This window comes from Salvia miltiorrhiza, unplaced genomic scaffold (genome assembly GCF_028751815.1).
Source record: "Salvia miltiorrhiza cultivar Shanhuang (shh) unplaced genomic scaffold, IMPLAD_Smil_shh original_scaffold_404, whole genome shotgun sequence".
Taxonomy (NCBI): domain Eukaryota; kingdom Viridiplantae; phylum Streptophyta; class Magnoliopsida; order Lamiales; family Lamiaceae; genus Salvia; species Salvia miltiorrhiza.
The window spans coordinates 36,341-107,394 of record NW_026651542.1 but is presented as its reverse complement, the minus strand read 5'-3'; the positions used below and the strand labels follow the sequence as shown (position 1 = coordinate 107,394).

Below are 71,054 nucleotides of genomic sequence, written 5' to 3'. Positions count from 1 at the left end.
CCTCAGATGCAGGATACTCCTGTAGGAAAGGTCACACTAGAACCAATCCATCCATACGGATTGATTCTCAACCTCGACGAAGCCAGTTTCAAAGAATGGGAGGGTCTCATCGACGAATGGGCTTCATCATTAAAAGTCATGATTGCCACAATTGATTACGACAAGAAAGAATTTGCCAGAGTCTTCGAAGCTAGCTTAGCAGGGATGGCAAAACAATACTGGGAAAAACTTGAAGTTTTGACCAGGGAGGAGTTGTTTAGTAGTACGTCATTATATGACGTCATCAAAGAAACTACTAAACAAATTAAAATCCATTTTTTGGGAATGGGTTTTTTCGAAGGATCCGCAGAAGAGAAGCGCAAGAAATATCAACAGGCACTTTACAATCTAAGATTGATGGTGCTAGAGCCCAAAGCTCTCGATGAATTTCTGCGTTTGTACACCCTATATGTCCATATGGGTGAAGTGGAAGATCAGAAGGCCATGGACCTCTTCTTTTCAAAGTTTCCAAGTCCATGGAGGGAGATGCTCATCAATGAGTATGTTTCACCAGGAGGATATCCACTTGACAGTGCTTCAAGAAGGATGTCTTATGTTCACAAGAAGCTGTCTGAATGGTGCCAGAAGGCGGCGGACCAGAGGAATCTCAAGAGATTGAGAAGACTCAACAAGAAATCTCCATTAATGTGCGACAACATTGATCTTCCAACAGAGATTGGTGCTGAGTTGCTATATCAACGAAGGAGCAGAAAGAAACATAGGTACCAACCCTATGAAAGAAAGTCCAGGAAAAGTTCTTGGAAGCCAAGAACTATGTGGACCAGACAGAAGGCACGCTCCTACAAATCAGGCCAACGGAGCGGACCATCAAGAACCCGATTCTCAAATCAAAAGAGAATCCCGGCGAGAAAAACTTTCAGGCGTACTCAGGCCAAAGCAAATGAAAGTTTCAAGGATTGCAACTGCTGGTCGTGCGGTGCAAAAGGGCATATATCTACCAATTGCCCAGACAACGAGAAAAATATGATAAGGAGATTCGAATCCACACCGGATATCGAAGACGCCATTTATCATCAAGAATTGATACCCGTGTATCAGTTCGAAGATATATCCTCTGATGAGAGTATATATGAGCAGGAAGAAGTCTTTAGTTCTGAAGATTCGGAAATGACCAATGGATCAACCGGAGACGAGTCAGACTAAAGAAAAGCACGAGGTTCATCACACCCAGAAAGAGGATCAGAATGGATTTACTAGTCATTTTCTGATTCCACAGGAAGAAGTGGTGAAGAAGCTCGTGAAAAAACTCAAGAAGGAAACCGAAGAGGTACAAACATACCAAGGGTTTTCTAATGGGAGACTGAATCGAGTTTTTCATAGCTTGATTCCAACTAAAAGGAAGCATCATGTCTATTTTGGCGTCACAAGCCAAGAAATAGCGCTTCCAATAGAGATCACAAGTAATCAGGTGGAAATCCAGCTGGTTCCAACCGAAGAAATAAGGCAGGATCTCAAGAAAATGAAGCCAGAAGTCGCAAATACGATGAAATGGATTCATATTGGAGCAATTCAGTTGGTAATCAAATCTTCCCTTTTCCCAGGGACAGATCAACCAATTGATGTCGCACTCTGCGACAAAAGAATCAGAGATGCTAGAGGTTCAATTCTTGGAGCTTTTTTAGGCAATCTCTATGCCAAGAAGATTATAACCGAGTTCTATCCACAAATCGCTTATAATCTGCAAGATTCATCCTTCAGCCGAGCCCTGACTCTCTATCAGGACTACAAGAAGAAGGAATACATGACGGATGGAAATAGGCCATACTCACTGACTTACCAAGTCTCGTATGCTCTATCAAATTCCCATCACACGGAATTATTTCTGGGAAGAGAATATATTGAAATTCCAGAAATATTCAAGGAGGTTGCCAAGGCAGTTAATCCAAACCGAGTGGAGATTCCTCAGATCAGAGAAATCGACATCGATATTGGAGACAAGCCGGTGCTTAGCCATACTCAGAGTCTCAGACTAGGAGCACCAAGGCTATCATTCCAAGGAAATAGGCTAACTTCAGGGCCTATAACAAGGAGTTTCTCTCAATCATATGAGAGAAGGGCGATCCAGGAAACACCAGCTCCGGACATGAGAATCAAGCTCAAATGTCCTGAAGGATGGAGACAAATTTCCACAAGATTTGATACAACAAGCAGGGAAAACAAGTTTCCTTGTAGCTCGTTGTATTATTTGGCGAATCCAGGAAACAACCGATACATCGGAACTCTTGAGGTTGGAGGCTTTGAAATCCAGGCCGAAGGCCAAGCCGGACAAGAAACGGACGTCCTAATCTTAGGACGAGATTTCCTCGACAAATATAAACCATGGTCATGGAAATCAGGAGGAATGGAGATCACGATTGGACGCCAAAGAGTGATGATCCAATTACCAGTCCATTCTCGATATACATCTCTGTAGGGATGTTATACGAGAAATACAAAGCAGAATATTTTGCTGCTTATGTGGATTCAGGAGCAGGAATCTGTACAGCAAAACGAGGAGTCTTTCCAGCAGAAGTTGAAGAAGAATTACCTCGAATTGCAGGAAGAGATTTCTCCAAAAAGATTTTACTTCTATCAAAAGGAGTAAAACAAACGGAAATATTGATCGGCGGAGCAGGTCAGACACCTTGGTACAAGGTTAAGACTCCACCAATTTATTTCCATGATACCGGAGCAGATATATTATTCGGAAATAATTTTCTGCAAAGCTTCAAGCGGTATATACAAGACAATGAAGCTAGGAGGCTAGTGTTCACAACCAATTGTGACCACAAAATCATTGTGCAAAGGCTCAATGGAGCTTTTCATCGATCGATGCCAATCAAATTCCGCAGCAAGCGTGGTGATGATGGCAGACTCCGGAGACCCCAAATGAAGGATCAAAGGAGATTCGGAGAAGTTCTGCTCAAATGCAGAACTGAGGGATTCCCAGATCTCTCCGAGGAAGAAACTCAAATCCTCAAAGTATCCCTGATATCACACAAAGATATCAAGGAAGAAGAACAGGTGTCCATTGCCGACGTCAAAAGAAGAATCCAGAAGTGTTATCACGAGGATCCTTTGGCATGGTGGGACAAGAACCAGCTCAGAGCAACCTTGAAAGTTAAAACTGGAAAGGAGCATGAGTTCGTAAGGTTCAGACCTATCCTGATGAACCCTAGAGATCAACAGGATATGATGAGTATAATCAAGGAACATCTTGATTTAAAACTAATCGAAGAAGGAAGATCACCCTACAGCAGTCCTGGATTTCTGGTGAGAAATCATGGGGAGATCAAGCGAGGAAAACCAAGACTGGTCATTAATTATAAAGGGATTAATGACATTCTTGAGTTTGACGGATATTTCATCCCAAGCAGAGAACACCTCATTAACTGCATCCGAAGTGCAAGGGTATTCTCAAAGTTCGATTGCAAGTCAGGTTTTTACCAGATTCGCATGGAGGAAGGGAGTAAGAAGTTCACGGCCTTCTCAACTCCACAAGGACATTATGTCTGGAATGTCATGCCGATGGGGTTAGCCAACGCGCCTCAGATATTCCAAAGGAAGATGGATAATCTCTTCAAAGATTATTCTTCGTTTATGTTTATTTATATTGATGACATCCTTATTGCATCAAAAAACATTCATGAACATGTCAGGCATCTGGAGATTTTTGCGGATGTTTGTCAACAAGAAGGATTAGTGCTGTCTGAAAAGAAGGCAGTCATAGCCACCCAGAAGATGGAGTTTATGGGGATCGAGATCGATGAATCCGGGATTATTCTACAAGATCATATTGTGGAAAAAGTCCAGGGATTCCCGGAGGACCTCAAAGAGAAGAAGCAGCTCCAAAGTTTTCTCGGGGTTGTCAATTTTGCAGGGATGTTTATCAAAAACCTTGCAGAACACAGAAAGGTCTTCAGTCCACTACTAAAGAAAGATGTTCCATTCATATGGAAGGAGGAACATCGAGAGGGTATGAAGAAGTTGAAAGAGATTTGCAAAAATCTCCCAAAACTTTCAATACCACAAGACGAGGATGATTTGGTCCTCTACACCGACGCAAGTGATTTCTGGTGGGCAGCTGTGCTTACAAAGATCACCCCTTATGGAGAAGAACCTTGCAGATACTGTAGCGGTCTTTTTTCCAATGACGAGGCTGTGCGATGGCACATAAACGAGAAAGAGTTTTTTGCAGTCAGAAAGGCGTTCAAAAAATGGCCGCTATTCTTACTTGCTAAGAAATTTGTTTTGAAAGTAGATAACACCAACGTTAAAGCTTTCTTAACTAAAAAGATTGAATCTAAACCTGAAAAGGCTAGATTGATTAGATGGCAAGCAGAATGCCAATATTATGATTATGATATTGTCGTTTTGAAATCTGATCAGAATGTTCTTGCAGATTTCCTCACAAGGGATGGAGCTCCCTGAAGCGGAGGCCATCGGGGCAATACAGGGGCAGCTATTCGAAAGTCTAGAGCTGCTACAACAAGAATGGCAGAAGTGTGTTCTACACACTAAACAAGCGGGAAAGATACAAGCGGCTGACGAAGCCCAAGTATCCAACCAAATAGATGCTTGCTTCATGAAGATGTTCAATCTTCAGGAAGCCCTCAACAAGCCGCTCTTGCGCGTTTTCCGAGATAATCGGAATAAAGCAATGCTTTCCGTACAGGGCGGATTACCTGTAGCAGGGGATGCAAGTACCCCTAGCACGAGTCCTAAGGCGCCGGTTTTACAGCCGGAGCCCAAAGGAAAAGATGTTGTTAAGGGATCACACCCTGAATCAACATGTCAACCCTCCACCTCTGGGGTAAAAGAGGAAGAGATCAATCTTAGGCCCATGATAGGCCAATTTAAGGTTGATACTAATTTTATTGATATTTCTCCTTCTTGGCAGATGTATCAAGACAGGTGGGAGAAACTTCTCACAAGAAGGGGCATTAATCCGGGAAATTGCCGGGTTGATGTTGCAGGAAAATATCCAAGAGTTTGGATGACTCCGGGAGCCAATACAAATGACGTCAAGGAATGGTATGAGTTTGGGACATTAGCCTCAGTTTATACCACCTCTCCAGCCTTCAACGAAATCAAGGGTCTACCCAAATGGATCCAAAGAACGGTGTTTGAAGCCTGGGAGAACAACGAGTCCCTTAAACGGGGAGATGTTCTGGAACTGTACTTCTTCAGCGCAGCACCAGAACCCGTGGGAAAAGGAGTCCATGAAGCTTTCCATTTCATCAAGCTTCGAAGACCAGATACGGGAGCCTTGAACCGGATCAAAGTTCCCGAATTTCAAGCCGCAATCGTCTCAACATTTACGGAGGAACAAATCTCCACGAGACGAGCATGGGGTCTATGGGTCTGTCTCACAGAGATGGACAAAATGAAGTCTAGATTCAAGTTCTTTCAAAGCTCGGATCTAGGAACGTTCCTGGTTAACACAATGACAGGAACAACAACCCAGTTTGCCGAAAAATCCTTCGAGAATAAGAGGCAAACAATATGGGACAACAAGATTGCGGGGAGCAAGGAGACTCGTCGCAAATTCTGCAACATGGCTCATCTGGGCCAGTGGATCGAGAAAATCTGCGATCAATGTTCGTCGCAGAAGGAGCCAGAATTCGGCAAAGGTTTCTTCCCGAAACCTGACAGAAGGAGGTTCCGGTCTGATGAGCATGACAAACATCAGACTCCAAAGGGGAGAACCCCGCGGGCACCAAAAAAGTAAGGTGGCCGACAAAGTAAAGTGAATCATGTGATTCACAGCAAGGATCGCACCCACAAAAGAAACGACAAAAGTGGGTGGAATGACAGGAGGACCACTCACCAAACGCTCCAGGACAAACGTGAGTGGAAGGAAAAGCAGCCGGCCCCTACCAGCATTATCACAAAGCGATAAAGCAAGGGCCCAGCACCATGTGATAACACCAACAAGTGTCGGCAGTAATGGCCAACAAAAGAAGGTGGCTGTCAATTTCAAGCAAGCTGGCCACGAAGAGAGAATCCGAGGCCAACCAACAAGCAATAATAGAGGGATTCAGACCTCTATATAAACCCAAGTGCTTGAGAGAAGAAGAGGCATCCGAAAATCACAACATATTTTCACAAAGCATTTTCTCTCTCTAGAAAAATTATCTTTGTATTTTTAAATTCTTGTTTTAAAAGTTTTTATTTTAGTTTTAGTTTCATTTTCTTTTATGTACACAAGTATTGGCTACTATGAGTAGCTAAACAAGTTAGTCTCCTCCTTTGAGGAAGATTTATGAAATAAATTAATTATTATATAATTCCTCTATAAACGCTTAGTTTTGTCCAACTATTCCGATTGAGTAAAAATTTATCTTTTATTTTTCCAACAAAATATTTAGTCAACACTTAGTGAAGGAGAAGGGTTGCAACCATCTCTTGCGAGTGCGTGGTTGGTGCGTGCCAGGTGGGCAGACGAGCCGTAAAACGCAACAAAACTGACTCCTGAAGAAGACCAGTTGACAAAGGTATAATGTTGGTTTAAATTTGAGATTTATTTCGAAGTGTTACGGAAGCATGTTGGGCCTAATTATTTGTTAAACTGTTTTAAAAATCATAATATGGGTATTTTGTCTTGATATTGTAATATGTTGGGGTTATTCTGCAATTTTGATTATTTTGGGGTAGTTTTAGAATTTTCAGAAAATAGTCATGGGAGAAACTAGAAGAATCATAAAGGTGGTGTATTATGGAGCAAAAACTAAAGGTGATGTTATATTCTAGAAAATTGGGAAAGTTGATGTATTTATTGGCCAATACCCCTAATATGAACTATGTTAAAAAGTAAATAATATTATTTATTTACATATAGATGTATATTCATCAAATATATATGTATATATAGTATATTGTGAGAAGAAAATAAAATTTAAAATATTTAATGTTAAATTTTAATATTATTATACTAAGGTCATTGTATAATTACAATTTAATTGAAAACTAGTATATGCCCATTCGTGCGATGCACGACAGACATCGAAATTAAATGATAAATTTAAATAATAAGTAAATAAAATAATAAAATAATAAAAAATACAAAATATATTTTAAAATAAATTATAATAATTCACATCAATTACTCAATAAAATTCTGAATTTAAAAATATAAATTTTCAATTTATACGAAGTGTAATGATATTATAGTTATTAAATAAATTTAAAAATGATTCGATAATGAAAATTTGCATTATGCATATTATTATATAGTATTATTAATCAGAATAAATATTTTTCACATATAAACATAAATAAAAAGTTGTACGTTTTTAATGAGGAGATAGAAAATAAAATATTTTAAATTTTTCATAACTTATTCATTTTAAATTTATTTTTGATAATTTTTATACTATATTAAATTTAAGATACATATTGATTTTTTTTTCATGAATCAAATTTGATGATGTTTTAGAAAAATAATTAAATTATAAAAAAATAAAAAGAAAAAATAGTAAAAATTTTGGTGGAAGAAGAGAGAGAAAAAGAGAAGGAAAACATGGAGGGAAAAAACTCCTCTTTTATATATTATATAGATTGGTGTATTTTTCTGATCATGCTACAAAGTCATGTTATAATTGCGATTAGGATTGGTCTTGGGTGAGGTTGACCTCATACCATGAGACGGGTCGGGGCGCGGGTCGGGTGGGTTTTGGCGCGGGTCTGGCGGGTCAGGGTGTGGGATGCTTCGATGGAATAACATAAGATTATGTAGTGAGAAATTTTAGTTCTACGAAATACCTGAATCACCACTAGTTAGTGGGTTACCTCTATTACATTATGGCGTGTATCATACTTGTTCAAGTGTTTTCCCAAAATATGTTTATCTTGTGCTGTAAGAATACTTAAGTACAAATATTAGTAAAACTTGAGAGCCACCAGGGACAGGGCTGTAAACCCATTATTGATAGAACCCGAAACTTTGATCATATAATATATTGCTACGCATTTATCTCACTGTGCTTATCCCAACAAAATATTTCATATTCTTAGAATCAATGAGATTATAGTAGAATTACACTTTGAAAATAGACTTAAAACATACAAAAAGTCCAATTTATCGAATAACAAGTCATTTGCCGAGTTCAAGTTCAAGTTCAAGTTCAAGCATATTTCTTTCGAATATCAAGTAAAATAGATTTTCATTTATCAACTAGCTAAGTTATTATGCCCATCTATTTTCCATCTATGAGTTATCAAAGAATCATCAAATTGAATAATCCCGACTATTGATTCCCTTTTATTTCTGCAACAACTCTATCCATCTTATCTATTCATCAAAAATTCCCCATTAAGTCTCAAGCACTAACATACAGTTAAGTTCCCGTATTCTATGCATAAGCCCCTAATATCACTTTGTTCCCAAGTGGATATGAAAACTATCAAAAATATACTCACTCTTATTATTAATCAAAAAATGATTGCAAAGGCATTTGTTTTAGAAAATGAATTCATTAATACACATGTTCATATATGAGTGATAATCAGCACGCATATACACCCTTCCCTGATATTAGCAAAAATCAACAAATCCCCCAAATATGCAATGCAAATCCGTCTGCACTTGCTCGAGATCACACTTGTATCCCAATTGCAAACATATACATACAGAGAGTTTCCTTCTACAATATTCTGCTATCCGCACTATTATAGCCAAATTTTCCGTATTCTATATTCATGAAAAGATTTTATGTATCATGTTGCACTGGATTTTCTGAAAACACTCTCATATCAAGACCCGATTTAGTACAAGGCAACAAAAATGGACATGACAATTATCGTTTCAAATTTAACGATATAAAAATTCAAAAATCACCATAGAAATATAGAAATATACATATAGATATGAATATTGAAAATTATAATTGAATATACATATATGAATAGTTTTCTTTTTATTTTATTGGATCTACATATACAAAATCATCGCTTATTGGAGTAGATTATAATTTTCTTATGTTGTATTATTATGTTTTTTCAAGTTAATTTTGATACTCATACATGGTAGGCATTAGAGGTTTTAGATTTTTCTATATATATATATATATATATATAATTTATGTCGTAAATTCAAAATTAATATGTTTGCAAGTTCACAATATTATATTCCAAATAAACTAAATTTTAACATTTTGATTATTCAAACATTAAATAAATTTTAAGCTTCTATAGTAGTTTCAATTATAATATCTATGGCTTATGAATGGTACACACTTAGTAAAAAAAGATCATCACGCTGAAGTGATTGACTTAGATAAATAGGTAATTGATTTGTTCCTAGTATAACTAATTTAATTATAGGTTTTAAGTAATCTATACTTAATGACTTCAATATAATAACACTCTTATACTATTGCTTAGGATAAATTTATCAATACCTTTCTATTTATTAGTACAATACACACACACACACACACACACACACACACACACACACATATATATATATATATATATATATATATATATATATATATATATATATATATAACATGGAAAATTATTGGGTGCTACCGGTTTGAAAGTTTACACTTCTTCATAATAATGTTTACTTTTATTCATAAGAACTTTTATATTTAGTTAATTTTTCACTCATTAATACTTATATTCTTAACTAATTAGTCAAGTAATCACTATCGTTACAAAAAAATAATTATTGTTACAATGAAATGCAATATTTCTAAAGTATTACATTTATTCATAAGAACTTGTACTACTATATAAATATACATATGTGCGAATAAATGTGTATCTTATGCTTATTAAAATTAACCGGTCGCATAGTATGCGGCCGATCGCATACAAGACCAACTGATATAACACATACATATTTGATTACAACAAAGAAATAGTTAAAAATGGGAAAATCAAAGTTACTATTTTTAGAAAACCGTTATTTGAACAAAACATGTTGACTAATTGAATTAATTTATGGTAGAATTAGTAGTATACTTTGAAATGTAATCAAAGATAATTAATTAATAATTAATAATATAATGAATCATTAAGTACTTAATATTATATTATTCACTAAAATTATTCTAAAAACAGAAAATTGAAAAAATATAAAACTAAAGTTTCTATTTAAAGCAATCCGTAATCGTAATTATATATTATTATACAGATAGATTAATTAGATCCCTACTTGATCATTTCTAGTGAAATTGATCACATTTGAATGGCCAATCGCGAGGGGTCTTTCTGAGTCTTATGAAATGTCTTGTTGAGCAACACAATACGGTGCAGAATCATATACAAAATCTGGCTGCTGTAATAGTGATAAATATAATGTACGGTACCGAGTTCTTGCTACAAGACTCCAAACCCTTGAATTTGTCTACCAAAACTCTGCTTTTCATTAAATTATAAACCATCAATGCTTTTACCATTCATCCCATCAAACAAAAGAGAGACTAATCCAACCAAAGACATCCTCAGCTAGAATTAAGGAAATCAAATTAAATAGTTCATCAAACAGACGATACTCATTCTAATTCTAATATAATTCAATGATGGTCATGGAGTATAACAGAAGCTCATGAAAATTGAAGAAAATATGAAAAGAATAAAATGAAGCATTCATACTGGGGCACCAATGCTGGAAACGGTGAAAACCAAATCAAACGCCAAATATAATGTGCCTAACAGAGACTAGCAGTTGAAGAAAAAAAGGAAGATGAAAAAAGGTACTTGTTGACGACCACAATTTTAAGAATTTATCTACCTTGTGTATCCAAACGATACTGTCTAGGATAGCCACTGTGAACGATATTTAAAAGTTAATCCACGCAGCAACGTTAAGTTCTTTAAACAAGGTAAACTCACAAGATCCTCAATTGCAATGCCTTCATTCATCAAATTCGTGCATATGATCGAGCAAGTAGTTCGCTGCCAGCTCTTCATTTTTGTTGCATGCGAAGAAGACTTCCAGTACCAAGGCTCGATCAAAACCCATTGCTTCAAGCTGCACATCAACACACGGAAACAAACACTTTAATATCTCTCTAGATTTGCTCCTGACTTTACTGGTGGTCCCATAGAGACAGAAACGGGAAAATAATACTTAGGCTACCAAATTTATGAACTAAAGAAAATGTCGTCATCTTCAAAACTCAGGCCCTCCCTAACATGCTATGTCTAGTATAATTAACCAAACAAAGCCTAGTCCACTCCCCAATAACAGAAATGCAAGAATAGCATATCGGACATTAAAAGGGTGTTTGGCTGAGCTTATAAGCTCTGGACAAGTGCTTGGGAAAATAAGCTCCTAAACAGTTTATAAGATGTAAAAATAAACTCCCAAGAACTTATAGGCTCCCAATTTTTTTCATAATTTTATAAATAACAACCATTTTACAAAAATAACTCTACTATGGTTTGTAATTTCCATCATATACCCTTTCAATTTTATCTCTCTAACTAGAGCTCACAACTCTAGCATATAATCTCAGTTATTCAAATACTTTGACAACTTATAAGCTCTTGAGACATTACACCTTATAAACTAATGGAGTTTATAAGCTCTCTAAATAAGCTTCAGACGAACACCCTCTGAAGATTATATACCAACAAGACATTTCTATTCTCAATGCACTCCAATCCCATGTCACAAGATGGGGACATTTTTTCCCCTAGGTCCCTGACATGGCCAACTCATTATTGTCAGATGCACATTACAACTGTTAACAGGAGAAGATTCTTAGTGGTGCATAGTCGTCTGATTATTGGTGGCCTACATGATGGTTTCTTAAGTCTATTTGAATTTGTAATATAGGCTACAAGCACATACAAAAACACTGACATGATAACCAATGGTTAAAATCTTTTCTTAGACAGGATACTTATTGGACTAACAAGGCCCAATAATTGTAAACAAATGAAAGTCACGTCTTAACAGGACATATAAGATAAATAGTATGCAACGGGACTAAGAAACCAACTAAACAATATTAATTACACTGTTGAACTACAATTACATGAACGAATACACAAAGTGTAACACTGGAAAGAAGGAATATCTTACGCGTTCAATTGCTTCCCGCTCTTCAGGAGTAACAGTCACAGCCTGCGGCATTGCTTCAGCGAGTTGCCCAAGTATATTTCTGAAACATTAATGTTGGCAGTATTTGAGAACCAAGGACTTTATCACTTCATAGTCATACCATAAAATCCATGGGACATTGTTTAAAATTACTTCCCCAAATTCCTCCAAGAAGCCTAGATATTTCATGATTCAAACACAACATAAGAACATTGAAGTAACAAAATCCAATTTCTTACCCCTCGCCTTCAACAGGTTCATTTATTAGGCGAAGGAAGTCGGCCTGATGTTCTTGGATCAATCTTACAAGTTGTGGATTCTGCTTTCCAAGTTCTTGGAGCATAGGCTGCAAATAGAAACATGACACTATTAAAAGATAGCCAGCCTACATCAGAAGCGTAAAATGACAACTATAAATACCTGCAAAATTTGAGGATTTGCTTGAACCATGGTTCGTAGGGCTTGAAACTGAAGATGTTAATTATGTAACACTATTAGATAACAAGGAAATACAAACAAGGGAATGGACCACAAATAAATATCTAACAATCCAACTTCCTAACCAGAAAAAGCCATGTTCAGAAAAGCATCTCTTTTACCTGCTGACTATTACGAAGAAAATCTAATGTGCCAGCACCGGCTGCATTAGAACCCATATTTGGAAGACCCTGACTCCAAGGAATAACAAATAATTAACATCTTTTTATTTTTTTTGTCAAATTAATACTTCTTTGGCTTTCTAATTAGCTGGTTTCTCAGGAAAACTCTTACCTGAGGAAAAAGATCCAAAGGATTAGCATTAGGACCACTGGGAGGTACAGCTGGAGGTGTAGCCTGGGATGAAGGGTTTACAGGCTGCCCACCTGCAGGAGGTTGAGCCACAGGAGGAATTTCCGCTTGCTCTGGAATACCCTGAGATGAAGTTCTTCTCCAAGGTTATAAGAAGACACCTTCTAAATCTTGCAGTCTTACTCATGACATATAGATGAATTGGAATCAAAAGAATGGAACAACAAAATCACGTTCAACGGCTCGTGATTCTGGAAGAAGACTCACAGAATAGAGGTATTCAACAGCTCTTTCAGGATTATTAAATGCAGCCCTTAGGGCACGGACCACTGTATCTCTATCCCAACTTCCTCCTCCCATGTCAATAATTTCTTGAACGGTGGACTCCAGATTACTTCCAGCAACAAGATTTGATGCTGCTAGACCATACACATCAGCTGAACTGTGTGTGCCAAACCAACGAAATTGATTAAAAAATCATGCTAGTAAGAACAGCCTTGTAAAGTAATAATTAGATTATGAAGAGATCAAATGAAACTAACGGAGCAGGGGCAGGAGAAGGAACTGGGACAGGAGAAGATTCAGGAGCTGATTGCACGCTGCAATTTATAGAGAAAAGGAAAAGCAAATCTAGCATAAGACACTTGAGGAAGAAGAATCCTTATGCACGCAGCTTGAAATTAGAACAGTAAGATGAACTCACGGGGCCACAGTTGGTGCAGGAGAAGGAGCTGCTGTTACAGGCAATGTTGGTTGAGATGTATTACTCGCAGGTTGTGGCTAAAAGTTGATAACATAAACCATCCAATAAAAAGAAATGACATTAAATAAATGGTATGAATTATATATATATATATATATATATATATGTACAGATGAGTTATACTAAGAATGCTATCTTTTGTGAGAAATGAGAATGATTGAATAAGTCAGTATATAGTGTTGAATAAGCTGCTTGTAATGACTGCATAACATTTTTACTTGTGTTCGAATCCTGGAGGGAGCGATAATTCTATCTAATTAATTGAATTCCGTTATTCAATCATTACAAACGGCTTATTCAACACTATATACTGGCTTATTCAATCATTCTCATTTCTCACGAAAGATAGCATTCTTAGTATAACTTCCTCCTATATATATATATATATACTTGGACCATGATATTGTATGGGACAGAATAACTTTCAGAATGGGACAAAAAGAAAAGGGTAATTAAACACAGATGTTGTCACTCATGTAAAAAAGCATGTGCATATAAAAATATATACTTTTAATACATGTAGGTGAAATTTATCCATAAGCAAATTAGTGCTTTGAAAGAATCAACCAAGAGGCACTAGTATACACACAAAATAATATTCAGTGAACGAAATGATATCTCTCAATCAAGCCCTCTGGGAGGTAGAATCGTGGATCACACTCGGCAGAAGAAACAAACTATACTCTCTAAATAGCAAACTCAATTCCCCAAGGTCAAAGACTTGAGCAAAACATTGTCACCTTTCGAAAACCAAGTTACCAAACATGACTTGAAACGAAACCACAACCAATTCTTGATCTCAAAACACAAGCAATTCACAACAAAACCAACAAAATCACATGAATTCGTGAGAATTCGATCTCAAAAACATCTAAAAGAAAGCAGCATGGAGAAAGAATCATTCTGTCCAGATTGGAACAAATTATTACTAATGTTTATTGACTAATGTTTATAAGATTATTTCAAAATGTTAAGTAAGCAGGCAGGTCAGCTTACAGCATTCGATGGCGGAGCAGATGCAGTTCCTCCACTTGATGAAGCCTTGGTCTACAAAATTTGAAAAATCCAGACGCAATCAGATGTCATGTATTTAGTTGTGTGCATGCCTTGTCTAAGGCCATGCGAGACTCCATAGGGCACGGCATACATAAAGAATGGAGACAAATCCAATGAAAGCTCAAATTCGCTTCCGGTGATACAGATTTCGTGTATTTTCACAATCATATATCTGAGGTAATTACAGTATTGACAGTATGCGACAGATTTCACAACCATATATCTGGTGATACAGATTTCGTGTAATTACAGTATGCTACAAAGAGCATAGTATTGACATTTGACACAATTACATAGTAAAAGAGGACTTGGAGAAGTGGCTAATCCATATATTAGGCAACAAATTACCTTGGTCAGCATAATCACGACATAACTATTTTCTGCAACTTTGTTCTCCTCAAGAGTTGTCTCATCCTTCAGAACTTTTCCTTGATAAATAAGCATCTGCTGAGCAGCAGGGTAGACACCAGAGCCCTGGACTTCTTCAATACATTTCTTCACATCTGCCACCTAATAACCAGATCAAAAAGAAGATTAAATAAAACCACCATAAAAGAAGAGATAAGGAACATGTCTATTGTTAAAACGTAATAGAACAATGTAAAGTGGCATTTCCAAGATATTAGTATATTAGTTCCTTGGACAATATAAGCAGAAGTGGAAATTTTCATGCGTATTGTGTCACTTACATAACAAAGCGGTCAAATATTATGAGAAACCACAGTAGACTCTAAAGTGAAACAACTATTAAAAAAAAGTCATCTGGTACAAAAAGATCCTTTTACTGGGGTAGGGGAGAGACATTTCATGCCAGAGTGCTTATTTCATTCACAATTCCATTTATGCTACAAGAAATAACCAAAATTATTACTTGAAAAAAGCACTACTGCCATGCATTAATAAAAATGTCAAAAGCAAAATTGTAGCAATCTTATAAAGTTGGTAAAAAAGGTATCCACTGTTTATCTGAGCATTCCAAATATATAACTACACTAGGGAGTGTGGGAACTATTTACAATGACGAAAACTGCATAGATGCTCAGCTTATAAACAGAGGCTATCAACTGACTTTCTTACAAAAGGAGGAACAGAATAACACAGAGCAATAAGTGCTGCAGAGAAAAGCAGCAACAACAGTCGATTTCCTCCGTCTCCTGACTATGTACTTACTACTAGTAATAAAATCCGTACAGTCGAAAGACACAAGATTTGCTTCTCCTGAAAAAGCCATAGTTCTACTGGCATTACTATCGGCGAAAATATGACTAGAAACTATTGTTACTATTTTCAAGAAATATATAAATTTGTGTGGAAGTTGAAATTCAACATTATCACCAACGATTCACTAAACAGACCAATTCCAGGGAACAAGGAGAAGAACTCAATTATACGAAGTCATGAAAATAATTGAAGTGCATATAAAACTATGCGAAAAATATGTCCCAATCAAAGACCGCAAAGGCAATACCAGCAAAGAAAATCTAATAAATTCGAAAACCCTAATTACAGTCCAATCCACTATAGCACAAAGCAATTCACAAAAATACAGGCAAACACAAACTGACACGCAGAAATTCACGTATATGCAGAACGAATTAAACGGCGACGTAGTCATACAGTGTCCTCGGGTTTCACTTCGACGGGGAAGTGCGAGCCCTTCAGAGTCTTCACGAAAATCTTCATCTGAGGTCGTATTTATCTTTTTGCGACGTCGTGGGCTCCCTGTGGGACGGCGTCTCCGATCTCCGGTAGCCGCCGAAGACGTGTATGCGTCCAATTATAGAGAGAGGGGAAAGGAGGAGAGATAAATATGAGAGACACAAATCGGAGTAGAAACGGTAGTTTTAAAGTCTGTCGCGGTTTATATACGTGGTGGGTGGCAATGATTGAGTGACAGCGGGGTCACTGACCACCTGATGACAGCCAATGACAGATGAACACGTATTCATGATGTAGAGGTTTTTTATGTTTGAATGGCAAAGTGCATACGCAATTTGGCGTGTGCTAGATTTGGTGATTTCTGGTATCATATGTGCAGAGATTTGTGATTATCAATTTGGTGAACTTGTTTGCTAAGGACTCGTTTATCTCGATGTTATATATTTAATTAAAATATTTTTATCATGTGTCATATTAATATTAGATTTGATAGAATATAGTATTATAATATAATATGGTTCTTTTTTGATATAATGTATTAAGATTGTATAAAATTAATTATAATTATAATTTGTATTATGTATACCTTCTTCGTATTGATAGAATACATTAAAATATATAGTAACGATCACCTAGCAAGTGTAATATGCTCACCATTGATGTGGCATTCTATATCTATATAATACTCCCTCCATCCATAAAAGAACTTCCTAGGAGGGAGTGGCACGGGTTTTAAGAAACAATATTGTTGAGTGTATTGAGAAAGTGGATAAAAGGTAGTTGGGTGTATTGAGAGTGGTGAAAATGTGTTATAATTAATATTGGGAGTTGTGAAAAGTGAAAAGGTAAGAGTTATAAGTGGTGGGGTATAGTCCAAAAATAGGTAGGAAGTTCGTTTGTGGACGTTCCAAAAAGGAAAGATAGGAAGTTCTTTCGTGGACGGAGAGAGTATATAAAAGAGGAGTTTTATCTCTCCATTCTTTCCCTCTCTTTTTCTCTCTTTTCTTTCACCAAAAATTTCACTATTTTTTTCTTTTTACTTTTTTTATATTGAATAGTTATTTTCTAAACGTCATCAAATTTGATCATGAAAAAATAATCAATACTCCCTCCGTCCCTGAAATAAGTTCATCTTTTTCCTTTTTGGGACGTCCCCCAAATAAGTTCCTCTTTATTTCTTTCCATTTTTGGACAACTACCCCACCACTAATAATACTTTATTTATTCTTACTTTTCACTTTTTCACCACTCTCAATACTAATTATAACACTTTTTCACCTTTTCACCACTCCCAATACTAATTATAACATATTTTTTTCCACTATCAATACACTTTACCATTTTTTCTTAAAACTCGTGCCGTCCCCAAAGAGGAACTTATTTTGGGGACGGAGGGAGTATGCAGTATAGCATAAAAATCATCAAAAATGAATTTAAAATGAATAAGTTATGAAAAAATTTAAATATTTTATTTGCTTTCTCTTTATTAAAAATTTACTAGTACCACCATTTGTGCGATGCACGACGAACATCGAAATTAAACAATATATTTAAATAAATAAATATAAGTAATAAACAAAATTAAAATATAAATTTTAAACTTTGTATAAAGCGTAATGATAATTATTTTTATAAAATAAATTTAAAAATTATTTGATAATAAAAATTAGCACTACACATTATTATTATAGAGTCATATACAAATGTAAATAAGAAGTCATAAAACTTTAATAAAAAAAAGAGAAAATAAAATATGTTTAACATTTTCATTATTTAGTTTTAAATTTATTTTTGATTATTTTTATAATATGTTAAATTTAAGATGTATATTAAATATTTATTTCATTAATTAATTTGACAATGTTTACAAAAGAATAAAAATATAAAAAACAAAAAAAATAGTGGAAAAGATGGCGGAAGAAGAGAGGAAAAAAGAGAAGAAAAAACGCCCTTTTTTATATAGTCCCTCCGTCCCAATAATGAAGACACACTTTTCTTAATGGGTTGTCCCAATAATGAAGACACATTTATATATATGGAAATAATTAGGGCTTACCAAATTATAATTAACTTAACCTTAATTACTAATATAAATAACAAATAAAAACCCTAATTTCTTCTCCGATCTGTGATCTGTCGTCCTCCGCTACGCCTCCCTTCTTATCCGATTTTTTTTACCCTCCGGAAATTGCGCCGCCCTCCTGTTAGAACCCTAGGGTTCCGCCGCCCTCACCCCGAATCCGCCTCCATCTGTAAAATCCACCTCACCCATCGTTCAAATGGCCGATAAATTAGGTTGGGCGGCTTATTTGAACTCCGAATTCGTCCCTGATTCGGAGGACGAAGAATTCTTCGATTCTTTACCTCTGTTGCCTTCGCTGCCGTCTGGTTATGTTTATGAGAGCAGCGGCGGTTTCCAGGGGTTCCAGGAGTCCAACGGTGGTGCTCTTGAGGAGGGTTTGACGATGGTGCCGTCTCTGGTCCGACGCCCCATTTGTCGCCGACCCTCTACTGCGATGAAGGTCGAAGACTCAAAGAACTGGGATGACGTCGTGCACGAGCGGGAAGAGGTTGACGGCGGCGATTGGTGGCGCCGATGCTCCCCTACTTTGCGAACAATGGTCGAGACCATGTTTCCGGCTCTAAAAGGGTGAGATTGTTCTATTCGCTTGTGTTTCTGTGCAATCTAGGGTTTTATGGAGGAGTACAATGTGGTAGATGGATTAATAATGCCGAAATGATGATTATATGCTCAATATGTTCCATTTGGTTGTGTTCTTAAAAAATCTATGATTAATATGCAATTTATATGAGATTGTGGGTTGATTACCCTCTGGTTTCGATTTTGGCAGCCTCTGTGGTTCTTTCTTGTGACTAATTTTGTGTGATTGAATGTGGTGTTGGCCCTGTTTGTTGGTATAAGGGCTGATTGCCCTCTGGTTTCGATTTTGGCAGCCTCTGTGGTTCTTTCTTGTGACTAATTTTGTGTTATTGAATGTGGTGTTGGCCCTGTTTGTTGGTATGAGGGCTGATTGCCCTCTGGTTTCGATTTTGGCAGCCTCTATGGTTCTATCTTGTGACTAATTTTGTGTGATTGAATGTGGTGTTGGCCCTGTGTGTTGGTATGAGGGCTGATTGCTCTCTGTGTTCATTTGTTTTGTGACATGCATATTCAAAAACTTTCCACAAAAATCACTTAACCTTTACAAAATGGGGGCCATTTACAAAATGAGAGTCATTTACAAAAATTATGCTCCACTTTCAACTATTTTTCACATGTTTCTACGGAAATCCCTAAACCTGCCCCTTCAACTATACTAAAATGTGCCTTAAAAACTGAAAAAGACCACCTAAACTAACCAATGCAGGCGGTCTCAATCAACATGAGTTGATTGAAGGCATCCTCCATTGATCTAATACTACAAGTGTCTATTCCCAAAGCTTCTTTCAGTTGGGGAATACCTTCAACAACTTCTTTGTCAAGCAAGTACTGAATGCACTCTTCCATAAGTTGTTTTGGCACTTCTAAAGTCAATGGAAGTGCATTTTGTCTTGCAAGCACTCCCTTCTTCATACGTGGGAGCTTGTAACAGTTTTGGCCTCTCACTTTCATTATCTCAGTTAATCAACCCTGTAAACTCAAGAAAACATAGTTCAATGTATTAGGACTTAGCTCATTGAATGAAATCTGAACTGCTTTAACTAAATCTTCCACGTTTGAGCAAACTGATTGCACTTGCAAACTATATCTGGTCAAGTATTATTAGCCAGATAAGTCAACGCTCCAATTGTACTTAGATATGGTACTTAAGGACCAAGTATTGTTTCACCCTCTTCAATTGGTCGAAATGGATATTTCTTAGTATCAATAGATCTAACGGCCATTGGTGATGAATTTGCATTATCCATGTAAAAGCGTTTTAACACTTTTTCTGTATATGTGGATTGATGGATAAACGTTCCTCCACGGATACGTTCCATTTGCAAACCAAGACAAAACTTTGTCTTTCCCAAATCTTTCATCTCAATTCTTTCTTCAAATATTCAGCAGTTTTATTGAGCTCTTTATGAGTCCCAATTTAATTTAAATCATCAACATAAACTGCTATGATTGCAAATTCACTTTCTGTTTTCTTAATGAAAACACAAAGACAGATATCTTTATTCTTGTATCATCTTTCAAAAGATACTCGCTCAGTCTATTATACCACATACGACTAGACTGTTTCAACCCACACAACGATTTTTGCAGTTTAATTGAATACATATTTTTGGGTTTTGACTGCAATCCTTCAGGCATTTTAAATCCTTCGGGAATTTTCATATATACGTCATTGTCTAATGACCAATGTAGATAAGCAGTTACTACATCCATAAGGCGCATATCAAGCCTTTGTGACACATGCAGACTAATCAAAATCTGAAAGTAATAGCGTTCATTACGGGAGAGTATATTTCCTCATAATCAATTCCTGGTTTTTGTGAGAAACCTTGTGCTACGAGTTTTGCTCTATATCTCATAACTTCATTTTTCTCGGTTCTCTTTCTAATAAAGATCCACCTGTATTCAACATGGATTTTAGATTCCGGAGTTAAGGTTATATATCCAAATACTTTCCGGTTATCACAGGAATTTAATTCCCTTTCTATAGCTTCTTTTCACTTTGGCCAATTAAGTCTATGTTTGCATTCTGCAACAGATTTTAGTTGAGGATCCTCATTTAAAACATGAAGAGCTATATGAAAGGCAAATATATCATCAACAATGATATTTTCTCTCTCTAGTATCTGATGTAAATAATTTATTGAGATCTCATGATTTTCAGATACTTGTAATTCTTCAGGAATTACATCGCTTTCATTTGGTTGATTAGTCATTTTCAGTAAATAAATCACATGTTAAAGGTTCTATATACCTTATAACCGAGGGTGAATCAAATCCAACATATATCTCAAGTCTTTGTTGGGGACCCATTTTTGTTCGTTGCGGGGGGTGCAATTGGGACTTAAACCGCGCAACCAAAAATTCGTAAGTGAGAAACATCAGGTTCTCGGCCAAAAATAATCTGCATTGGGGAGTATTCATGATTGGCTGATGGCCTTAGTCGAATTAATGTTGCAGCATGTAATATGGCATGACCCCAAGCAGTAGTTGGGAGTTTTGATTTCATAAGTAATGGTCTAGCAATAATTTGAAGACGTTTAATAAATGATTCCGCTAAACCATTTTGAGTATGGACATGAGCTACTGGATGTTCAATCTCAATTCCAATAGTCATACAATAGTTATCAAATGCTTGAGATGTAAACTCACCAGCATTATCAAGACGAATTCTTTTAATTGAATTGTCTGGGAATTGAGCTCTTAATTTTATGATTTGAGCAAGTAGTCTAGCAAATGCTGCATTTCTAGTAGAAAGCAAGCATACATGTGACCATCTAGAAGAAGCATCAATCAATACAATAAAGTATCGAAAAGGTCCACAAGGTGGATGTATAGGTCCACAAATGTCTCCTTGAATTCTTTCTAAGAAAGATGGAGATTCGGTATTAACCTTCGTATATGAAGGTCTAATGACTAACTTGCCTTGCGCACAAGCATCACATGGGAATTCATTTGTAGAAAGAATTTTTTGATTCTTTATGTTGTGCCCATATGAATTATTGATTATTCGGCGCATCATAGTCGCTCCAGGATGTCCAAACCTATCATGCCCAAGCTTAAAGCTTTTTGTATCATTGAACTTTATGTTCATGACATGGTTTGTCTCAATTGCTTTTATGAATGTGTAATACATTCCAGAAGGTAGTGTTGCTAATTTTTCTTTTGTCAGCTTATAGCCTGAAACAAAAGAATTTATGTAAAGATATTCATTGCTACCTTCCGCAATTGTCTCGATGTGGTATCCATTATTGCGGATATCCTTGAAACTTAGTAAGTTCCTTTTAGACTTACTAGAGTACAGGGCATTTTCAATATCTAATTTAGTATCATTTGGCAAAATGATACAAGCTCTTCCGGAGCCTTCAATGATGTTTGATGCACCTGATATTGTGTTAACATTATTCTTATCTAATGTCAACTTAAGGAAATATTTCTTCTTTTGAAGAATAATATGTGTAGTTATTCACCAAGACAAATATCACAAGATTTCATATGATGCATGTTAGTGTTTAGATGTTCATGCATTGTTAAAAACCTCTCCGCAAAAACCTCATGGGAAAAAATTCGTTAGAGGAAAAGAGTACAAGACATATATATTTACTCATATATTACACTAGTTGCCTCGTTAAAAACCTTAACTAAGAAAACCTCGTAGGAAAAAAACTTAGTAAGGGAAAAAGAGTACAACCATTCGGCCTTTAGGGCCGTTTGACCTTCAAGGTCTAATTTTCGAGAGCATGTAATATATATTTTTCTTCAAGATTATTTAGAAAAAAAAAATAGATTGCATATACATAATGTATATTTCATAATATAACATGTCAAATCTGAAAATAAGAGCACAAAAATCACAGAATTTGCATGGAACTTGATAACAATAAATTTCATAGTAAACAAATTGATTTGATTTATTTGTACTATTCAATATTTGTACTATTCAATATTTGTCATCACCATAGAATCATTCCTTGTGTAAAATCAGTTGCGCCTTGGATAGTAGTAATAAAAGTATTCGAAGGAGCATGCACAGTATTTGCAGCTGAACAAAGTTTTGCAATTAAATTTCATTCTAACCATGACCAACATGCTCATCATCTTGGCCCAATATTTAACTTTATTATTTTAAATTACACGAAGCCAAATAAACCACACAAAGCTAATAATACACGCATTCATAACATCATTCTGACATTTGCAATATTCTGAAAATCATTAGAATTCCTTTTCTGATTTAGGCATAAAAAGATAATTACAAATAGACACAAGATATTGAAAACTACAAACACATTAGGCGGTGATGTACACACATATAAACATACAGAGTAGGTCTTGGGTGAGGTTGACCTCATAGCATGAGACGGGTCGGGTCGGGTCGGGTTTGGACACGGGCCTGGGATAAAGTACACATTATCATTAATAAAAGTAACAATTATTGTGAACAAATGTAATAATTTAAAAACATTACATTTCTTCATGTCAATAATTACTTTTCATTATAATAACAATTACTTTGAATAATGGAGAAAATAAATAGAATATAGAAAAAAAAATTAAATAATAATTTAAGTAATCATTATCTTGAGGAAAAGTAACTATTGATATGATGAAATAATCAAATAATAATTAAAATAATCATTGTCTTGAGGAAAAGTAACTATTGATATGATGAAATGTAATGTTTCTAAATTATTACATTTGTTCACAATAATTATTACTTTTACTAATGAGAACGTGTACTTTATTTCTGGTATCCCAGACCCGCGCCCAAAACCCACCCGACCCGTCAAACCCGCGCCCCGACCCGACCCGACCCGTCTCATGGTATGAGGTTGACCTCACCCAAGTTTTTGTGAAACATATATTACAAATCATGACATTAATCATAATTAAGGACAATGTTTACTGTAGATCTAAAATACTATTGTAAATAAATTTAGTAACAAGTCAAATTATCATAACTCGACAGATGGTGTTCGAAAATTCAACAAGTCAAATTAATTATCATAAGCAAATTTCTATGATACTTTAATCTTCAAATTGTGGATCCATAATACAGGGATTAAGCCTTATATTGGATAAAAATCGTACAACTAGTTAAATAGACAGTTAATAAGATTAAATTCGTAAATCATGAAATCAATTAATCAAATAAAGCAGATTCTATCCCTTAAATCTCAAAATAAGTTTATCGATTATCAAGCCATCAAAATCCTAAAACTTCTTCTATAAAATCATATACATAAAATGAGAATTTCGTGAAATCAAATAGAGATGAAGTTATTTAATTAATTACACTCTTATATGATTCACATAAAATTGACACATATTGATGACATAAAAATAAAATAGAATTACCTTTCTACAATCGAAGGGAGATGATAGAGAACTAGAACTATCGTGGAGATGAGAGAACTAGAACTATCGTGCTGATAACGTGTTATAAACTAGAGAGAAGCGAGAGAATAGAGAAGAGAATACGAATGAAGTGTATCCAATATGGAGGCTAAAGTAGGAAGCTAGGGTTTTAGGGAGATTTCTTGATCAACACACATAAGATATATCTTATAGATATATTTACAACAAATAGTCTGTAGAAACTTAGAAAATACTCATCTCATGTTGTCATTAGTTTTCCAATTCATTGACTGAGCCAAGTCAAGTGCCCGCCATAAACATCATAAATAAAAGAAAAAAACGAAAATTTTCAAGTTCAAAAGAATGGACTAATTCAGACCAGAATCAAAGTTTAGAAACAAAACGGGCGAAATCTTCAGCACACATATATTAATATATTGTAGCTGCTGTATATAACTGATCAAATCTAATTTCTGGTCAAATCAGCAAGTAATTATATTATAAACCACCTCAAACTATATAGTATAAGTAAACATATGAAATCAAAGCATGCAAAAAGAGTTGAGCAGAATGGGGAAGAGGTTGAATGCTCTGCTGGGAAGAAGCTCCAACGCTTCGAAGCTAAGGACGGTGGCGAATCTCGCAGTCGCTAGAATTGCCATACTCAGAAATCTACATGGCGTGAGATGCCGCCAAGCAAGATCCGATGTGATTCAGCTGCTGCACCAACCTCATCAACAACGCGCTCTCCTTCGAGTAATTTGACCTCAAGATTCCATGACATAATTAATCAAGCTTGTGTGTGTAATTGATTAGAGTTTCAATTTTGTTTTGATAGGTTGAGCAAGTGATGAAGGAGGAAAATGCTTTGGATGCACTGGTTATGATAGAGATGTGCTGCCATATATTGGGGGAGAGCACTGAGATTATCACAAACAGCAGGTACAGAAGATTCTAGCCTCTCTTTTTTTTTTGTATCTGTTGACAAAAATGAATTAATTGTTGGTGTGTGATGCAGGGAGTGTCCGGATGAGGTGAAGGAGGCGGTATCGAGCTTGATCTTTGCAGCTTCGAGAAGTGGAGAGTTCCCGGAGCTACAAGAGATTCGTCGCATCTTCACTTCCAAATACGGCAAAGACTTTGCATATAAGGCTGTGGAATTAAGAAATGAGTGCAGAGTTTATCCTAAGGTAAGTTAGGAAGGTGAGAGTGAGTTTAATTAAGTCCTTTTCTTGTCCTGATTTTGTTATATTTCAGTTGGTAGAGAAACTATCGACGGAGAGAGCGAGCTCGGAAAGCAGACAAATTGTGCTAAAGCAAATCGCGGAAGATAATGGGATCGCTCTAGAATTCATTGGAGGAAGTAGGAACATGAAAGATGATGGAGATGCATTCGACTCGGATGATGCAATGAGTGGATTACATATAATAATAGAGAATCCAAATGTATAATGTGGAAAAGAATGCACAACGGAATTGGAGTGATGATTCCCAGAGGCAAGGAAAAACTACACCAGAGTAAATAGTTATAATAGATTAGATTAACACAAGTATCTAGCTAGTATATGGATTCTTTTATAACCTTCTCAATAAATATGATAGATAGTTTCCTATATGTTCTAACTGCATAATTACCCTATAATAATAACTACTACGTCCTCTCGCGTGATGCATGCGTCATGATCTTTGTTATTATTTTTAAATATTTAAATTACATAAAAATATCAAATACTATCATCATTTATGAGTTAGATTAATCGGTGACAAAAATTTATTTCTTTTAGTTTAAATATTAGTATCTAATAATGTTATCAACTCAATGAGTGTAAATAAATAACACGGCTATTGATCTATGTGTTACACACCCAAAAATAAATAGATCCTAAACATTAATAGTTCAAAGTTTGTTTCTAGAGAATCAAAAGTAAATTCAAAGAAAAGACAAAAATGATTTTAAAACAAATAACAATAGGAAAAACGAGTCTAGGGTCAAGGATTATTCGCCTCGAGAGTTAACACGTTAGCAAAATACTAGCACAATTTATCAATCCTTTGCATTCACGTTGGAGCTCAATGCAATAACTTCCGTATTCATGCTTTGAGACTATGCAAACTAAATAGCTAGAAGCGATTAACGATTAGACCACGCGTTTCTGTTTAAGTCTAACTCCAATTAAACAACGATCCTACAATGAATTCATCTCTTGATCTCATTCATCATTTAACAAGACAAATCAATGGTCAATTGATAATATAAAAGAGAACAATTTAATTGGACAATCACAAATCATTCACAAACTAATTTAACTCTCAATTCCAATATCCCAAACACTAGAATTGAAATTTGGTTCATAATGCTGTAAAAATAAAAGTAGGAGAAAATGTAATTAATTCATGTAATTAAAGCAAAGAAGAAAGATAAAGTAATTCTTACTAAATTAGAGTGCAAATTCGTGCCCAATGAGTAGAGAAATCAAAATTAAATGATAAACTAAAGTTTTCCTAATGTTCTTGCTTCATAAGAAAAGATAAAAGTTGAGAGTGAAAGAATAGAGTTTTAACTGTCAAAAACTCCTTATCATATGTAAAATCCTGTTAGAAAGCCATCAGAGTCAGCCCGGTTGACAGTGAGATGGGGCGTGTTCAATATTCTGCCCATCTTTCTTCAACTAGTCAGCCTGGTTGATGGTGAGCCGGGGCGCATTGCATTTTATACCCAATTTTCTTCAATAAGTCAACCCGGTTCACTGTGCGCCACGGCTAGCAAGACTGGTACACCCTCTTTTGCATCATTATGAGCCTACTTCAAGATCTTTAAATGCTTCAACATCAAAATCTTTTCTTCTTAAGCTGAAACATAACAATTCACACATAGCTCAACTTGATACACAAAAACCAAATATAACCACTAACCACACAACTTTTGCAAGAAAGTACGACTAAACTAACTAGAGAAAACGCCACAAACAACGACGAAACATAGATCATAAACAAAAAATCATGCGCACATCAAGTTTGAATTTGTCAAACATCACAAACAAACAAGGAATCGTTCCAATTTCAATAAACAATGAATATAAAACATGTTAATCCCTCCGTCCAGTTTGGGACGTTATAACTATGACGGAGGGAGTACAACATTTCAATTTCAAGAAATTTCGATCTTGGACTTTAATAGTCAATTATACTGAAATTCGATAACACGAGTCCACGACAATGAAAATCCAAATTCGAACCTAGGTAGTCGAAGTAAAGGCTCATTGGCGACGACGGGAGATGGACGCTAATTTACTTGGTATTTGCTGCTTTGCGGAGGCAGCATCCACACGAGAGGAGGTTGCAGGGCGCTAGGCAGTGGGCAACGAGGTGCGACTGTTAGCTTTTTGGTGGGAGAGGCAACAACTAGAGGGCAGCGGTGCAGTGTGCTACTGGGGACAACTTGAGCCTTGAAAAGTTATTGCGGTGCGGCGGTGAGGGCTGGAGGGCACGTGGCTGGAGAGCTAGAGGGTGAAGCAACACATAGCGACCGAAAATTGAGCTGGGAGTGACATCGACACGACGGCTGGAGCTTGAGGGAGAAGAGGGGAAGAAAGAAAGACAAGAAAACGGCTAGGGTTTACAAAAGGCGAAAAATGATACTCCCTTCGTCCGTCAAAAGTGGACCACTTTTACTATATTGAGCGTCCGCAAAGAGTATACCACTTTCCTTTTATAGAAATGGTCCCAACATCCACTTTAATCTTTTATCCTTACAAACACTCTTTATTTACAAAAAAATCACCCAAAATTCAATCTCAACCACACATGTGGGACCCCTTTCTCCACTACATCAAAATTATCACCAATTTTATTAAATCCCGTGCCCAGCCAAAGTGGTCCACTTTTGACGGACGGAGAAAGTATATTTTTTTTTTATATGTTGAATCCGGATTCGGTCGAAGGATCCGTACGCATGGTGAGTTGAAGCGCAAAGGAGAATTTGTCTTTTACCCCCCTCGTCCACAAAAAATAGCCATTTTTTTGATATCCACAAAAATTAATCCCTTTTCATTTTTAGAAACTATCAATCACATGGTGGACCCTATTCTCCATTCATAATACAATTAATTATCATTATAAATACTTATTTTTTTAAGTGGAACTATTTTTCCATTCACAATATATACTTAACTATTTTTATTAAAATCTATGTCGTTACTTACTATGACTATTTTTTGTGGACGAAGGGAGTATTAAACATAAAAGAATCTTACGAAGTTTAATAATAATAAAAAAAGAGTAAATATCATATTAAACCTTAAACTATACCCGTTTTTATATATCCTGAAAGTTTCAAAATATTCTCAAAACCCTCAAAATATCAGAGTTTTATCAAATATGTCATGCATCTATTTTCCGATCACCATAAATATGATGTGGCTCGCCGGATGCCATAGTGTAATTTATATTTTATTTTTTTAATCCATGTCATTTTATAAATGAGAATTCATCCTAAAAATTAAAATCTATTCTACACTTTTTAATCCATGTCACTACATACACATCACCATCGGGGCATTTGCAAAAATACCCTTTTCTTATAAACACTTGTAAAAATGCCCACTTTCACTTATGAAAGTGGGCATTTTTACAAGTGTTTATAAGAAAATGGCATTTTTGCCTATTAACACCATCACACAATCACACGCACACACATACACCAGAAATCTCGCCAACCCCCTCTCTGCCTAACACCGCTAGCCACCGCCCGGCGTCGCCGCGCCTCCTCTTCCTCTTCTCTCCCCTCAACTCTCTTTCTCCCTTCTCGTCGGTGACAACCACAGCATCAGCGCCGCCCAGCTGCCTCACCTTTTTTGGATCTGCCGCTGCCGGCCCTGCTTCCTCTCCGTCGGTCGCCGTTCAGCCGCCCCTTTTGCCTCTCCGGCACTAACAGGCCTCACCAACAATTCCTCCATCTCCATTCTACTTCTATATTTCTGATTCCATTTTATTTGTTTTAGATTAGATCATTTATTAAATCTCAAATTTGGGTGCAAGATGTTTTCTTCAACTCAAGTTTGAGTTGTTGCGTATTTGGATTAAAAAATAAGAATTTTTGTGAGAGGCTATTTGTTGTATCCGCTCAAGAAGGGAGAGAGAGAGTTGAGGGGAGAGAGAGAGGGGAAGAGGAGGCGCGGCGACACCGTGGTTGCTGCCCATCGGGGAGGCGACGCTGGGCAGATGTTAGGTAGAGAGGGGGTTGGCGTGAGTTCTGGTGTATGTGTGTGCGTGTGATTGTAAGATGTGTGTGTGCTGATATGGATTAAAAAGTGTAGAATATATTTTAATTTTTAAGATGGATTTTTATTTATAAAATGATATGAATTTTAAAAAAATATAATATAAATTACATTGTGGCATCCGGCGAATCACGTCATATTTCTGATGACCGAAAAATAGATGCGAAATATATTTGATAAAACCCTGATACTTTGAAGGTTTTGAAAACATTTTAAAACTTTCATGGTATTTTTGATAAAATGGGTATAGTTTAAAGTTTAATATGATATTTAGCAAAAAAAAAAAAAAAAAAACAGGAATATCAAGCAAAAAAGTGTATCATAAATTAATTAAGAACAATGAATTCCCAGTAAATGATCAAGTGTACGGAACAATGTAAGTTTCAACTTTCAATAAATAAAGTTTGAACTTATTAGGTGATCTTCACCAATAAATATTTGCTAAAATCCGCTCACAACAGTTGAAAAACAAACGACATTGTCACCTCCATGCTTGTAATACATTGCAATGGAAGTTGTAAGAAGGTCAACTGGTCAAGACCAAGCCTCAACATGATACTTGCCAGCCCTTTCTAGTGTCCGAATCCACGTCGATGCAGCTTCTCTTGGAACCCCAGTTTCGTTCGAAACGATTTCCTCCAATGATGACAATACATCAGCAGGCATTTTATTTGCAGATCCAGCAACATAAACAGCAGCACCCTGACTTAGCAAACTCCATATTTTCCTACTTCGCTCCATCATTTTGTGCTGTACATACACTTTATGTGGCTGTTCCCTCGAAAAGGCGACATAGAATCCTCCACCTTTCTCTTCAGAGAGTACTCCATTCTTCTGAGAATGTGACAGCCAAAAATCCCGGTATAGGAAATCGTCCTCATTTCTACACCCAAAGAAGAAAACAACAGGACCAGTTGGAACAATTTTACTCTGAATAGCTCTTTCCTCGACAAACCCGTGGAAAGGGGCACATCCAGTTCCAGGTCCAACAAGAATCAGAGGAAGTATTGGTGGTGGCGGAGGAAGACAACCTTTGCTAATCCATGCTGGTATAGGGACTCCTGTTAATAAGAAACTGTAAATACAATTTGCTCGATAAGATGTCTTGGGAGGGGTGGGGCCACCGTAAAACTAATCTTACTCTGATCAGGATCAAGACCGGCAAGCCATGATGAGCAAAGACCAGTGCGTTTCCTCTTGTAAGGTGTTGTCCATGACACCACGCTAATAGTTAAGTGCACCTGATTTGGATGAGCTGAACTAGACGAAGAGATGGAGAAGGCCCTTGTTTTCAGTGGAGGAACCAGCTGTACCAACCATTCAAAGGGCATCTGCACAGAAGGAAAATCCTCCAGCACCTACATCATGGAAACAAAAATAGATAAATATCATTTTTTATTGCACATGTAACAGCTTATAATAAAGCAACAGGGGTATCTAATCTAATATGATAAAATCTATTATCCACAGAGAGCAGGACAGAAAGGGAGCGTTTACTTATGAGGATTAGCCTAAATAGACAAAAAAATACTACTATAGGCTAAACCATTGTTTACTAAGACTGATTGAAACTTTGGGATATGACAAGGCCCTTGATAATTTATATCATTTGAGCTGAATTTGCTTGATTCATATCTCATTGAATGAGTTAGATTGGAAAAATCCTATTAATGAGGATAAAAATACTCAATCATGTAACTTATCAATCATGAAAAGTAAACGTCACCTAAAGATAATAGCTTAGGAAAGATGAAAAACTGGAGATACTATATTAACAGGGAATTCTGCCGAGAAAATGAAGGGTCTATTTTACAGACCTTGTGGTATTATTCCATGGAGCCGCGAACTGTTTTCTATATAAGATTTTAGAAAATCATACATTTTACTGAAGACCTAGCCATGTCACAGACCCACATCATTACCAACTTCAGTTGGTGAGAAATTTGAACCAGCTTTCCCAGTTATAATGCAGTACTATTATGTATTCCTTATAATATAACAAATGCAACAGTAAATATTCATATCCTGTTTGCATATAAGTCACCAAATAATAACCATATCATCACCTCAAGGACAGTTCTCCTTTCCTTTTGGTTGTACTGGTATAAATCATCTCTTCCTTCAGATGAGGCGAAATATTGAAGCCTTTCCTTTTCATGTTCAGCAGTGGCAAAAAAACTCATGACCTGAAGAAGTTCATGCATCAGAAGTACTAAAGTTAACACGTACTTTGACATGGTACAATCTTCACCGAAAAGCAGACACAGGACTAAGACGCTATGAGGAGACAAATTAGACATATAGTAATTTTAGTTGGATCCTTTAGAAAATCTCAAACGGAGAGCTGAGACACCTGCTGATTAGATGTCTTTATCTATATATTACTCCCTCCGTCCGCGATATCGTTTCCACATTGTGGACGGCACGGGTTTTAAGAAAAGTGGTGGATAGTAGTGGATATGTAGTTAGTGGAGTTTGGGTCCCACAATTGTTGTGAGTGGAAGTTTGTGGACCCTACTTCTATAAATGGAAGTGGAAACGATATCGCGGACGGACCGAAATGGCAAATGTGGAAACGATATCGCGGACGGAGGGAGTATATGAAAAGAGAGTTTTAACGGTAAATTTTGAGGGATGGAGATATAAGTAGTATTTTTTTAATTGTAGAGAGATACAAGTTATAGTGCATTTAATTGTTTTCATGCATTTTGTCATATGTTTCGATTGCTCTAATAATTTATTTCATATTAGCAGTATTTGAAAATATGACCTTAAATGATGTACAATTGAGTTTAACATGATTTTTAATTATAATATATTTTTTTTAAATTCAACTAAGGTATATGAAATTATATTGGTTCCTTTTAGAACTCTTTAGTCTAATAGAAAAAAAAATGTAAGATTTGAATTAATTTTAATATAAATTTGTAGATTCGAAATTTATTTTTTCATGTGAAAAGGTAGAACTGAACATATATGATTTAGATTTATTTAATCTAATAATAATTTTTTTTGTGTAATATTTTTTTGTCCAAATGCCTTAAAATTATAAATTCAATACAATATCCTCACATTCTCACGAAAAATGTAGTTCTCGTTATAACCAACCCATATAGAGATTAGACATGTAAATAATTTTCATATAATATTTGAATCCCCCTACTTTATGAGGAATGCGTACTACAAGATTTTTCATAAAAAAAATTAAAGTCATTTTTCTTTAAAATTTACCAACCTCCCTAAATTTTTTAGTCTAGATATTTTTAAATCTGCGATTTTTTATTTCCAAGTTCTTCTCATTCTTAGAGAAAAACGAACATAAACAAACTATTATTAATATATTGAATTAAAACTTTCCTTATAAGTTATAACATCATTAGTTAATACCATTAAATTTTAATCTTACAATAGAGGATGAAATACGATTAAGCACTAAAGGATCTGGCTCGAACTTTCTTTTGCTTACTAATGTTATTGAAAATGATTAAGAAAAAAACTTGAAAAATTCTATAACCAAGAAATCAACAAAGAGACAACAAAATTAAGGCAAAAACCAGCAAATCAGGAAGATATCTTTATCTCTTATGTGTATAATTCAAGGCTAACAATTTTGAAGTTGCAATGTATTGTTTCATTGTTGTCTTAAGAAAGCCAACGTTAATTCACATATATCTACGTTTCATTTTATATTGATATCGAATATTTATTTTGATAGCAACTTATTATTTTTTTAATATATATTTATACTATCATTTTAAATTATGTATATAAATTTTATATTTCAATGTGCGTAATTTTCATAAATGACGATATTTTAGTAATTTTATGTAATTTAATTTCTAATGTTTTAAATTTATTATGGCTCGTGCATCGCACAGGGGGTGTTACTAGTTAATAATGAATTATTATTGTTACTATTATTATATATTGTGCTTCCTAATACCTAGTAGGTTAGGGCTAGCCATGAGTTCACAGCATATAGAATTGTAGATGCACTACTTGTGAGCTACTAGGATCTTAATTATTAAAAATAAAAATATTCAAGCTTATCTACCAAAGCTTGTTAATATAAATAAAGCTAGCTCGTAGGCACATACATTAATATGCCCATTAACTAGCTAAAAAATGTACAACTATTTATATGCTAGTAACTTCTACTTTTATACTTTAGAAATAGTGATAAGTATATTATGGTTTTATTAACCTTATTTACTTTAAGAATATAATTGATTTTAGAGATAAAAGATATTCTTAGAATGAAAGACAATAAACAAGGAACAAAAGCAGGCCTCTATAGTACCTCAAAAAAATAGCGTCTAGGAGAAGCTGATGCAACATCCATTGTCAACTCAACAAAGGATTTTAACTTCACAGGGGAAGAAGGTTTCAGAAAACCATGGTTCTGATTATCTCTTGCTTGAACCTGAAATCAAGTAAGCATTAAGCAATGAAACAGTTGGGGATGGAATAACTAAGCAAAACAAAAACAAAAGATGTCGGGGGATCACATGGGAAAAAACAATTTGATATTTAGCAAAAGTGAAATGCCAAAAACATAAAATTAAGTAGAGAACTACCTACAGTTATGTATGATTCAGGGTTCAAATTACACCGTTGCATAAAAGCATCAACTGCTTCAGGACTTTGGCCAGGAAGAACCTCAAGAATGTCGCCTACATCATAATCTATTGACTGCAAAAGAATAAACGATCAGTTAAGTGTTTAGAAAATTAATTTAAGAGGTTTCACATCAGTTAAGAGTTACTGAATGTATATTAACTTAATCTAAAAAACATTTGCCTCACTTACACATGAAACAGCTTCAAACTCAAAGTGCCGTACATCCTTTCCACTTTCCACTCTACTTAACCGATCATTCTTGGTCTACATTAACAAAACAAATTATTAATACGAAAACTCAAAAGACGTGTCACCATAGTTGGCACTTATTTGCTTAAAAATATTTGCAAGCAATAAGCACTTCATATGCGGATGACCAGGCTGGCAAAGCTTTGGGTATTGTATTAAACAAGGAGTTCTTTCAACTTAGTTCTGACTATTATCTGGACAATATTTAGAGTATGAGAAAGGCAACAATCAAATCCATATCACGTAGCAAATGAGTCCGGAGTTTCACATCACAACAAATGAGAAAGACAACAATCAAATCCATATCACTGACACTGAATATAAAGTTTTTGCATTTTTCTCTGCTCAAAGGGCACTTTGTGACAGTATAATGTGACAGCCCTCATCTCTGGGGTAGAGATATAGTAAGAAGAAGAAAAAAGTTAAAAGATCGGAACTTTGAACTTGAAACAAAAATGAGCGATGAATTTGAACTTGATATGAAAGTTTAGGTGAAATTTGACAAAGAAAATTTAAGAAATTAAAAAAGAAAAACTAGGAAAGAAGAAAAAGAGTTCTCTTTTCTGTCTGTCTGCGTTTCGTGCTGCTTGGAGACGCAAAAAACAAACGTAAGTTTTCTTTCAATTCTATAAGGGTTCAAATGTGAAGTCACCAAAATACCCTGAGATTATTTTTTAAATGGGGGGTTGTAGAGACCCCCCTCAGCACAGGCTGAGTTTTCTATGGAGGGAGATTCACAACTTTTGAATTTGAAAGGCTCGAGCAAGAAATCTCAGCTACTCATAACCAAGCACCAACTAAAGAAGCTCCAACTATTAGATACCACAGGAAATTATTCAAACTATTCATTACTGCGGATGCATAAAATACTGCATACCAGTTTGAGGAAGCAATCGGGCCTCTTTTTTCCAGAAAATTTTGCAGGATTCATGGAATGGGTCTTCTCAAGTTGCATCTCGAGATAGTTGAAATCTGTAACATCAATTCTTTTTAGATTAATAAGCATCATAATTAATGGTTAAAGCTGAAAAGCAAATATCCAAGGACATACAGCAAGCAACATTCTCAAATTTTCAGCTTGTCTATCCTACCAAAATCGGTGTAAATAGCACTACATAAGCATATAAGAATTACTGATTTTGTTTAATCAGAATGAGATCTGAACACTCTCATCGACAATGTAAACCACCATTCCTATTTGGGGGTACTTGTGCTAGTTGGAGCAGAGTAAAGTATGTTTTCTATAATAAATATCATTTGGAAGCATATGGCAACAATGACAGAGAACAACAAACACAATAGCATGTCCTGCAAGGATTACTGTAATGAACATTAGTTCCTGAATCTTTAGATGCTCGGCATCCTTGTTTGAAGAAGCGGCTACGAATAAATGTTTCATGCAGTTATTACCACCCATGATTTGAAAACAACCTGTTTTTTCTTTAATCTTACATTACATATCAAATAAATCATGTGCATGTTTTTATCAATGTATGGTAACAGTAACACCATAAAGAAGCAAACCAAGTCTAAATAATGAAAAAATGTACAACAGTAAAATATTATTTTAAGAACATAAAAAATTTTAACAACCTGTGCTAGTTGTCACAGGTGACACGCCTTCTTCAGTGTCATGATATATAACTTGCACTTTAGGTTGATCTATCAAAGTAGCATCTGGAGTTGTAGCATTTGGAAGCAACCTGGGATTCCTCTGATACAATATATTCCACAAGGAGGACATCCATGGATCCAGAGCTCCTTCGTACCTATAAACGATTTTATAAATGCCCAATAAGCCTTCCTTTTGGTAGTTTATATGACAAATATTTCTATAGATACGGAAAAAATATTGAGAAGGATGAATGAATCTCTACCTCTTCTCATGGTACAATATTTACCTTCTAGGCTATAAGATGATAAAAAGAAAGCAAACACCACTCTTTTAAAATAGTGCAACTGACATGCAGACTGATAGACACACTAAATATGACTACAAATATTGATGGTCGAATAAATCGGTGAAGAACTAAATTAATCTCATCGCCCTCGCTCTTTTCCAAGAGACCAATCACTCGGGGCTATGAACTTGCAAAATTTAGGTAATCAAGTTCAACTGATCAAGAACCCCCAGGGTGTATTAACAAAACTTCCACAGTAAAGCTTTCAGTTTTTTCCATAGAATAATTTGCTTTGCAGCCACTTTCCGATTTCTCCATATCCTTTCAGACTTTCAGTATAAATATGTTTGTTAGCGCATCTATCAAACTACATCCTTATATACAGAACTCCTCACTTTATATGATATGTGCAATGGAGATAAAGAATAACCACGAACCCTTATGGCAAGTACTCGAATATCTGTAGATTTACTAGGATGTAATACTCTTCAATTATAGCAGCAAAGGCCTACACAGTTAATAAAATAACGAAAAATGCGCATAGACGACCAAAAGTGAAAATGGTACCCTGAAGGATGCTGATCATCTCCCAGGCCTCTTTCAATAATCGGTGTCGCACCAAGAGTTGATAGCCGCTTGTCCAGCTTCTTTGCTACAAACTGTAGACAGAAGACCCATGTTGTTAGATGAGTTAATACTATTTAGCACGTAAGAGATGCTTTATATAATATATGCACATAAATAAATTTATAACAGAAATCATATGATACAATTTACTCAGGAGGATTATTTTTTAATGGAAGTATTCTGATAAGTAAGAATACCAAATTACCAATTGTAACTACAGTTATAGAAACATATTTTCTACTTTATGAGATTTTCATCAACTAAAACTTATCAATATACAAGTAATACAACATAAGAAGCAGCCTATTTGTATATGTGGGATAGCAAAATATCCCCATTATTCGTATTAAAAATAACTAATTTAATCGTATACAAAAAGATATAGAAGTTGCAAGTCAAGTGATTAGTAAGAGAAATAGTCAATCAATCTTAAAATCAAGAATTACATTATACTTTTGGTAGCTTGAATCGCCCAGTCCAAACACAGCATAGTTAACTCCTTTAAGCCAGTCGTCTGTCAAATTCTTTTGCAATAAGAACCTCCAAAACCCCTGCAGGTCAGCCAATATATTATATACAAAACTACCAGAGTAGAATTCATTGACACAAGAAAACATTAGATAATAATGCTTCAGTTTTAAGCAACCTTCATCGAATCTGGATTGTCCCCCTGACCCGTGGTTGACACAACAAAAATCACGTCTTCCTTGTTCGGCAATTCGCTCTGAATGAAGCAATCACTACTATCATATTCAATTTTTCATGAGAAGAAAAAAAGAGCCCGCAAATAGGTATACTCATCGGCGAACACTCCCTTCTTAGCATGATTAACAAAATAATACTGAATAGGCACTGTTTATTTTACATCTCAATAAACAATAAATATTAGACTTAATTTCTTTTCCATTTGAAATTCCTAATATGAACATACAGGATGAAATTCCTCCATGGAGAGGACAGAAATGGAAGGGCAACCACGGCGCTCGGCTTCACGGCCGAGCCACTCAGCAGCATCCATTGCATTTCCTGTCTGTGAAGCATACAATATCAGCAGCTGATTTTCACGCTTCTCCTCCATCAAGCCCATCGAGTTTGAGCTGCAATTGCTACCGATGGTCGATGATCAAAAGGGATACATTTCAGTCCAAGATTTAAGTTGAATGTTACTTCTGTTTCGAATTATTGAGATTGAAATCAGGATAATATCAAAAACCTAAAAACAAAACTAGTTCATACCTGGACAAAATATGATATCACTCCCTGCTGCCTCAGAGACGAACGCAGCCGAAGTCCGATTACGAATTTGCTTGTCACCCTACGGCTAGCTGAGAGACTCTTGATATGACTCAAGTATACTCAAATATGAGATTAACCTGCTCTTAACATATATACAAGTAACTGTGATTCGTTGTCAAGTTATAAATTAGATTGACAGTAATTGTTAAATTATAAATCTATATATTATATGAAAAACGCAGTTTTCTAAAGTCAATATTTTCCGGGCAAAATTCTCGACAGTTTTTCTTTTTCAAATTTCCAGGCATATACAAATGTGATTCCGGTAACAATTTCAATAACAATTTTACTCAAAAACAAGATTCAACAATCAAACAAACAAAATTCATTCAGTATCTTCACCGTAAAAAGGAAACATCAAACGAAATTGTCCAGTAAAAACCTTTTTATCAAGCTGCTTTTTGTTTTCTTCTATTAAGAAGAGAAGATGAAAAAAATGAAAACTTGAATAGAAGGTAATGCCACGCCCCAATTTGAAGGAACAACTTGAATTGATTTCTGCCAAAGAAAAGGAGAGCAGGGTTGTACTGGTCCAGATTGAGGTGGCGAAATCAATGGGGGAAACAGAGCCCGCGGCGGCGCCGTGCTACTATAAATAAAATAAGAGTAAGAGAGTTGGACAGAGGGAAGTGTGTACGGCGGCGGCGTGGCTACCTGCGATGGTTGCAGGTTGCTGCCACCAAAGGAGATGGAGGATAATTGGATTAATGCGAGAGTGAAGAGAGGGAGAGAGGGAGAGGAGGAAGAGGAGGGATCGAGAATGGGGAAACAGTTTGTGCGTGAGTTCGTGACTGAAGAAGAAGGTGTGGGCTCATTCCATGGACCTATTTTAAAAATGAAGGGTATGATATTTTTAATTAGCTTAATTTTGGGCCTCACAAGTAAAGGACTAATGTTATTAAAAGAAATTGGGTTGGAATTAAATAAAATAATGGAAATGTGTTTTCTTTTTTTTTGGAATTAAAATAATGGAAATGCTAGCTTGCTTAATATTAGAAAAATTAGCAAATAGTACATGATTAGAATTTAGAACAATCTATTTATAGTATACAAAGAGCAAATTTTTACCTCTAAATTTTCACTCTTATTCTTTTTATTTTAATTTTTTTCAAACAATACTTAACTTCGATTTATGAAAAAAAAAATATATATTTTTTCAAATTTATTTATAATGTTGAACATCATATTTTTTTTCTATTTTATTTTTTTTATTGGTGAAAAAAATAAATAGATCACATTTTATTTCATTTCAAAAAAGTTTGCATGATTATTTAATTATAATTATTTTAAATTTAAATAATTTTTAATTATAGTAATTTTTAATGCAATTAAGGAGCATTAAATTTGTATTATATTTAATATGAATTGTAAATAAGAAAATCAATATTTATACTGCGGAGGCAAAAAAATGAAAAGGAAGTGGAAAATGCTAATCCGACGTCGTACAGCGCCCAGCACAGTTGGAGAGGATCTTTCCGTAAAGCCCTAGAGAAAAACCCTCTTCCCCACTCCAGTCTATCCTCTCTCTACGTCTCTCTCTAACTCTAAGTGCTTCTTTGAAACGTCGATCTAAGCACCAAGCAGCTTAGTGTTATCGGTTTTACATACGAGGAGTAGAGTGTTAACGATGTCGCTGAAGGTGTTGAATCCGAACGCTGAGGTGCTGAACAAGTCTCATGCGCTGCATATGAACATCAATGCCGCAAAGGGCCTCCAGGATGTGCTCAAATCTAATCTAGGCCCTAAGGGAACTATTAAAATGTAACTGTTCCGTTTTTCTCCTTGTTTCGCGCGTGTTTGCGTGTTCCATTTTGGGGGTTTGCTGTTGCCTGTTGGTAATTTGCGTTTGATATTTGCAGGCTTGTTGGTGGCGCGGGCGATATTAAGCTCACTAAGGATGGAAACACTCTGTTGAAGGAAATGGTCGGTTTTGCACCCTGTTTTTGTTCCTTTTTTTCCATTTGACATGCCAATTTTTTTAAAAAAAATATATTGACGATAATGTACGCTTCTAATATTCATTCTGGCCTGTTATAGATATTTCGCGGGCATCTGCTTTTCTGTGTCGTGATCTTTGATGTTGTGAATTTGGTGTTGGAAGTGTAAACAATCTGTCTTCTTGGTGGTGTGTAAACATTTAGGCAAAATAATTCTTGTTTAGATTAGAAGGAATCTACTTTATGCAATGGTGTATAATCTGTCTTTTACGGAAGTTTTTGTAATTTTCTCAGCATTGTTGTTGTTCTTCCAGGAACCACTTTAAATTCGTCTTCAGTTGGAAGTTTTGAGCACATTAGATGCAAGGGGGAAATTAATGTTTTCTATATATTGGGGCAGAATTGTCAGAATAGACTAAGATTGTTCCAACAGTTATACAAGAATGATACTAAGTTAAAGAAAGTTCATTATCTCTTATGTATTGAATTTTGGCTGGAAAATAATGGTGCAACTAGGAAACATGTAAGGACCAGGATCAAATGCTAGAAGAGTTAATCTGTTTGATCTTTTTGCGTGATGTCTATTTGGTTTTATTTGTGTATTGTGTTTTTATTATTTAGAAAGGTTCTGAGATTTTCTGCATGTTCCTCAAGCCGGAACTTTAGCTGTGAAAAGGACTAAAATGTATATATATAGCTTCATTCTTAAAATTTTTTATTTTTTTCAAATGACAGCAAATACAAAGCCCTACAGCCATAATGATTGCTCGGACTGCTGTTGCCCAAGATGAAACCAGTGGAGATGGTACCACTTCTACTGTCATCTTTATTGGTGAGCTCATGAAACAATCAGAGCGGTACATAGACGAAGGTTAGTCAGACTTACTTTTTTAAGATATTCATTGGTAAGGTATCAAGAGTTTCTTGGTATTCTTGTTCAATACATGTTCTCAGAAAGAAGAAGACACTAATCTATTACCATCGCTTGTGCTGGTTTATATAAGTACCTTTATTGAAATTACTGAAGCACATATTCCAGGCAAAACTTCTTGATGTGTTTACAAGTAATTTTTTATTTTGTTACTATTGGGTGTCGCACACTTACAATGATATGACTGTAAGAAACATTTTCCTTCTAATGGGAATTACCTTTAAGAGTAGGAAAATGACGTAAATAGTATAAAAAAAGTGTAGTAGTGAATAGTAAGCCTTTGTTGGTGGCTGTGAATGCCTACTGTGATCTGTGCAGTGGAGGAAAAAATATTTATTAATGGTGGTATTTTTTTTTAGATTGGTATGTCACGCTCTTTGTGCCAAAGTATATTCTGGCTCTCAGTATATTCCAGGGTCTTTTTAGTCTTCTGATTCTATTTTGGCTTGTAGAAAAAATGCCGCAAATCATATATGCGAACTAGTTGCAATTTTTATGTTGTGAAAATTGCAATTCTGTAACTTAAGATTATTTCAGGAATGCATCCACGTGTTCTAGTTGATGGATTTGAAATAGCTAAAAGAGCAACACTCCAGTTTCTTGAAAAGTTTAAGACTCCTGTAGTGATGGGTGCTGAACCTGATAAAGAGATATTGAAGATGGTCGCAAGAACAGCACTAAGGACTAAGGTTTTTCTCAGCCTTTCTATTTTTGTGTTATGTACGTAACTCATAAATATTTTACTTAATGCTGGATGCCTGTCTGTTCTTGCGCAGTTGTATGAGGCATTGGCAGACCAACTAACTGACATTGTCGTAAATGCTGTAAGTGCTTAAGCTTGGTGTTAATTTTTTTTCATGTCCTACTATCAGAGGGAAATGGATGAATGATATTAGCTAATTTGCAATTATATATCTGAAGTAAATTGCCACATACATTTATTTCAAGATGTTCTAATGACACTGCAGGTCCTCTGTATCCGCAAGCCTGAAGAGCATATTGATCTTTTTATGGTTGAGATAATGCACATGCGCCACAAGTTTGATATAGACACTCGTTTGGTATGTTCCTTTGATGATTTATGATTCTTCTAGAGTTTTCAATTGAATGTTGAATTTGGTTTGTTTTAGCCTATGAAGCACCAATACGTTTTCTACGGCACCGTACCCTTATTAATGCTTAAAAATACGAATATGCTAAAAATACGTATTTAATACGTTTTTTTGGGGGGGTTTTGCAAATATGTATTTAATACGTTTTCAGTAAGTATTTTGACCCCAAAATACGTTTTGACCAAAAAATTTTTTATAAAAAAACATAGTAATCACGCATAGTGAAACAGATTTCATCTCTCTCAATTTCTACCATTTCCTAAACCCTAAACCCTTCAATCTTGTTGCACCATCGGAGCGCCTTCTTCACTGCCGCGGCCGCGTTGTGGACCGTCGCCGCTTTCTGGAAACCCTAATTCTGGGTATGTTGCGAGATTAAGTTAGGGCTTGTAGTGGGCTTCATTATGTTGGGCTAAATTCAACTACTTATTTATCCTATTTGGTTATGAATGTGCTTGGGCTAAATTTAACTAGTTATTTACTCTATTTGGTTATGAAAGTGTTTATATGATATATATATATATACTATTATTATTTACTATAAAAAAAATTAAAACGTATTTTTGACGTATTCGAATTGTGATTTTTGGGAAATTAGCGTATTTTTGTTCTCGTTTTGTATTTCGTATTCGTATTGGTGCTTCTTAGGTTTTAGCTATTTGTTTAAACATTACTATAGAAATAGTTACTTCTATCCTACCCTTCAAGGAAATTCATGTTTCTTTTGCTATAAAGCTTTGGCCATTTAGGATTCAATTAGACGTGCTGCATAGCGAAGCAAACTTACTTTGGTATGCTTCAGACTTTTTGTTCAGTTGTGTTTGGTCTTATATTTCTTGTAAATATGCCTGCTTGATGTTGTGCTTGTTGATATGTTGTATTGGATAATGATGTATGAATATTTTTGCCCATCACTGATGTGTACATATGCATTGTCTTACTGATGTATCTAGATTGAGGGTCTAGTTCTTGACCATGGTTCGAGGCATCCAGATATGAAACGGCGAGCAGATAATTGTTATATTTTGACCTGTAATGTGTCATTAGAGTATGAGAAGAGGTAATGATATATGGATTGTTGGGCTATCTTGTTTTCTCCTGTGCTAGATAGTCCTATGATATCCTGAGCTGTAAGATTGACTTTATTTTATTCAGTGAAGTAAATGCAGGATTTTTTTACTCGAGTGCCGAACAGAGAGAAGCAATGGTTGCTGCAGAAAGACGATCTGTTGATGAGAGGGTCCAGAAAATTATTGATTTAAAAAACAAGGTTTGTGTGTGTCCTGATGGGGGTGGCTAATTGTTTACATGTTTTATAGTCAATGATGATAATCTCTAGTGTTTCTCTCAGGTGTGTCCTGATGATAACAGCAATTTCGTTGTCATAAATCAGAAAGGAATTGATCCTCCCTCATTAGATATTCTTGCGCGAGCTGGAGTAAGTTATCCTTCCTCTCTTCTTTTCTTTCTTTCTTTATTTCTTTCTTTCTTAAATGTTGTTCACTCTTGGAAGTGACACACTATCGGGTGTCTTTAGTTAGAAAGTTCTTTTGGTTCCTTCCAAAATTAAAAATTATTTCTTGACCATTGCTGTTTAGAAACTGGTTCCTATTTCTGTCCAAAAGTTTAGTTTCCTTGACATTCAAAATTCTAGGTTTCCTATATCATCTAGAATCTTCTTGTTGATATTATTTATCTTTTTTGATGGGTTTTCGTTTCATAATTTTGTATCCTAATTCTGTTCATTCTGGTTTTTGGTATAATTTGTAGATAATTGCCCTGCGAAGGGCAAAAAGGAGAAACATGGAGAGATTGGTTTTGGCTTGTGGAGGAGAGGCTGTCAACTCAGTTGATGACTTAACCCCTGACTGCCTTGGTTGGGCTGGCGTGGTATATGAGCATGTACTTGGAGAAGAAAAGTATACGTTTGTGGAAAATGTCAAAAATCCCCACTCTTGTACAATTCTCATTAAAGGTACTTATAGTTTCTCATCTTACTGCTAAGTTCTGTGTCTCCACACCTGTTGTCTACAGTATCCTTTATTCTGTTCATTGTTTCGTTTTATTTGTATTTTTATGTATGGTCCTACTGGTGGATAAACTGGTTTGACACAAATTGTTATATTGATCGTGTATCTACTAATGCACCCTGCAAACAACCATGCAGGGCCAAATGATCATACGATTGCTCAAATTAAGGATGCTGTTCGTGACGGTCTCAGGGCAGTGAAAAATACTATTGAAGATGAAGCTGTTGTACTGGTGAGTTAATATATTTGTTGACTGTTTGTGATTTAATTGAACTTTCACTCCTTGATTAGTAATAAATACTTTGTCCATGGTGATGCTAAAGTTTCACAGTTGTCCCCATTTGTTTTATCTGTGATTAACTTATTCTTTATTGATTTTTTAACTTGTGGTTGTCAGTTGTCACTTGTCACTTGTCACTTGTCAATCTGTAGCTTATTGCTATTATATAGCACAGTATGACCTTAGTTGATTGTTTATATTCAGAAAATGCTGCATTTTCTCTTTTATTTGAATCTAATTTAGCCCTTGTGTATTTTAAAATAATAACAGGATTAATTTAGTCTCTCACCTTCATTAAAAAAATATGGGTTCTTGTCGAATTTACTTCTTTCTTTTTGTATATTATGAAATGGGTAGGCACATTGTAACTATGCACATATTTTTCAAGAATATAATAATTGTCTTGAGTTCCTGTATAAAGTGAGTTGTTCTTCTGCATATAACAGGGTGCAGGGGCTTTTGAGGTGGCAGCCAGACAATACCTGGTTAATGAAGTCAAGAAAACTGTTAAAGGAGTATGTTAGATTTATTTCACTTTAATTAATCTTTATGCCTGTACTGATCTATCTGTTTAATTAATCTTTATTTCACTTTGAATAGCGTGCTCAACTTGGTGTAGAAGCCTTTGCTGATGCGCTTCTTGTGGTTCCAAAGATACTTGCTGAAAACTCTGGTCTTGACACTCAGGATGTGATAATTGACCTTACGGTAATCTTTTATTTTTCAAGTACTGGTTATCCACTGAACTTCTAAATGTAGTTTATGGCTAACACACTCTAAACATTGAGTCATCTTTTCCAGGGAGAACATGACAAGGGTAATGTGGTCGGACTTAATCTTCAAACTGGAGAACCTATTGACCCTCAATTGGAGGGTATCTTTGACAATTACTCTGTCAAGCGTCAGCTCATAAACTCAGGGTATGTCGAGAAACTTATTGTAGATGTGCTGACATCCTCAATTCTCTTGTTTAAATATCTTCTTCCGATTAATTCTTAGGGATTTAATATCTGCTCCCATGCTGTGGTTTTCCTCATCTCCTTATCTGCTGTGCTTTATCAAATTAATCTGCTGAATTGGATTTTTTCTATTGCAGTCCTGTGATTGCATCTCAGCTGCTACTTGTAGATGAGGTCATTCGTGCTGGCCGTAACATGCGGAAACCAACCTAATTTATGGTGATGTGCTGCCTGGTTTTCTTGTTTTCTAGAAGATTGTAACCCTGGCGTGGGAGGGTCGTGATCGCTAATGATTTACCTAAGCTCTATATAGTCATTGTGCCTAGAAAATTTTGAATGGTTATGTTTTGCCCCCTGAAATTTTTCTTGTTCAGTTGTGCTTGAAATCATTAATAGGTGTGTGAATCTATTTACGGACTGATCTGGCGTGATTGTTTGAAGCTAGTTTTATTGACTTATGATCAGAATTTTATATTTAAAACGCATTTCTCTCTTTCAAATTCATCACCATCTATCGTTTGCCGGCAGGTATAGATGTGTCATTCCTTTCTTATTTGTTTTCCGTTTTCTTTTTCAGAATTTCGGAAGAGGAAAATTTGTGGTTGCAAGTTGTAAACAAGGAAGGTGGCATGATATAACGAATACTCTTGTTTTTTAACATCAAACTTCCATTTTTCAAATTGATTTTACCATTGATTAAGAAATTGATGACAATAATTTCTTATTGTGTTTAAAGATTAGGTTAACCAGAAGAGTTGAGTCTTTTAATAAGCGATTATGTCATACTAAGGTATGTTTGCTTTGGGGTATAAGATCATTTTTATCGGCAAATTTTTTTTGCCATGGTCGAACGCCACATCAGTAAAACAAATAAAAAAAATTAAAAATTGAAAAGGGTGAAACAAGCCACGGGACCACAAGAAACACTTGTCTCTTTTCTATTGGCTTTGTAGATTTTATTTAAATTATTATATAAAATTACCATATCTTTTATATAAAATATTAAAAAAATAAATTAAAAATATCAAAATTTATATTTTTTTTATTCACTATAAATAGAGACCACTCTTGCTATATTTTAACATACCTTTAAATTCTCTTATTTTTCCTCTACATAGAATTATTTCCAAAAGAATTAATTTTTACATTCAACATATTTTTTGTACATTCTTTTTGAATTTTTATTAATTTGATATTTTTCTATTTTAATTTATATTTAATATTATTAAAACTATTGCGCTTAAAAATAATAATAATATAATTATATATAATGTTGTGATTGGGTAGTTGGGGTGGTCATTGATAAATCAATAAAAATAAAGATGGTTGGGTTGTGATGAATATTAATGATGTGGAAGAGAGATAAATTATTTACATATTGAAGATGGTTGGATGATTGAGTGTTTGGGTGGTTACTGATAAACATAGTCTATAAAGAAAGGATAACCTTCATTTATCACTTTATACCTCGTTTATTTTTATGTAATAAAAAATACGAGCAACACTTTTTTCTCGGGTGTTTGGGTGGTATAATTTTATACTCACTTCGTCCCCCAAAATTATGCATACCTTTTTTTTTTGGTACGTCCCCCAAAATTATGCATACCTTATTTTTGGACACTACCCCACATATAATTATTACTTCATCCGTCCACAAAATGAGTACTCATTTTCCTTTTTGGTAAGTGTACCCGACATAACCCTTTAATTAATACCCTCAAAAAGTGGACCTTATTCCACTTACACCACACTCAATATATTTTTTAAAACTCGGGCCATCCCGAAATGGGTACTCATTTCGTGGACGAAGGGAGTGCAATTTTACTCTTTTAATTTATACTATTTACTTATAATCTACTTAACAATACCCCCTACATGTGGGACCTTTTCTTCACTATCATTACTATAAACAAATTTTTATTAAAACCTGTGTTGGAGTCAACCATTCATAATTTTGAAGGACGGAGGGAGTATCACCTTATGAAAAGTGGATAATTATATTATCATTCAAATCAAATAAGATATAAAAAATATAATCTTCACTTAAAATGATAAATTTATACATCATTATATTATATCTCTATTTAAAGGGAAAAAAAAAAAAGGTAAACACACGCTAAAGTTTCGAAGACCTATTAATTTTTTTCAAAAATGTACGAGGACTTGTGTAAAAATGGTAGAAGTACCTAAGTGAATAAGATTGTGTCTTGCGACTCTCTTGTCTACAAGTAAAAGTTTCTATGTTAATAAATGATAATGCTATAATTTTCTTGCGACTTTTGGTTTCATATATGAAATCTTGAAATAATGCTTAGAGCATCTTCAATGGAGGTGCTATAAGGTGGTCCTCGCTTAGTGCTTCCCCTCTCTAGTGTATTGCTATAAGAGGCGCTATAATTTTCATTTTTATTTAATCTCATCATTTTAAAATTTAATATTTCACTATGATTAAAATAAAACATTACATTAATTAAAATAAAATACAATACATAAAAATATTATAATAATTAAAAATCAAGTAAAACAAAATAAAATAATTAAAAATTTTAAGATTTTGAAATTTGAAAAAACAAAAATCAAAATTAAAATAAAAAATATCAAAATAAAAATAAAAACTACCGCCCCGCCACCCCACCCCTTTCTTTTTCTTTTTTTTTCTTCTTCCCTCAACGACCCACCTTTCTTCTCTCTTTTTTCTTTTCTTTTTCTTCCCTACCAAATCCTTTCTTCTTATGCTCTCTCCCACTCTATTCTCTTTCTATTTTTTTTATTGTATGCTTTGCACTCACTCGTCATTTCTCTCTTTTGTGCTCGGCACCAACGAAGGCACTGTGCACATGCCGCATTGGGTCGCCAGCGCAGCCTCCTCCACTCATGCTGGCTCAATCCGGCACGCCAGGTAAAGCGTTGGAGATGCTCTTAATACATAACATATAAATGAGGATCATCTAAAATTGAATGAATTGAGATAGTAAATAAAGAAATTGAAGATTTAAGCCATACTCGTATTTAATCATTTTCATATATAGCATGGAATTAACTGAAAAAACACACACACACACACAAAGAAGAAAAAGATCAAATATGTATACATTAGTTTGGGGGCCGAAAAATAGACATAGGACAATTTTAATAGACAAGTCACGTCACGATCTTGGGGTCCAAAAAATAGACGTAGGCAATTTTAATACAAAATAGATAATTTAGGATTTAAAAAGATATTTCTTATACTTCGGGACATTTTTAATAAAAAACGGATATAGTTAAGGGTATAAAATGATATTTACTCAAAATTTAATATTGTAGTTGGTTAGAATTTTGACTAAGGATATAATCATATAAATTGATCAACGGATCAAAAGTACTAGCTATTTTTGTAATTTTGTAAATTTGAACTATAAAGTGAATAAGATCAAACTACTTACAATAATAATCAAAATTAAAAAAATCCACAAGAAAAACAGAGAGTTGAAGAATATATATATATATATACACAATTAATTAATAATCCAAATATATGTATTTAATTGTAAAAGTCGGTGGAGCTCCATCATTGATGAACAAACGAACGGGGCCCTACGGCCCATTATATTGCCCGTGAAACTCCCCGAAAGCAGCCGAAGCGCCTCCCTTTCCGAAATGACGATAAAGGGCCTTGACGGGTCAACGCCAGCGTGTCGCATCCCATGTCCCCGAGAATAGCAAACTCCGCCGTCCCCCCGCCACCTGTCGCTTTCTCATTGGCTGGCCGCCCCTCCCCCCCAAAATTTCCACTATTTAAACCTCCCCGTCACTGCGTCTGTACACACTATCGAACCATTTCGTCAAAGGGCTGACTGCATTTCCCAAATCAAACTCCAGATCTATTACTACAGGTCCACTCTTCTTCTTCGTCTTGTTTTTGTTTTTTTAATTTTTTTGCTATTTTTAGATTGATTCTACCTATTTTGTAGTTAGATTTTATGTGATTGGCTTTAGGTTCAGGTTTAGGGTTAGGGTTAGATCTTTGGAATTTGGGTTTTTTTTGGATTTTGATTTTTTTCTGCGGAATTTAACTAGTTGCTGGTGGAAATCGAATAATAGATCTGGTGATTTGTAGTTGTGATGATTATTGAACTGGGATCTGATTTCAGATTATTGGATTGTGTGCTTGTTTTACTTAATTCAGTAGGACTTTAAGGAGGATATATTTAGAGTTAGTTGATTTTGTAGACGGTGCATTGTATTACTGTTAATAACTATTGTCGACGTTGTTTAACTGGATTTAGTAGATTTGATATAGTGGAGAGATATAAAAGGTTCCGGATTTGATATTGAATTCGAAGGTTTTGAGTTTGTTTGTTAAATTGTTAGGAATTAATGTCACTTCATATGCGAACTTCCGGATCTAATTACTATTTATTTCTCCTTAATTTTTTGATATTTTACGTGGTTAGTGATAATTGGGTGACGAGTAAAATGGTGAACACTTTTTACGAAGAACTTTCTCTGAAATGTAATGGTTATTCATGAAGCCTAACCAAAGAACTTCACTGCGTACTGTAACAAGTGATTTGGATGTGTGTGTTGTTGGTGTGTTCCATATGATGAATGTTGATTTTATTCTGTGTGCCTTGTATTGGAAATATATGAGTTGTTTTAAGATGTGAGGTTGTTTGTCGCTTAACTTAAAGATTTATGTTATTGTTTAATGAAGTCTTTAAATGTCAGAAAATCATAAGCAACCTAAATGTAAGGGTTTTGAATTTTGCCACAGGTTTTGTACTATTTTAGCTCATTAAAATGTCACCAGCTGACTTATCCCGTGAGGAGAATGTTTACATGGCCAAGTTGGCTGAACAGGCTGAGCGTTATGAGGAAATGGTGGAGTTTATGGAAAAGGTGGCAAAGGCTGTTGATAGTGATGAGCTGACTGTGGAGGAAAGGAACCTCCTCTCAGTGGCATACAAGAATGTGATTGGTGCTCGGAGGGCTTCATGGAGGATTATCTCTTCCATCGAGCAGAAGGAAGAGAGTCGTGGTAATGAGGATCATGTTAGCATTATTAAAGAATACCGGGGTAAGATTGAGGCAGAACTCAGTAAGATCTGTGATGGGATTTTGGGACTCCTTGAGACCCATCTCATTCCGTCTGCCTCTTCTGCTGAATCAAAGGTGTTTTACTTGAAGATGAAGGGTGATTATCATCGGTACTTGGCTGAATTTAAGACTGGGGCTGAAAGAAAAGAAGCAGCTGAGAGCACTTTGCTTGCTTACAAGTCGGCACAGGTAAAATACCTTTAATTTGCATATTGTTTTTATGCTTGTGGATTTATTGCCATGGTGCTCTTTTTTTCCTTTTCCTGACCTGTTGTGTTAATCTTTACTATGTAGGATATTGCACTTGCAGAGTTGGCTCCTACTCACCCTATAAGGCTTGGACTTGCTCTTAATTTCTCTGTTTTCTATTATGAAATCCTTAATTCTCCGGATCGTGCTTGCAACCTTGCAAAACAGGTATTTGAGAATATTTGATTGTTCTGTAGAATATGATATTATTTTCTAACAGTATCTTGCTAGAACTCATATCTTAAAACTCTTGAAATTAGAATTGGAGAATTGACTTTCAGAAACTGAAAGCAGATGTGTTTTCAGTACTCTAATTAGATACATCATGTTACATGGGTTCTTGCCCATTTTTCCTCTCCTTTACTTAAGTGTGTGTTTGTTTTTGTCATGAAGTATGCTGGTTAATTTTTTTTTCATTCAACCATTTATCACCTTTTTTATTTATTTTTGTATAGATGTTCACACATGGTTCATTGTTGCTTTTATGCAGGCTTTCGATGAAGCTATTTCTGAGTTAGATACGCTGGGTGAGGAATCATACAAGGACAGCACATTGATCATGCAACTTCTTCGAGACAATTTGACTCTTTGGACATCTGATGTAGCGGTACTTTTACAGCCCTGAAAAGAGAACCAATGCTAACTTGTGCTAGTATATTTGAGTACAAAATGATGTAAGGATGAGTGTTTATTTCCTAACTTTATGGTTTTGGTTTGGTTTTAGGAAGAAGCTGGGGATGAGATCAAGGAAGCACCAAAACGTGAATCTGGCGAGGGAGGACAACAGTGATGGACATTGTATTATGTTGGATGTATTCTGAAATATGTTTTAGTATAGAAATCCTTGTGCCGTAGTAAGACTTGATGGTTTCTTATGTGTGGTACTGGAGGTTTCTACATATTGAAATGTTTTTCTCATATTTTAAGCATGCCGTCAATTTTGAAGATCTAAGTGCTTTTCATTGCTAGTGTTATCTAGGTGCATTTGCAGTTAAATATTTGACTGCAATTTTGAGACCTCCACAAAAATTTGTTCATTTTCATTTTTGGCAAAGTTTTATCACACGTGGGTTCTCTTCTTCATTAACAATACAATTAATTATTTTTATTAACATTATCTTTTAAGTGATGTTATTTCTCCATTCACAATATACTAATCATTTTTATTAAAACTCATGCCCTCATCTTCTAGGATTATTTTTTATGGACGAAGGAGTATATTATTATTATTATTATTATTATTATTATTATTATTATTATTCTCCATTTCCCAAATAATTTCATACGAGAGAGGAGCACGAGTTTTCATACGAAATGATAAAAAGTACTCCATTCGTCCCAATTTTTAGTATCAAACTTTCTTTTTTTGATTGTCCCATATTTTAGTAACCACTAGTATGACCATTCGTGCGATGCACGACGAACATTGAAATTAAATTATATATTTAAGTAAATAAATAAATATAAATATTAAATAAAATAAAAATATAAATTTTCAACTTTGTATAAAGCGTAATGATAATTATTTCTATTAAAAAAGTTTAAAAATTAATTTGATAATGAAAATTAGCATTACACATTATTATTATAGAGTATTACGCATCATAATAAATAAATAAATATTTTTGTATACAAATATAAATAAGAAGTTGTAAAGTTTTAATGAAAAAAGAAAACATAAAATATTAATAAATTATTGTTTTTTGATATTTTTTATACTATATTAAATTTACGATGTATATAAAATGATTTTTCATGAATCAAATTTGACAATATTTACAAAAGAATTAAAATATAAAAAATAAAAAGAAAAAAATAGTGAAAAAATTGGTGGGAGAAGAGAGAGAAAAAGAGAGGGAAAAAACTCATCTTTTATTTATTATATAGATTTCTATTTATGGTAAAAGTAGGTGAGACCCTTACTTCACTTTGATTATTTTAACGCTCATATAAAAGGTAAGATCATTATTCCACTCACAACATCCAACTACTTTATTAAAACACGTGACACTCTCAAATGGGTACTAAAAGTTGGGATGGAAGGAGTAATAAAAAATAAGGGTAAATGAGATATTGATAGTGGTAAAAATGTGGTTTCAAAAAAAGTTAGTGGTAAAAATGTGAAAAAGTAGAGTAAATTGAGTATTATTAGTGGTGGAACATAATTCATAAATTGAAAGATAGGTTTTCTGGGGGGACAGACCGAAAAAGAAAGTTGGGGAAATTATTTGAAGGATCTAGAAGTGTTATTATTATTATTATTATTATTAGTAGTAGTAGTAGTAGTAGTAGTAGTGAAAATGATTTCGATTGTAATTGTCTATTTAGTTAAGTTGATATGTATTTCAGATTTTTTTGATTTGCAACGAATTTATCCAAAAAAATTATGAGTTTCGGATTCAAAATTTTGAATAATATTGTTCGAATTGAATTAAGTTTTTATAAAACAAATTCGGGTTTTCATATCGGATCATATTAGACAAAAATTCAATACAAATCCGAATACTCACCTCTACTTGAATTTAGCCGTTTTTTTTTTGTATTTGAACCTGAATTCAAATGGTATTTGGTTACATGTGGTCGAATTAAATTGATTAGTTATATGGATAAGCGTAATAGTGCCAAACTAGGGATGTCAATCTAACCCAAAACCTGTGGGCAGCTGCGATTAGATCGATAATTTGAGAGAGTTAGAGTTGAAAATTTTCAACCTAATAAAATTACTGTCCGAATAGTCTAACACTCGATAGGGTTGACCCGAAATAACACGACCTAATCAGAAAACAATGTGTTCCACTTATTATATGATTTTTTAAAATTTATTTGATTTTCAACTTCATTATTTTGCTTTCAAAAATTAATATAATAAGTTTTTATTTCCTTTTAAAATGTTTGTTAAATGTATTTTGATTCAATATTTTAAAGTTATACCCATCATTGTATTTTAAAATGTTTATGAAAATTATTTTGATTCAATATTAAAATGTTTGTGAAATGATATTGATTCAATATTGTGAAATGTTTGCACCCCTTCTCAACACCAAGATGGATAATAACAATGATATGAAAAAGACGAACTGTTCTGCCCATACTGTTTCCACTCGAACGGATGGGGGGCGGCAGTCTACTCTAGACCTCGCGCCTCCTAATTCCTCCACGGATGCTCTAATGGCCGAGGACTCTCTCTGGGATGATGACTTGGACCAATCCTAGACAAAGATAAACAAATTGCTATGCACGCCGCAGCTGGGCTTCCTTCCGCTCCCCTTCCGGACTCGGCGAACCCAACCTTTTTGGAATTTCAAGAGGGAGTTACGGAAGATGTGGAGGGTCCATCGATTGGTAATGATACGGAGATTGTCCTGGAGAGGAATGACACTACTCTTCCAACCCGACAACACAGATTGATATTGTCTCCCCGATGCATTGTAGCAGTACAGATATGACTTTGATTGTGACGCCAAGAAAGGCGACGATGGAGGATCCTCTCGCACCTCGCCGAGGGCGTCCGAAAGGGGATACCAAAAAGGGGAGGGTTTCTGATTCCTCTATCAAGCACCAACTCTGGCGTATAATCAAGAATGGTATGTCTTCGGATTTCCAAAAAGCAGCAGGCCGTGCCGCTGGTGCCGTTTTGCAGGGCGCTGTTCTTGACACTCCGTCGCTGGTGGAGTTTTTAAATAAAGTGCACAATGCTTAGTCTGGAGACGCGCTTATGCAAAATTTTGTGGTTCACTCTTCTTCTTCCGACGTAGCTCGAGCTATGTCGATCGTGGTTTCTAAGAGATGGGGAGATATGCTGGACGACGAAGACTCTTTCGACCAGGACGACCCTCTAAAAATGTTCTCATAATTTTGGTTGTTTTTCGGTTACCCGTGGCTTCTCGCGGGTGCTTTCGCCCGTTTTGGTTTTATCTCTTGAACCTCTTTATTCCTTTTCAATAAAATTTCTATTTCAGCATTACACTTTTATGTATTTTTAATCCAATATTTAACATAAAGTTTTTAGATATAAAAAATAGAAAATGATAATAATTTAATAAGAATGTGTCCATATTTATATATTTAATAGTTGCACATTAGTTATTATATAAGTCGATGTTGAAATGTCACTTATTTATACGTGTATTCGTTTGTTACAGATACTCCCTCTGTCCACGAAAGAACTTCCTAGGAAGGAGTGACACAAATTTTAAGATTTTTTTTAATGTATTAATAATGGAGAAAATTAAGGTTGTTGAGTGTATTGGGAGTGATGAAAAAGTGTTGTAATTAGTATTGAGAGTGATGAAAAAGTGAAAAGTAAGTGGTGGGATGTAGTCCAAAAATAGGTAGGAAGTTCTTTTATGAACGTCCCAAAAAGGAAAAATAGAAAGTTCTTTCATGAATCGGGGAGTATAATATTGTCAAAAGAAATATATATACTCCCTCCGTCCCTAAAATAACTTCCTCTTTTTCCATTTTGGGACGTCCCCCAAATAACTTCCTCTTTCTTTCTTTCCATTTTTGGAAACCTACCCCACCACTAATAATACTTTATTTATTCTTACTTTTCACTTTTCACCACTCTCAATACTAATTATAACATTTTTCACAACTTCCAATAATAATTATATCACTTTTTCTCCATTATCAATACAGTTTACAACTTTTTATTAAAACCCGTGCCGTCCCCAAAGAGGAAGCCATTTCAGGGACGGAGTGAGTATATTTTTAATAAATTTTCGAGTCTGATGAGCTAGCCCAAAATCCGAACGTTAGGGTTATGGTTGAAAAAAAAAATTAAAGCGTTTTAAATACTCCCTCCGTCCCACTCCAATAGGCTCATTTTTCTTTTTGGGTTAAAAAAGTTGTACTTAATTGGTGTGGACCACACTACTTTATTACCATTTTTCTACTAAAAAGTAATTTTTCTTAATCTCCGTGCCCAAAAGAAGTGAGCCTGTTGGAGTGGGACGAAGAGACTAATTAAATCATTATTGATTAAATTTATTTTGGAAGCGAAAAAACAGCGGGGAATTAGAAGTGGCGGGAAATGCACAATATTTTGGTTGGCGCTTTTGTTTGAATGGAAAATTGAAAGTCCCTCCACTCTCCGCGCATCTACTAAGACAAATGGAGCAGCCAAGTAGGGATGTCAATGCAGCCCGAAACCCGTGGGCCGACCCGAATAACCCGACAAAATTAGAGGGTTAGGGTTGAAAAATCACAACCCGAAAAAACCTTCAGCCCGATTAGCCCACACCCGACTAACCCGGAACCCGATAGGGCTAGCCCGAAAACCCGATGGGCTGGCCCGGTGGGCTGACGGAATTGTGACTGATGCATCCAGTTACAACTTTTGCTATGTTTAGATCTATGGTATTTGCTTAAATATATATATATGTAGCCTCATTAAAAAAAAGTGAAATTAATTAGTTAGAATATATATGTGTGTGTATGCAATCTCATTAAAAAAGTGAAATTAATTACGGATTTTTTTGTAGAAATTGATTATTAGTATCTCATTAGTTAGAAATTAATTATTAGTATCTCATTTTAAAGTGATACCAATTTTTATTTTATTTTTCTGTCAATGAGACGTGCATGGCAAATCCACCAATTATTTAGTAATAATCCAGATTGATTCTAGTGCATTGATACATGTTAAATTTTACTATCTCATTTTAATACAATTTTGTTTATGTAATCTTGAATATCTTATATTTTTGCATTTCATGCTTTGCTATATAGTAATTTATATCTTTAATATCTATGTATATTTTATACATTATACACTAGATCATTAGGAATAATAAAATACAAATGATAATTTTATTTTTACGCCTTTAACCTGATTAGCCCGATGGGCTAGCCCGAAACCCGAAAGTTTAGGGTTAGGGTTGAAGATTTACAACCCGAAAAAATCTCCAACCCGATTAGCCCGCACCCGACTAACCCGGAACCCGATAGGGCTAGCCCGAAAACCCGGTGGGCTGACCCGATTGACATCCCTACAGCCAAGTGCTCCTCTGTCCTAACCAACTCATACTTTTAAATACTCTCTCCACTTTCACGCTAAATACTTCCCAAAGTTCTGTGTTGGTTGGAAGCTTTCCGGCCACAATGGCGGTTGATTCAGGCGCTGCTTCCAATCAGTTACTCAAGAGCCCTAACAAGCTCACCAAATCCCAAAAAGATGCTCCTCTTTCTCCAAAGGCCAAGCGAAACAATTCACCTGGCATCCGGCTTGTCGGTGGTCGGATTTATGATTCCGTCAACGGAAAAACTTGCCATCAGGTTTGATTTCGGAATCCAAGAAATCCCCTCTCTCACTACTTTTGGTTGTTTAATTATGTCGTCGCATGTAACTGTAAGCCTTAAATGATTGTTTATTTTTTGGGAACTAATTGTAACCAAGTCCTGCTGAGTTATGTTAAGCTTCTAACCAAGTAGGAGGCATCCTCAAACTATCAAATTGTTAGCTTAGCGAATCCGATGCTTCTATTGTTGTGTGCAATCTATGTGTAAAAATAACCAGATTTCACCAGAAAACATTAAACATGGACGAGGAACATACAACGGAACACAGAGAAGGTAAGAAACCCGTGTCTATTAGTGTACCGTGCCAAAAAGTTAAAAGAAAAGGTGAGAAAAGACTTCGGTGTTTGTTTATGCAATTTTACTTGGGACTGATAAATAGACTGTGATGTGATTTAATACTCCCAATGGCCTTCTTCTCAGTGGTGAATCCAGTTACATGGGGTGCAGCTGCATCCCAAAAAAAAGATTTTTTTTAATAGTATTAATATTTATATATAAATTATTATAGATTTAGTTTCTGCACGCTCAATTAAAAGTATAACCTCAAAGAAAAATATAAACCCAACTTAAAAATAAACCATGAACTTTAAAATTAAACAATATTTGGGTATGTTTATTTTTTTTATTAAATATTTTTTATTTTTATAATTATGTAATTATTTTTCGCACCCCTAATTTGAAAATCTTGAATCAGTCAGTGCTTCTTCTTAAGCCATATGAGAATGTTTTTTCCTTGTTTATGCTTGCAAAGTCCCCTTAATTGGTTTCATTTGTTTCTCACATTTTATCTTGGTTTATGGAAGTGTCGCCAAAAAACCAGGGATTTTACTGCTGCATGCAAGAATCAGAAGAATAACAAGCCATGTACAATTATGTATTGTCATAAATGCCTCTTGAACAGGTTGTTGCTCTTTACTAGTTGTCACTGTGTTTTTGAAAGCAACATGTTATGAAAATACTGTCAGTTCTTATTTACCACCTGTTGCGAGTTAGGTATGGTGAGAAGGCAGAAGAAGTAGATGCTTTAGGAGAGTGGAGCTGTCCCAAGTGTAGAAGCATTTGCAACTGCAGTGTTTGCATGTGAGTCTTCTGAATTGTTTCTGAATGCTTGTTCAGTGTGTTTCTGATACCATTGGACATTGTTTAGGAAGAAAAGAGGTCATCAACCCACTGGCATACTTATTAAAACGGCGAAGGCAACTGGCTTTTCATCTGTTTCTGAGATGTTGCTTAAAGGAGCTCAACATTTGAATTGCGAAAAAGTTGTTGCAAAGATGGCTGCTTCACCAAAGAAGGTGACCTTCTTAAGAAACTTTTGAAGCTTGCTGTTTTGCTAGCACATGCATTAATGATAATTGACATTGCTTATAAGTTTGTTTGTCTTTTGTTATGGCTCTAAAATCAACAGCAAGTTGCCCCTTCACCCAGAAAGCGGGGCAAGGAAAATTCTTTTGATGGAAAAGTTGATGCAAATTTGCCAATTGACACCGACAAGAATTCCAAGAAAGTTAAGAAGGTCCACAAGGGCAATAAGGATGATCAAAGCCCCGATAAAAGAAAATTGGAGCATGAAGCTTTTGCAGAAATGTACGACCGTAATAAGAAGCATGAAGCTGAGGGTACTGGTTCATGTGGTGCTGAGAAGTCAAAGCAAATCAAGAGGGGTAGATCATATGAGCTGGAAAATAAGAAAGATGATGGCGAAATATTGAAGGAGAAGAGTGTAAATGATGTAGAGAAAAAACCAAAAAAATCAAAGAAGGGGTTAGAGAAAGATGATAGTGAGAAGAGTGATATCGCTTTAGCAAGGAGAACAAGTCCTAGAAAATTAGCTGTTACCCAGAAAATATCCGACCAAGAAGCAAAACTCAATGTTGGGGTCAATCCAAAGGAAATTAACATAACGGGAGATGAAATTAACTCTGCAAATACTCTGGTTGTTTTAAAGCAGCATAGTGCTAATATTTTCCCTGACATACCAATGCCTCTGGGGACAGAATTGAACAATGTTGCTGGGATTGATGTATCGACAGAAGATGTTGGGAATGCGTTGCAGTTTTTAGAATTTTGTGCTGCTTTTGGAAAGGCAAGTGACTTAGCTTGCAACACCTACTTATAATACTCATTATTTCTACCTAATTGGGACTCCACACTTGTATATATTGCTGATTTATGATGTTCTAATTTTTACCACATGGAAATTACATTTATGTTATCTACTCTAGTGTACATGCTTATTTCATATGGTCAATCAATTTAGTAATGAAAAATTATTTTCTATCTGTTTAGGTACTTTCTAGAACTTGCTATGCAATTTAACTCAATCGCTCTCCTATGCTTTTATGTTATCATATTTAGATTCCTTGATATTTAAATGCTATTTGCATATGAGAATTGTTAATTCTAATAATCTTAATCATATAATTATAGTTTCAACAGCTCTATTTACCCTGTATATCATAAGTAGCATACTTGATCTGAGGCTCCTTGTGTATATATTTGGTTCTGATCAACAGATTCTAGAGGTGAAAAAGGGTCAGCCAGAGCATGTTCTTCAAGACTTGTTCAATGGGCGAGCTGGACGCCGAGGAAAATTTTCCGTGACAGTCCAATTTCATATCCACCTACTATCTATTTTAAAGACAGAGCAAGGAGAAGAGTATGGCCCACTGTGCTGTAAATTAGCAAGCAGTTATTTTCTTTTACCAGAATAAGTTAATTATTTTACATTTTCTTTTCTATATAGATGTGGAGAACTAAGTCCATCAGTTGGAAAAAACTCATGGTTCAATGCACTTAAGAACTGCTTCTCTGAGTCTCAAAGCTTTGTTAAGGCTCAGGGACTGGATTGTTTAGAGAGGGCATCTGATTATGAATCTTTAGAACCTTCGGAAAAGCTTGGGCTTTTAAATTTCCTCTGTGATGAAATTCTTGAAACTGAGTAAGTTCATTTTTAGTTTTACTTGTAATATTAAAGGTTCATGGGTATTTACTATGCTTTTTAATTCGCAGAAAGGTGAGGAGTTGGATGGATGAGCAAAATACAGAATTTGCTGAAAAAGCCAAGGAAGCTAGACAAAATGTTATTGCTGCAAAGCAGAAGGTAATTAAAATTATGAAATATCTTTCAAAAAAAAATTTAAATTGTGAATTAGCTTGCTGTTATGGAACCAGAGCTTTCCATAACTATTTTCTTATAATCTTCAACCACCCATGCAGGAAAAGTCTTTGAAGCAGAAAATGAAAGATGCTGTTGCCAAAGCCATTATTGCTAAGCATGGTGCTCCTCTTTCGATTTCAGAGCATGAAGCCATTGTCTCCAACATTAAACGGAAGGCAGCAGAAGCTCATGCTAAGGTGCTTGAGTCAAAGGGCATGCTTGTTGAAAGTAAGTATTCCATGTTTCTTTCATAATTTTTGCTTTCTGTTTATAATGTTGGCTCAGAGATCCTTTGAACCTCCTGAAAGTTGTCTGATGTTCTGTCCATGCATCCCAGTGCACCACTGGTAACACCAGTGGATGCTGAAAGTTGGATGTTATTAAATTGTGAATTTTGTGTCTTTATCTGAATGATCTTACACCAATTTACTGTCTTACGTTTTAGAAGATTGACAAAACCTACCTTTTCTACCCATTTGTTGAACCATGATTGAGTTGGTCATTCCTTAGGGTTATAGAAGATCAGTTCCTACACATGGTCAAGTTGAAATGAGTATAAGCTTGCATTCACAAACTCTTTAAGCTGGAATAATATTTCCCCTGTCCTTTCTAATATCATAGTTTCTCTTACATTGCTCAATTTGTTGGAAACATGTCAACTAATTACTAACATATATGTGCCTTGAATCTTGATCATGCTATTATGAATCTGTAGAAAGTCAGACTTGCAATGCTGTACGGATAGAGCCTTTCCTTGTGGGACATGTAGGTAATGCATACTGGAAACTAAATTGTTTTGGCAATGTACTGCATCAAGGTAAGTTATATTACATTGCATGTTTTCCTTTCTTTAGTAGCCATTTTATCGAGCTAACTTTATCTCTTATGTGAAGATGTTGGAATGGGAGACACACTTACCTTAAATGAGAAATGGTTTGCTATTGATGATGAAGGAAAAGAAGCAATTCAGAAGCACATTTGCTCTTTGAGGTAAGTTATCTTCTCCACGGTGTCAACCTCCCATTAAAATTTGTTTCATCCAATGTGGTATAAGCACATTGAAATCGAATGCTGCTAAAGAATATGTCTTGATTGGATTATTTTAAGCTAGTACAGTTTCTTGGTTAACTATAAAATTGAAATCAATATCCACTGCAAAAAAGCAAAATCAAACAATATGGTTGTACTTCAAATGGAAGCAACTGAATGCAGATTATCTATGTTGGTGTTGATATCTATGTTGTGCTATTAATTTATGGTTAAGTTGTATGATCTTTATTAGTTCCAAACAATATGGTTTTAGTTCCTCGTTGTACTTCATTATTTTTCATGAAGGTAGTTTTTGTGGTTTGTAAGATGTTTGATTGGCACAAGACAACTATAGCGATGCAAGAGGAAAATGTGTGTAATGTTTATCTGTTCATGTTCATGATGCATTCATGACATGAATAAAATGGTACTCCTAGCATTATTTCCATCCATAACTGATACCCTAGTTATGTAATAGGTTAAGCCCACGTTTGGTTGGGTGTTTTTAGAGGTTGGAAAGGGATTCAAGTAATTGAATCCATTACTTGTTGTTTGGTTTGGGTAATGTAGTGACCCGCTCTTTTATATATTTTAAATCCAGTAATGAGTGTTTATTTTTGTTCATCAGTGAATGAAAACGGTTATTATCCTGATATGAATTCAGCTTATGATCCTGAATTCATATTATTAAAGCAGTCAATGATATTATTTCAGAGTTATAACTGACTTAGCAAAGTCACGTTATTATTTTTAAAGCGAGATGGAATTAGATTTTATTTTTACTCAAGTCGTGGATTATTTCTGACTCGTGAGTTAATTAAATCTGCGGATTTAATTTAAATATTAGAACAACAAACGAATTAAATCTACGGATTTAATTTAGATTCATTTTATAATTTATCGATTTTAGAGAGATATCACATGTCGAAATCGATATTTATGTAAAAATATAGTATCAAGCAGAATCGAAACCAGTATTTTATCACAGTTACAGAATCACCGAGACATAGAAAATACATCATTAATTCTTCTTTACATTTTTTTTATTATTTCTTTTTCTTTCCATAAACCTTTGTTTCCCACTTATTTACACCACTAAAATTTGTCAAGCACTTATTTTGTCACCATTACATTTTGTAAGCATTATATTTGTCAAGCAACCACAATAATTCTTCCACTTAGCCTACATCAACTCACGTAAACCAAATTCTCCTTTAATAATTCAGCAGCAATACATATTCTTCATACTCCACTTAGTCGACTTCATCCAAGAACACCATATTCTTCATCCTTCACTTAGCAATTTCAGAAGAACAGAGATCTTTCTTCACTGCTCATACCAACATTCAAGGTAAGACTTTAATTTCGATTCTTCCAATACCTCTCCCGTTTCCTCCTGCATTCATTGAGGAAAAACAAATAACCAGTTTTCATTTCAGTTCTTCCCACTGATTACAATAGCAACACAACAGCCAACCAACAGTTATACTTCAAGTTATTACACATTTCTTTCAACACCAATAGCAAGCAATCAGTTCAAAAAAACCTTCGAGGTAATCATGTTATCCTATTATTCATACAAGTGAGCATTCATATCAAAGCATGATCATGATCAATTTATACATTTGTAATCTGATTCCACAAACAAATAGAAAGGAACCACTTTAGCTCACCATTGTCACTAATAGATGAACGAATATATCCATAGCACGCTCACTATTAGATAATTGAGTTCAGATTTTCTCCTGAAGGAGTCTCTATGCATATTGATTTCTAATAAACAATGAAAAGAAAATGGAGATTAAGAACTTAGCTTTTAGAAAAGAGAGCTACTGCCCTGCTTAGTCCAGTTGAGAGACGACGTCTGGGCGGCCATTCGCGAGCTTCTCGGAGAAAGCAGCAACGGCGGACTCTCCCCTGCTCGCCGGAAATCGCATCGCAGCAGCGGTGGTGCTCACCGATTCTGGAGTGCAGCGACACGGCGAAGCCGAAGATTCCAGTAGCAGCAGCGGCGTCGGGGCTCGGCGGAAATCAGGTGACAGCAGCGACGTCGGGGCTCGGGAAATCGACGGCGGCGGTGGCCTGGTGCTCCTGCTGCCCGTCGATCAAGAGAGAGCAGTGGGTGGACGGAGGTCAGGGCACGGTGGCGGCTTTGCTGCTGCTGTCCGGCCAAGGGCGAAGGATGAGAGAAGGGGGGAGGCTGTGGTTGTTGCTGCCAGCGGCGGCTCCGCCATGGCCAGAAATCGAGGGAGGCCACGGAGATCACGGAGGCCGCCGTTGCCAAGGAGGAGGCGATGCGGACGTCGCCGGTGAGGGAGCAGCGAGAGCTGTGAGACGGAGTGGTGGCTTGTCGCTGCCATTTCGCCGGGAGTTAGAGTGACGGCGCGAGTTGGGGAGCTAGGGCTCCGATTCGCGGCGCCTCTTCGTCGACCAGAATCGGAGCAATAGATGAGGGAGAAGAGAGAGTCGACGGGAGGAGCGACTGACGAAGGCGGTGACTTCGGGAGAGAGAGAGAGAGACGAACAGATCGAGAGAGAGAGAGAGAAGAAAGGGTCGGCTCTTCCAGAGAGAGAAAAGTGAGAAACGAGAATTCAGAGAGAGAGTGAACCGAGTGGGAGAGATAAGGAGGACTTGGGCTTCTCTTTGATAGATTTGGGCTTTGTTATTTATTTTCATTTGGGCTCTTTTATTTTAATTGGGCTTTCTTTATTGTAATTGGGCCTTTCTCTTTTAAATTATGAATTGGGCCTCTGAATTTATTTATATGGGCCGATTTTAAATTATGAATTGGGCCTCTGATTTTATTTATATGGGCCGATTTTAATTACTGATTGGGCCTCTGAATTTATTTATATGGGCCTTTGATTAATTTATTTCAGTTGGGCCTTGGTTAATTTATTTCAGTCGGGCCTTATTTATTTTACTCAGATGGGCCTCTATTACATTATTTCATTGGGCCGAATTTATTTAAATTGAAGCCCATCTATTTTATTGGGCTGTTATATTATCTTCGTTGGGCCTCGTTTGATTTATTTAATTGAGCCCAGCTAATCAAATTATTTATTTATTGGGCCAAGATTTATTTAATTACTTGAGCCGATGAATTATTTCAATTGGGCCTCTCATGTTAATTATTCAAGCCCACTTCTATTTAATTAATTATTAGGCTGCCTTATGTTGAGCCTTTTAATTATTTAATCTTATAACATTACTTGTTCCTATTTATTAAGCCCGATTAATTATGAGGTTATAAAGCGAATAGGTTGAAGTATTTATTTTCTATTGACTACGAGGAACGGGGTTTATTTAATTGACGGATTAGAACACCCCGAAGAGAACGGATTAATTTTTGTTAATTATCCGGCTTCATGAGACGAGACTTAGCTTTTGTTTAAATCCGATAATCTGGATTAACAATAGAAATTCCCTGATTATTATCTCAGAATAATAGTTCATGCATACGAGATTCATGCATAGTTAAATTTCGCATTCTCATTTAATTGAGAATTTTCCCTCGATTTAAAGTCTTACGTTATTTTCTCGGATTAAAGGTCGAGCGCAAGAATAAGAGCTCGTCAAGGAGTCATTAATCTGTAGCAAAGCTTTGCTATCAGGTGGGCATTACTTTCATATATATCAAATGAGTTTAAATGTTACGTTCAAGCAAGTTATTTCATGACTAAATTAATTGAAGTTATTTCAAATATTGTCTTGCCATAAAATGTTTCAATTTCAGTATGATATCTATCTGATGTTACTTTTATCATATAATCGAATTCGGGTCTTGAGCAGTTGATAGCTATCCTGCCAGGGCTAGTGTACACCAGTGACCGTGAGTCATCTAGCGGGTTGGCCGGTCAAGTGACCGTGAGAGGTGGCCACCTCTCCGGCACACAGTTCCAGATATGATAGATTACAAGAGAACTTAGACTGCAGTCGAACTTTAAGAATCACAAATAAATTTAGTAAGCTTGGGCCTTTTAGCGAAAAACTCCCTTGCTGTACTGTTTACTATGGCATGACAATTTACAGTTTTGAAGCATGTATTTTATACTTAGGCATACGTGCCCACTGAGTACTTTTGTACTCAAGCCCTGCATATATTTCTAAATGTGCAGGTTGAGCAGCTACCGATGGTGATGAAGTGACGAGCGGGATTCTTTTATCTTATTATGTATTAATGAACTCTAGGGTTACATGTCTTCATACATGTAATCAGAATCATATTCCGCTGCGTACTCAGAAGTTTTATGTTTATTTGGCTAAGTCAGAGATATCTGAACTTACTAGTTATTTGAGTCTATACGACTAAACTTCTGTTATATTATAAATATCCCTTTTGTTAAATGATGAAATGCGATCCTTCCTTGTTTGATTATCCCCTTTCTACCCCGCTTCTAATCTCCCTCCATTAGTCACGATTTCCCCGGCTTAATTATCCTTAATTAGGGCCGGTCGTGACAGGTAATGAGATAACCATTACTCTTATTTGAAGGTAATCCAATCATCCAATTTGTTACCCCTCAAAATAGATGGGAAACAAAAGAAAGGGAATCCCATATTAATGATTCATTTCTATTGTTTAACCAAACACTCAATAAAAATTATGGTTATTGTTATCATTTCACTTCTTTATTCGATTCCATTCCCTTTTTATTCCTCTACTTGAACCAAACGAGCACTAAGTTAATAGTTAATACCTCTCCTTGAATATTGTGTTTAACCTTTCTTGATCATTCATAACTAATTACAGAAGGATCCTCAGTTTTTTTATGACAATTTGAGATCCAATCTTATAAATACCTAATTCTTCGTCAGTGAAAATAAATTTGTTTGTTTCTATTAATTATTAACAAGATAGTCTTAGTTCTTTCTTAATGTCTTACATAGCAAGCTAAAAATAATATAATGAAAATATTATTTTCTTCATATTATTCCACATGCAAATGGTCCACTTTATAATATATTAGTGCAGGACCATTTCATTTAAATTGTAGTATCTCCATCTTGAAAGTAGTTGCTACTATGATGAACTAATCAAAGTGAATAATTGTTTGGTTAATTTGAATAAAGCATAGTAGTTCGGTTGTGATTGGTGTTCTCCAATCTGTTTGGTTATTTTTCAAGAAATTGAATAAACCTTTTCTTGCAGGGGAAAAAGGCTGGGGTTCTGATGTAGATGGTACATAGCTAGTGGAAAATATGTGCTATATCAAATATGCTTTTGCAGAATATGGATGAATTAACAAGTCGAGATGATTAAGAGTTCTCCCTATTTTGTTGGATAGATTTGAGTTTGCACAATCTTTGGAATTGTTTCCTGTAGAGGATATTCTGACGAGGACTGGGAATCATTTCGCAATGAATGTGTTGTGCAGGAAAGTATTAATTATGTGTAATGTTTTTTTTTTGAAAAAGAATTATGTGTAATGTTGGGAGATCATTTTAGTTGTTAGGAAACAAGTCGTGGACAAAATATCATATTAGAAATATTTTTTCTACGTTTTCATCTTCTAGAATTAATGCTTAACTAAAATGTTGTAAACGTGGATGCTTAGCACTTAGTGAAAGATATTTTTCAATCCTATATAGACGTTTTATTATTTTCGTTTGAATTAATTAATGATTAAAATTTGGTGCTAATCGTATTAAGGATGAAAATGATATAGTCAATGATACTCTTAATTTATGAGGTTGTGGATTTAATTTCACCTGCATGTGGGTATTTTTTTTTACCTTTGTATGAGTCGTGTAATAATAATAAAAAAAATCAAAATAATCTGTTCATTTTAAAAAATAATAAAATTTCCGCTTATTAACTGAGTACTTTGAATGAGAATATTATTTTTACTTCGCAAAAAAAAAAAGTTATAGGCTGGACAGAGCTTTGAGTAAAACTCAAATTTCAGAGAATATGAGGTAAATATTGTTGGTGGGTGAAAAAAAATAGGATGAGTTTTGGAAGTCAATAATTCACGTGGCGGAAGCAGAAAGAATAGGAATATGTGGTCGAAGTGAATGATAACACGTAAATTTCATTAATTAAAAGTGAACTACTAATAGTATTTATTATTCACGATAAATTAAAAAGAGTAAAATTTTGAAGTAGCCAAAATGAAGCATAAAACACAATTTATGGCCACACATTGAAAAAACACAAAATTTGGTCATTTTTATTGATTTGGACGTTTTTACCCTTAATGAGGCGTACCGGGTAGGATCAGACACACGGGTCGCGTGCCGGGTCGAGTTAGGTACTTATGGCACTATTAGTGCCATAAGTGCCAAGATTTTACTTAGTTAATAGTGCCAAAAGTGCCAACGGAAATTCAAAATAAAACTAAGTAAAATGGTCATTTGGGCACTTATGGCACTAATAGTGCCATAAGTGTCATACGTGCAACACAAATATAGAAACAACAACATCATTTAAACCCTAAATGGAACATCTAAACCCTAAATGGAATATCTAAACCCTATGGGGAAGTGTGCACTTATGGCACTAATAGTGCCATAAGTGCCATACGTGCAGCACAGATCAGATCAGATCAGATCTGTCAATGGCTGAAATCGAAGGAGGCGGAGATCAGATCCACCACCACCACCTCATCAGATCAAATCCAAAAAATCATCCCAGACACGCCCAATAAAATTAGAAAAAATCAGAAACTCGAAATTCCCCCAATCGAAACGATGTCGTCGAACAACGACAGCCCATCGTCGCCCACGGCGGCAGCCACCGTCGACACTACACCTTTGCTTGGCGACCAGAGCCCCAGCAATCGCTCCCGCTTCCTCGGCCTCCGCGGCGCAGCTCGCTTTCTCCACCGCGCTAGCAGCCACGGCCGCTCTATGTGAGAGCCCTCCGTCTGCGTCTGCGAAACTACGCCGGAACAAATCGAGGAGCGCCAGAGTGATTGGGCCAAATCGAAAAGCTATAATGCGATGGGTAGAAAGGGCAAATTAGGCATCCCACCTAATTAATGGCTAAATTTTGATGTTTTTAGATTTAGGGCTAAATTTTGATTTTGTATGCTCAATAGGGCCATTCGGCCCTATTGTTTCAATTAAAAAATCTATGGATTTTTTATAGTTAATTTAAGGGTAGTTTTATTCGGTCCTCTTTTTATTCAGTATACAACTTTTTATTGAAATAATAATAATAATAATAATAATAATAATAATAATAATAATAATAATAATAATAATAATAATTGTTGAGTATTGATATTACTCACGTTTTGATGAGTTGTCATTATGTAGACAAAATGCATTTTTATGCTCACAACGTATCTATCGGTGTTGCTACTTTCCAACTCGTGCATGACTCTTTTTGAAGTATATCTCGTTGCTTTTTAGATAGATCTGTTCCTGACTCCTGAACCTATATAACTCCTTGACAATTCCAAGATAAGAAGTTTATCCACAAGAGTGCTTGTTCGTGTGCATCTCTTCTAGGGTTTTCAACCTTCTTCAACTATATAAGGATGAAGAGATCTTGGTGTGAAGGTTGCTGCGTTTATTACTAGTCTTCTTCAGTTCATAAAAGAATGTTTCTTGTGAGTGCTTAGTTCGTTCTTTGTGAGGGTAGACGAACTATTTTGTGTTTTGCTTTTTACATTTGTAAGCAAGGTAGTTGGGTGAGTTGGGTTTTCTATTTTTCTCTTTACCAGGCTATTGGTAAAGCTTATTTTCGTGGGTGTTGGTGGTGAGTGAGTTCATTCACACTTAGAGAGTTAATTGTTGTTCATCTCTCAATTATTCACGGTTGTGAGGGTTTGGGAAGTTATAGAGGTGAAAATGCTTGAGAGTTTGTCGTGTAAGTCCTTTGTATAACTTATCTTTAGTGGATAATTTACGCTAGGCGTGGCCCTCCAGACGTAGGTTGTTTAACCGAACTGGGTGAACAATTCTTGTGTCCAGTGTTTTTACTTTCTGTGATACTTTGGCTGTTACGTTGTGTTGCACGTTTTCTGCTATTTTGTGTGCGAGATATATGCAATTGGATATGCGAAACTTTCAATAATAATAATAAATAATAAAGGATATTTAATTTGAAGGCTATAAATTATAAAGTAAAATAGCAAATTTATATATTATTACTATTAGTATTATTTTTGAAGGGGGCTATATAAAGTAAAATAGAAGCTATTAATAGAATTACCCATAATTTAAACTTTTAGCTCAATAGTAAAATAAATAAAGCCCAAAGATTTTGCAAATTATTTTATTTATGGTCAAAACTTGAATTAAAATACTATTTGTGAATAAATCTTTATTTATAAGTCATACTCCCTCCGTCCACGAGAAATATTTTCAATTACCTATTTTTTTTGTTAAGGAAAAAGAGTCTCATTTCATTGTTTTTGAACCATCATGTCATGCATTATCTTCTATATTTAACTATAAATTGTACTTTTATTTTATTTTTAACTAATAATGTACTTTTATTCTACTTTTTATACTAACAATATCCCTATAAATTATACTTTTATTCTATTTACAATAAATTTAATAATTTTATTAAAACTTATTTTTTTTGTGGACAGAGAGAGTAATATTTATTTCACAGTTATTCATCTAATTAAGAATGCGACTTGACGGATTTATAAACTTGACATATAATAAAATTTAAAATAATTTTACCATTTTAATATTTTACAAGAATTAAAATTTAAAATAATTTAAAATAAATAATTTAATTTCAGCCTGTCACATTTTTTTTTTTAATCTTGGTTGCGTTTAAAACAAACCTTTCCCTCTCCTTAAAAAAGAAAAAAGAAAAGAAAGAAAGGAGGAAGAAGAAGAACAAACCTTTCCCTCTCCTTAACAATAGTGATATTTTGATTGATAGGTGTACAGATTGAGAATTATTAATTAAAAACAAGATAATATCTCTCACTGATATTATATATACCCGTGATTCAATTTACTAGTTTGATTGAATGTACCGTTGAATTAACCGGCGACATTTTGATTAGAAAATTAACAATGTTGAATTTACCACAAAAATTAAAAGTCAGTGGTATTATTATCACCCTTTATAAATCATATTGAATATGCAAATTGGTTTTGCCATCGTCATTTATTTGAACAGTATATATTTATCAGAGTTTTGATTAAAACAAAACAAAATATACACAACACTTGAGACTTCTCCTTAGCACCGAGTCGTGTACGTTTCAGATTATATGGATGAAAATATTTAAACAGCACATGTTATATTCGAATAATCTATTAATTCCTTCTCAATTAATGTATTTCGATTTGCCAACCAAATGCTAACGAATTATGTTTATAAAGGGCAAAAGCTGCATTTACGAAACAAAACACATTTTGGCAATGGAATATTCCGATGAATTGTGAAAGATGTGTGTTTAAGTACAAACTGAATTATATGTGTAGGAGATGGAAACATGTGGAAAACAAAAAGTGATGTGACCGTTCCTAAACCAAAGAAGAAAAACCAAAATATATAGAAAAGCAAATAGTGTATATATGAGCAATAGAGTTAGCAAAAATGGTGGAACAAATTTTAAAGATGATAAGGATTCATGCTTTCCAACTCGAACATGGGACCTATAAAATGGTCACATAATTGTGCGGATAAGTAGAGAGATCT

General features: G+C 35.1%; 6 protein-coding genes across 12 annotated transcripts; 4 read left to right on the top strand and 2 right to left on the bottom strand.

Annotated features, from left to right (window-relative positions):
* Nucleotides 1–10,619: 10,619 nt before the first annotated feature.
* On the bottom strand, nt 10,620–16,706 carry LOC131004480 (ubiquitin receptor RAD23c-like). Its single transcript, XM_057931181.1, has 12 exons — nt 16,329–16,706; nt 15,060–15,221; nt 14,652–14,702; nt 13,596–13,672; nt 13,435–13,491; nt 13,160–13,334; nt 12,875–13,015; nt 12,703–12,771; nt 12,524–12,571; nt 12,343–12,449; nt 12,086–12,164; nt 10,620–11,026 (listed from the first exon to the last, which is right to left on the bottom strand). Exons 1-12 carry the CDS (start codon nt 16,392–16,394, stop codon nt 10,910–10,912), a joined length of 1,149 nt encoding a protein of 382 aa, XP_057787164.1. The 5' UTR covers nt 16,395–16,706; the 3' UTR covers nt 10,620–10,909.
* An 8,171-nt stretch (nt 16,707–24,877) lies between these two features.
* LOC131004479 (uncharacterized) lies at nt 24,878–26,071 on the top strand. 2 transcript variants are annotated; one of them, XM_057931178.1, is made up of 4 exons: nt 24,878–25,146; nt 25,229–25,332; nt 25,409–25,580; nt 25,648–26,071. In XM_057931178.1, exons 1-4 carry the CDS (start codon nt 24,940–24,942, stop codon nt 25,840–25,842), a joined length of 678 nt encoding a protein of 225 aa, XP_057787161.1. In that variant the 5' UTR covers nt 24,878–24,939; the 3' UTR covers nt 25,843–26,071. The 2 variants fall into 2 exon arrangements, with proteins under 2 accessions (XP_057787161.1, XP_057787162.1); XM_057931179.1 differs by having other exon boundaries at nt 25,655–25,775.
* Nucleotides 26,072–29,995: 3,924 nt separating this feature from the next.
* LOC131004477 (NADPH-dependent diflavin oxidoreductase 1-like) lies at nt 29,996–39,183 on the bottom strand. Of its 6 annotated transcripts, none has more exons than XM_057931173.1 (14): nt 38,745–39,183; nt 38,303–38,439; nt 37,998–38,172; nt 37,713–37,790; nt 37,513–37,617; nt 37,007–37,098; nt 36,132–36,307; nt 35,416–35,510; nt 34,479–34,553; nt 34,251–34,361; nt 33,970–34,092; nt 31,736–31,855; nt 30,811–31,027; nt 29,996–30,730 (listed from the first exon to the last, which is right to left on the bottom strand). In XM_057931173.1, exons 3-14 carry the CDS (start codon nt 38,151–38,153, stop codon nt 30,204–30,206), a joined length of 1,875 nt encoding a protein of 624 aa, XP_057787156.1. In that variant the 5' UTR covers nt 38,154–38,172; nt 38,303–38,439; nt 38,745–39,183; the 3' UTR covers nt 29,996–30,203. The 6 variants fall into 6 exon arrangements, with proteins under 6 accessions (XP_057787156.1, XP_057787159.1, XP_057787157.1 ...); XM_057931176.1 differs by having other exon boundaries at nt 37,998–38,163; XM_057931174.1 differs by having other exon boundaries at nt 38,891–39,183.
* A 599-nt stretch (nt 39,184–39,782) lies between these two features.
* LOC131004476 (T-complex protein 1 subunit zeta 1-like) lies at nt 39,783–46,111 on the top strand. Its single transcript, XM_057931171.1, has 15 exons — nt 39,783–40,123; nt 40,222–40,285; nt 41,035–41,170; nt 41,768–41,919; nt 42,007–42,054; nt 42,199–42,291; nt 43,296–43,402; nt 43,498–43,612; nt 43,694–43,780; nt 44,113–44,317; nt 44,510–44,604; nt 45,099–45,167; nt 45,253–45,360; nt 45,454–45,572; nt 45,749–46,111. The coding sequence occupies exons 1-15, from the start codon at nt 39,990–39,992 to the stop codon at nt 45,822–45,824; spliced, it is 1,608 nt and encodes a 535-aa protein (XP_057787154.1). The 5' UTR covers nt 39,783–39,989; the 3' UTR covers nt 45,825–46,111.
* A 3,046-nt stretch (nt 46,112–49,157) lies between these two features.
* LOC131004475 (14-3-3-like protein) lies at nt 49,158–51,865 on the top strand. Its single transcript, XM_057931170.1, has 5 exons — nt 49,158–49,486; nt 50,368–50,879; nt 50,985–51,107; nt 51,430–51,546; nt 51,664–51,865. Exons 2-5 carry the CDS (start codon nt 50,394–50,396, stop codon nt 51,727–51,729), a joined length of 792 nt encoding a protein of 263 aa, XP_057787153.1. The 5' UTR covers nt 49,158–49,486; nt 50,368–50,393; the 3' UTR covers nt 51,730–51,865.
* Nucleotides 51,866–56,941: 5,076 nt separating this feature from the next.
* LOC131004474 (uncharacterized) lies at nt 56,942–67,019 on the top strand. The gene is made up of 12 exons (XM_057931169.1): nt 56,942–57,218; nt 58,046–58,143; nt 58,236–58,322; nt 58,390–58,537; nt 58,651–59,328; nt 59,759–59,901; nt 59,989–60,183; nt 60,255–60,345; nt 60,462–60,630; nt 61,118–61,219; nt 61,296–61,392; nt 66,585–67,019. The coding sequence occupies exons 1-12, from the start codon at nt 57,045–57,047 to the stop codon at nt 66,604–66,606; spliced, it is 2,004 nt and encodes a 667-aa protein (XP_057787152.1). The 5' UTR covers nt 56,942–57,044; the 3' UTR covers nt 66,607–67,019.
* Nucleotides 67,020–71,054: the final 4,035 nt, after the last annotated feature.

Excerpts from the sequence above, each read along its gene's own strand:
- LOC131004479 (XM_057931178.1), top strand. The coding sequence starts at position 24,940 with ATGCAAAAAGAGTTGAGCAGAATGGGGAAGAGGTTGAATGCTCTGCTG. Across the intron at positions 25,147-25,228 it reads AACAACGCGCTCTCCTTCGA|GTTGAGCAAGTGATGAAGGA; the intron begins GTAATTTGACCT and ends TTGTTTTGATAG. Across the intron at positions 25,333-25,408 it reads GAGATTATCACAAACAGCAG|GGAGTGTCCGGATGAGGTGA; the intron begins GTACAGAAGATT and ends TGTGTGATGCAG.
- LOC131004480 (XM_057931181.1), bottom strand. The coding sequence starts at position 16,394 with ATGAAGATTTTCGTGAAGACTCTGAAGGGCTCGCACTTCCCCGTCGAA. Across the intron at positions 13,492-13,595 it reads CCTGCACCAACTGTGGCCCC|CGTGCAATCAGCTCCTGAAT; the intron begins GTGAGTTCATCT and ends TATAAATTGCAG. Across the intron at positions 12,450-12,523 it reads CAAATCCTCAAATTTTGCAG|CCTATGCTCCAAGAACTTGG; the intron begins GTATTTATAGTT and ends TTCTATTTGCAG.
- LOC131004477 (XM_057931172.1), bottom strand. The coding sequence starts at position 38,153 with ATGGGCTTGATGGAGGAGAAGCGTGAAAATCAGCTGCTGATATTGTAT. Across the intron at positions 37,791-37,997 it reads CCATGGAGGAATTTCATCCT|AGCGAATTGCCGAACAAGGA; the intron begins GTATGTTCATAT and ends TGCTTCATTCAG. Across the intron at positions 30,731-30,810 it reads CGGTCTTGATCCTGATCAGA|GAGTCCCTATACCAGCATGG; the intron begins GTAAGATTAGTT and ends TCTTATTAACAG.
- LOC131004475 (XM_057931170.1), top strand. The coding sequence starts at position 50,394 with ATGTCACCAGCTGACTTATCCCGTGAGGAGAATGTTTACATGGCCAAG. Across the intron at positions 51,108-51,429 it reads CTTGCAACCTTGCAAAACAG|GCTTTCGATGAAGCTATTTC; the intron begins GTATTTGAGAAT and ends GCTTTTATGCAG. Across the intron at positions 51,547-51,663 it reads TTTGGACATCTGATGTAGCG|GAAGAAGCTGGGGATGAGAT; the intron begins GTACTTTTACAG and ends GTTTGGTTTTAG.
- LOC131004476 (XM_057931171.1), top strand. The coding sequence starts at position 39,990 with ATGTCGCTGAAGGTGTTGAATCCGAACGCTGAGGTGCTGAACAAGTCT. Across the intron at positions 44,605-45,098 it reads AAGATGAAGCTGTTGTACTG|GGTGCAGGGGCTTTTGAGGT; the intron begins GTGAGTTAATAT and ends TGCATATAACAG. Across the intron at positions 45,168-45,252 it reads TCAAGAAAACTGTTAAAGGA|CGTGCTCAACTTGGTGTAGA; the intron begins GTATGTTAGATT and ends CACTTTGAATAG.
- LOC131004474 (XM_057931169.1), top strand. The coding sequence starts at position 57,045 with ATGGCGGTTGATTCAGGCGCTGCTTCCAATCAGTTACTCAAGAGCCCT. Across the intron at positions 61,220-61,295 it reads TGGCAATGTACTGCATCAAG|ATGTTGGAATGGGAGACACA; the intron begins GTAAGTTATATT and ends TCTTATGTGAAG. Across the intron at positions 61,393-66,584 it reads AAGCACATTTGCTCTTTGAG|GGGAAAAAGGCTGGGGTTCT; the intron begins GTAAGTTATCTT and ends CTTTTCTTGCAG.